We start from the raw sequence: 72,089 nt of genomic DNA on the forward strand, positions 1-72,089 counted from the left end.
TAGGATGTTGCCTGGTATGGAGGGAAGGTCTTATGAGGAAAGGCTGAGGGACTTGCGGCTGTTTTCATTAGAGAGAAGAAGGTTGAGAGGTGACTTAATTGCAACATATAAAATAATCTGAGGGTTAGGTAGGGTGGATAGGGAGACCCTTTTTCCTAGGATGGTGATGGCGAGCACGAGGGGGCATAGCTTTAAAGTGAGGGGTGAAAGATATAGGACAGATGTCAGAGGTGGTTTCTTTACTCAGAGAGTAGTAAGGGAATGGAACGCTTTGCCTGCAACAGTAGTAGATTCGCCAACTTTAGGTACATTTAAGTCATCATTGGATAAGCATATGGACGTAGATGGAATAGTGTAGGTTAGATGGGCTTCAGGTCGGTATGACAGGTCAGCACAACATCGAGGGCCAAAGGGCCTGTACTGTGCTATAATGTTCTATGTTCTATATGCTTTGGTAGGAAGAATAAAGGGGTATACTACCTTTTAAATGGAGAAACGGTTCAGGAATCTGAAGCACAAAGGGACTTTGGAGTCCTAGTTCAGGATTCTTTTGAGGTTAATGTGCAGTTTTGATGGCAGTTAGGAAGGCAAATGCAATGTTAGCATTCATTTTGAGAGTCAGGATACAACAGCAGAGATGTACTCGTTAGAGTTTAGAAGGATGAGGTGTTAACACAGCGTGGAGCTGGAGGAGCATACAGGTCAGGCAGCAAAGGAGGAGCAGGAGAGTCAATGTTTTGGGTTCACACCCTTCATCAGGATTGCAACAACGTAATCTCTTACTCCAAATTCCTCCTCAAACACCTTTCACCCCAATCTCAAACTCAAGTGGACCATCTCCGATACCTCCTTCCCCTGCCTGGATCTCTTTGTCTCCATCTCCGGTAGCCATCTCAGCAATGACATCTATCTCAAACTCACTGACTCCCATAGCTGCAGTGACTATACCTCCTCTCATCCACCCTCCTGCAAGAATGCGATCCCTTAAGCCCAATTCCTCCACAAATGTAAACCTGAATAGTCAACTTTCCTGCTCCTCTGATACTGCCTGGCCTGCTGAGTTTCTCCAGCTCCACACCATGTTGACTGACACCAGCATCTGCAGTTCTTGTATCTCAGGATGAAGGGTTATCTGATTGAACCTTACAGGAGACTGAGAGGCCTGGATACAATGTATATGGAGAAGACATTTCCACTAATAGGAGACACCATGACCCTTGGGCACAGCTTCGGTGAATGGATGGCCCTTTAAAAACAAGACCGGAAAAATTTCTTCAGTCAGAGTTACCTTGTGAAGCTAATTGCCACAGAATAGGTAGGAGACCAAGTCATTGAGTGTATTTAAAATACAGCTAGATAAATTCTTAATTAGGAAGGGGATCAAAGGTTATGGGGAGAAGGCAAGAGAATGAGGCTGAGAAACATATCAACATAATCAATCAATAATTGAATGGCAGAGCAGACTAATTGAGTAAAATAGCCTAATTCTGTTCCTGTACCTGAAAATACCCAAGAGGACAGCCTCAGCCAGGATCTTGAGCTCATGTACTACGACAGGTGACCCCAGCACACCATCCACACTCACACACGTGCGTACATACACACGCACTTGCACAGACCCTCTCACATGCACGCCCTCTGTCTCTCTCTCTCTCTCTCCCTCTCCCTCTCTCTCTCTCACACACACACACACACACACACACACACACACACACACACACACACACACACGTGCGCGCGCGCGTGTGCGCATACCACTGGGGTGAATTATTTAATCAAAGATATTTGTGTTTTTGCAGATACATTCTATCTTGTTAAAAAACAAACCCAGTCTGATCCCAGGTTAAAACACAAGCAGATTCTAAACAAGACCTCACACCTAAAATGAATGCATTGCCTGACCTGAGATGTCATCTCTTGTATACATTTGATAAAACTTTTAATTTTCTTGGGGCAATGACTTGAAAGGAATTCTGGAATTTGATGTGTCTCCTCTCTAACTGATTAAAGATTCAATAGGAGGTGGTCTGTGAGCCATTTTCAGGTGTTACCTTTCTGTTTATAAATTGTGTCAGTATACCTCATCTTCACACTACACCTGAGGAAAGAGCAGAGCTAAAAAGCTAGTGTTTTCAATTAAAGATCGCGAAGTGTGGAGCTGGATGAACACAGCAGGCCAAGCAGCATCCAGGGTCTATGCCCGAAACATCAGCTTTTGTGCTCCAAAGATGCTGCTTGGTCCACTGTGTTCATACAGTTCCACACTTTGCTATCTCGGATTCTCTAGCACCTGCAGTTCCCATTATCTCTGTTTTCAAATAAATCTGTTGGACTATAAGCTGATGTCATGTGATTTTTGGCCTGACAGCCTAATGTAATGGAAAAACATTTAGAAATACCAGACCTGGTTCTGGGCAACGAGGAGGACCAAGATGATCTTGTGACAGTGGGGTAACATTTAGGAGACAATGATCATTGTATGAGGGGTAATTTTTAGTGAAACATTAACAATTATTAGGGGGTTTGAGAGTGTCAGTGCTGAGAGGCCATTTCTGTTTGTGGGAGAGTCTTGGAAGAGAAGGCATAATTTCAGAGTAATGTCATTTACTTAATGGTGAGATAAGAAGTAATTTATTTGTCAGATGGTAATGAATCTGTGGAATTCTTTACCAGCGCACTGGAAGCTGGGTCATTAAGAATACTCACTGCTGAGATATGGGGATTTTTAATCAGGAAGGGAATCAGGGGTTAAGGCATGAAAGTGGAGTTGAGGATGATCAGTTTAGCCATAATTTCATTGAATGGTACAGTAGATTCGATGGGCCGAATGGTATACTTCTGATCGTATGAAAGATAAGGTTCAGGCAGCAGAATGTAAAACTGCCTTTGAGAAACTGTGAGTAATCCTATTAGTTGAACCAATTTGACCATCTCGTCTTTGCTAAATCTTTTAAAATAGCAGTTGACACGAGTATCTTGAGGTCAGAATAGCTTTGACCTTTCAGATATTTGCCATTTCAATTAAAGTACCTTGTTCACGTTTCCATCTGAACCTGCTGCAATGTTTCATCAACTGTCAGAGTAAGTTGGAGGGATAGCATCTCATTTTCAAGTTAGAGAGTTCACAGCTCTCTGGACTCAACTTCAGGGTATTGTTACCAGATGTGCCTTTAAGAGGGATTTGTTCAGTTCTGTTTCTCTTGAAGAAGTGTATTGTAAACCTGGCATGGAGATGTCTTCTCCATGGAAAGCAGAATAAATAACTTTGGATTTTCTTTAAAAGATTATACAAAAATGCATGAGTGATGGAGTCAAGCACACACAGACCCAGAATTTTAGTTTTTGCTTTCATTTTTGGAAGTTGGGGTTTAAAGCTGCTGCATACAGCTCTCTCTGCTGCTAGATTCATTCTTTCAATTTTTCCTTCTTCTGGACTGAAGGAAATAGCAAATGGGAAAAACTTGCTCAATTTGCATAAAAATAGTTCCTTTGCCAGCCCCTTGAATTTCTGAAGAAGTCATACTGGCCTCAGAACATTAACTCAGTTTCTCTCTGATGCTGCCAGACTTGCTCAGTTTCTCCCACATTTTCTGTTTGTACTTCAACTTCAAGCATCTACAATATTTTACTTTCAAGTGAAAAACTGTCTTCAGAAACATTGAAAAGGACAAATGGAGAATGGAAGATTGAGAATTGGCACATCTATAACCTCAGACTCCTCCTCAAAGAATTCAAAGAAACCAGAAGAAAATTGAAACAAAGCATCTCATTGATGTCAGTAATCTGGACCGCTGCCTGAGCTATGTCTCACAATATTTGAATTGTCTTGTCTCTTTATGTATCTGTGTAAGGAAGTTTTTAGAAGGGGTAAAATTTAAGTTACGAAGAGTTATAAGTTAAAGATTCATGTTTATTTTCTGCCACTGGTTAATATTTGTTTGCAATAACTTCAGTACAGAAACCCATGGAGTGTTTTTCCTTTAAAAAGCAGAAGAACTGCAGATGCTGTAAATCAGGAAGATAAGCAGAAGTTGCTAGAAAAGAACTTGTGAGTAAAGGTCACTGGAACCAAAACATTAACTCAAATTTCTTCTTCACAGATGCTGCCAGACCTGCTGAGTGTTTTCTTTTCACCTGAGTTTGTCAGTCAGGTGGATTGAACATTGAACAGTACAGCACAGGAACAGGCCCTTCAGCCCACCATGTCTGTGCCGATCATGAAGTCGTTCTAAACTAATCCCCTCTGTGGAAAGATGCAACAACAGCTTTGTCGTAGTAGTCACTTTATCTTCCGCAATATTGACTGGGATTCCCTTACAGCAAGAGGCTAAGATGGTGCAGAATTTGTTAAGTACATCCAAGAGGGTTTCTTGAAACAGTATGTGGATAGTCTAGTTGGAGGAGAAGCCGTACTGGATCTTGTATTGGCTAATGAACCTAACCAGGTGACTGACCTTTCAGTAGAAGACCTTTTTGGAAACAGTGATCACAAGTTCTTACGTTTTAAGACAACTGTGCATGAAGATAAATCAGGACCTTGTGGGAATGTACTAAACTGCGGAAGGGCAAATTATATCAGTATTAGGCAGAAGCTACGGAATGTTAATTGGGTGCAGCTATTTTCAGGCAAGTTTGCAATTGACATGTGGGAGTTGTTAAAAGACCTGCTGATCAGAGTTCATGACTGACACGTTCCAGTAAGGAGGAAGGACAAGGGTGGCAAGGTAACTGACCAGTTTGGATAACAGTGGAGGTTGTGAATTTAGTCAAAAGGGAAAAAGAATCATATGTAAGGTTTAGGAAGCTAAAATCAGACAGGACTCATGAGGAGTATAAGGAAAGCAGGAAAGAACTCAAGCAGGGAATTAGGAAAGCAAGAAGGGGCCATGAAATGACCTTGGCAAGCAGGGTTAAAGAGAATCCCAAGGCATTCTAATCATACATTAAAAGCAAGAGGATAAGTAGAGGAAACGTAAGGATAAAGGAAAGAATGTGTTTGGAGGCAGAGGACATGGGCAAGGTCCTAAATGAATACTTTGCATTGGTATCACCCAGGAAAAGGACATGGAGAATAGTGAGATACATGTGGAGCATGCTGATATGTTAGGGCATTTTGAGATCAAGAAAGAAGTGGTGTTGTGTCTCTCGAAGAGGATTAAGGTGGATACATCCCAAGGGCCCAATGGTTATAGAGAGAGGCAACAGAGGAGATTGCTGGGCCAGCAAGGAAACAAAAATCTTGATCAAGGCCCAAGCAGAGTTCTTGGAGGACTGGTGAATAGTTAATATTGCTCCTCAGTTCAAGGGAAGTAGAAAAATTGCAGGAAACTGTAGACTGGTGAGTCTCATAGCAGTGGTTGGGAAGTTATTAGAGAGAATTCTTTGGGACAGGATTTACTCGCATTTGGAAAAACATGGCCTAATTAGGTACAATTAGCTTGGTTTTGTGGGGGAAGATGCCATGTCTTACTAACTTGATGGACTTTTGAGGTGGTGACCAAGGTAATCAATGACAATGGAAAAGTGGATGTTGTCTATGTGCATTTTAGTAAGGCTTTCAGGCGGAGTGGACTTGATGGGCCGAATGGCCTTACTTCCACTCCTATGTCTTATGGTCCCTCATAGTAGGGTCAACCAGAAGATTAAGATATAAGGGATCCTTTGTGGTTTGGTTGCATGGGTTCAGAATTAGCTTGCCCATAGAAGGCAGAGGGTAGTGGTGGAAAAGGGTTTTTCTGGCTGGAGGCCCATGACTAGTGGTATTCTGCAGCTATCTGTACTGGGACTTCTGCTGATGGTGGTATGTATAAATGACCTGGATGAAAATATATATGGGTAGGTTAGTAATTTTGCAGATGATAGAGATCAGTGGAGTTGTGGATAGTGTAGAATGTCATCAAAGGATAAAGCGAGATATAGATCATTTGCAGATATGGGTAGAGAAATGGCAAGTGGAGTTTACTCTAGGCATGAGGTGCTGCATTTTGGGAGATCAAATGTTAAGGAAAAGTACACAGATAATGGCAGAACCTTAAACAGTATTGATGTACAGAGGGATTTTGGAGTTCAAGTCCATAGCTCCCTTAAAGTGCCCATGCAAGTGGTTAGGGTGATAAGGAAGGCATATGACATATTTTAGTTTATTCGTTGGGGAATTGAGTGCTAGAGTCAGGATGTCATGCTGCAGCTTAATTTTCAGGAGGAGAGTGAGAGAGAGAGACAGAGAGCACCAGGAGGCTGCCAGGAAGGTAAGGTTTTTCTCACTTTAAAAAGCTTACCTCGACCGGGAGCGGTCTTCATTTATTTGGGCAGCTGCAGGAGGAAGGGGTTCAGATTTTGGGACATTGGAACCGGTTCTGGGGAAGGTGGGACTATTACAAAATGAACAGTCTACGCCTGGGCCGATTGGAACCAATGTCGTTGGGGTTGCTTTTGCTAATGCTGTGGGGGAGGGTTTGAACTAACGTGGCAGGGGGATGGGAACCAAATATTGGACAGAAAAGAGGTAGTAATGAAAGCTTGTAGGGAACTAGATAATGGAGTCAGTGTGACTAAAGGGAATAGTAGTCGGGGAGCAGATGATGAACACAAAGGGACAGGTGGTCTGAGGTGCATTTGTTTTAATGCGAGAAGTGTAGTAGAAAAGGCAGATGAGCTTAGGGCTTGGATCAGTACCTGGAAGTATGATGATATTGCTATTACTGAGACTTGGTTGAGGGAAGGGCATGATTGGCAACTAGTTGTCCCAGGATATCGCTGCTTCAGGCAGGATAGAGAAGGAGGTAAAAGGGGTGGAGGAGTTGCAATACTGGTCAAAGACGACATCACAGCTGTACTGAAGGAGGGCCCCATGGAGGACTCAAGCAGTGAGGCAATATGGGTAGAACTCAGAAATAGGAAGGATGCAGTAACAATGTTGGGGCTGTACGACAGGCCTCCCAACAGCGAGCATGAGATAGAGGTACAAATATGTAAACAGATAATGGAAAGGTGTAAGAGAAACAGGGTGGTGGTGAAGGGCGATTTTAATTTTCCCAACATTAACTGGGATTCACTCAGTTTTAGGGGTCAAGATGGAGCAGAATTTGTAAGGTGTGTCCAGGAAGGTTTTCTAGAACAATATGTATGTAGTCCACCTCAGGAAGGGGCCATACTGGACCTGGTGTTGGGGAATGAACCCAGGCAGGTGGTTGATATTACAGTAGGGGACTACTTTGGAAATAGCGACCACAATTCCCTAAGTTTTACAACACTCAAGGACAAGGATGGGAGTGGTCCTAAAAGGAAGAGTTCTAAACTGGGGGAAGGCCAACTATACCAAGATTTGGCAGGATCCGGGGAATGTAGATTGGGAGAGACTGTTTGAAGGTAAATCCACATTTGATATGTGGGAGGCTTCGAAACAGCGGTTGATTAGCATGCAGGAGAGACATGTTCCTGTGAAAATGAGGAATAGAAAAGGCAAGATTAGGGAACCATGGATGACAGGTGAAATTGTGAGACTAGCCAAGAGGAAAAAGGAAGCATACATGAAGTCTAGGCAACTGAAGACAGACAAAGCTTTGCAAGAATATCAGGAATGTAGAGCGAATCTGAAATGAGGGATTAAGAGCGCTAAGAGAGGACATGAGATATTGCTGGAAAACATGGTTAGGAAAATCCCAAAGCCTTTTATTCATATATAAAGAGCAAGAGGGTAACTAGAGAAAGGATTGGCCCACTTAAGGACAAAGAAGAAAAGTTATGCGCTGAGTTAGAGAAAATGGGTGACATTCTTAACGAGCACTTTGTATCGGTATTCACCAAGGAGAGGGACATGACAGATGTTGAGATTAGGGATAGATGTTAGCTTACTCAAGGTCAAGTTGGCATTAGGAAGGAGGAAGTGTTGGGTATCCTAAAAGACATTAAGGTGGACAAGTCCCCTGGTCCGGATGGGATCTATCCCAGGTTATTGAGGGAAGCGAGAGGAAATAGCCAGGACCTGGACAGATATCTTTGCAACATCCTTAGACACGGGTGAGGTCCCGGAGGATTGGAGACTTGCTAATGTTGTCCCGTTGTTTAAGAAGGGGAGAAAGGATAATCCAGGTAATTATCGACTGGTGAGCCAGACGTCAGTGGTTGGGAAGCTACTGGAGAAGATACTGAGGGATAGGATCTATTCCTATTCGGAAGAAAATGGGCTGATCAGTGATAGGCAACATGGTTTTGTGCAGGGAAGGTCATGTCTTACCAAATTAACACAATTCTTTGAGGACGTGACAAAGTTGATTGATGAGGGAAAGGCTGTAGATGTCATATACATGGACTTCAGTAAGGCGTTTGATAAGGTTCCCCATGGCAGGCTGATGGAGGAAGTGAAGTCACATGGGGTCCAGGGTGTGCTAGCGAGATGGATGAAAAACTGGCTAGACAACAGGAGAGAAGAGTAGTCGTAGAAGGGAGTTTCTCAAATTGGCGACCTATGACTAATGGTGTTCCACAGGGATCTGTGCCAGGGCCACTGTTGTTTCTGATATACATAAATGATTTGGAGGAAGGTGTAAGTGGTCTGATCAGCAAGTTTGCAGATGATACTAAGATTGGTGGAGTAGCAGATAGTGAAGGGGACTGTCAGAAATTACAGCAGAATATAGATAGACTAGAGAGTTGGGCAGATAAATGGCCGATGGAGTTCAATCCGGGCAAATGCGAGGTGATGCATTTTGGAAGATCTAATTCATGGGCGAACGATACAGTAAATGCAAAAGTCCTAGGGAAAATTGATGAACGGAGAGATCTGGGTGTTCAGGTCCATTGATCCCTGAAGGTGGCAACGCAGGTCAATAGAGTGCTCAAGAAGGCGTACGGCATGCTTTCCTTCATCGGATGGGGTATTGAGTACAAGATTTGGCAGGTCATGTTACAGTTGTATAAGACTTTGGTTCAGCCACATTTAGAGTACTGTGTACAGTTCTGGTTGCCACATTACCAAAAGGATTGTGACAATTTGGAAGGCGTGCAGAGGAGGTTCACCAGGATGTTGCCTGGTATGGAGGGTGCTAGCTATGAAGAACGGTTGAGTCGATTAGGATTATTTTCATTAGAAAGACGGAGATTGAGGGGGGACCTGATTGAGGTCTACAAAATCATGAGGGGTCTAGACAGGGTGGAAAGCAAGAAGCTTTTTCCCCAGAGTGGGGGACTCAATTACTAGGGGTCATGAGTTCAAAGTGAGAGGAGGAAAGTTTAAGAGAGATATGTGTGGCAAGTTCTTTATGCAGAGGGCAGTGGGTGCCTGGAATGCATTGTCAGTGGAAGTGGTAGACACAGGCACGTTAGCGTCTTTTAAGATACATCTGGACAGGTACATGGATGGGCGGGGAGAAAATGGACACAGACCCTTAAAAAATAGATGACAGGTTAGACAGAGGATCTCGATCGGCGCAGGCTTGGAGGGCCGAAGGGCCTGTTCTTGTGCTGTAATTTCCTTTGTTCTTTATAAGTCTTTGGTTAAACCACACTTAAGGGTATTGTGTTCAATTTGGTTGCCACATTAGAGGAAGAATGTGGACGCCTTGGAGAGGGTGCAGAAGAGGTTTACTGGGATGTTGCCTGGATTAGAGGGTATGGGCTATAAGGAGAGGCTAGAAAAACTCAGGCTGTTTTCTCTGGAGCAGTGGAAGCTGACGGGAGACTTTTTTAGAAGTCTATAAAATTATGAGATGAAAAAATAATGTTGACAGTCATAATCTTTTTCCCCACAGTTGAAATATCTAAAACTAGGGGGCATGTGTTTTAGGTGAGAGGGGGCGAGTTCAAAGGAGATAAGTTGGACAATGTGCTGTTAGTGGTGCTGATGGAGGCAGACACAATAGGGTCATTTAAGGATAAGCACACGTGGATGCAAGGAATGAAGGGATGTTGACCATGGGCAGGCAGAAAGGATCAGTTTAATTGGGTATTGTGTTTGGCATATGGTGGGCTGAAGAGCCTGTTCCTGTGCTGTACTGTTCTATGCCTGCATGTGGTCCATATCCCTCTATTTTCTGCCTGTTCAAATACCTTTTAAACTGTGTTAACTTATCTGCTTCTACCACCTGCCTGGCAGCACATTTTTCCAGGCACCTGTGTAAGAAAAACTTGCCCTGCACGTCTCCTTTCTTCTTTCTCCCTCTCACCTAAACATGATGCCCCTTAATACTTGACACTTCCACCCTGGGCTTGAAACCTCACCACATTTGTGATGACTCTGGGAACAGTGCTATCCTAGTGAATCATGATTTTAGCCACTTTCAAAAGTTCCAAACTTCTGCCATGACTCAACTGGGAGGAATGTGCTTTTAAAACACAGCATACAGTTTGACAAGCTGACACAAATGTTGAAATCCCCAATTATCTGCCTGATTGAGAGAAGAGGAAGTGCTGGAGGTCTTAAAAAACATAAAGAAGAATAAAATTATGGCGATCTGATCATGTGTATCCCAGAAAGTTGTGGCAAGTTAGGGAAGAAAGTGTGGGGGCCCTGGCAGAGATATTTGTATCATCTATTGTCACTGGTGAGGTGCTGGAGGAGTGGAGGGTGGCTAATTTTATGCCATTGTTTAAGAAAGGCTGTAAGGAAAAGCCTGGAAACTACAGACCTGCAAGTTTGACATCAGTAAGTTGTTGGAGGGGATTCTGAGAGATAGGATTTACATGTAGTTAGAGAGGCAAGGACTGATTTGGCTCTGTTTGTGGAAATTCAGGTCTCTCAAATTTGAGGTTTTTTTTGAGGACATAACCAAAAAGATTGACAAGGGCAGGCAAGTGGAACTAGTTTAGATTAGGATTATAGTTGGCATGGATGAGTTGGACTGAAGAGTCTGTTTCCATCCTATGTCAGATTAAGGATTATCAATCTACTAAAATGTAACAAGCTCCCCCCTCTCTCCCTCCTGCTCTCACAACCAGTTCCCCAACAACTGTCAAGTTATTAATACGAGTTTGATCATTTGTTTCTGATTGTCTCACACAAAGTCAGCACTGACAGCTCTTCTCCAGAGCCTCATAAAAAAAGTGGCAAAAAAAACAGAAGTTGTAGAATTATGTAGAAAGGTGCATTCATTAACTCACAATTTACATTAATTGTGGGTCTGATAACAAACAAAAATTTGAAATCACTATGTTGTTACTCTGACAGATCCAACCAGTCACCCAAGTGGGCAGCGTAAGATGTCTCAAACATTCCATTGGGAATGGTCTCCAATTGCAGGTGAGTTCAGAAACAGTGCAGAGAGCAACTGCAGTCACACTTTACACAATATGGCCCAGAATTGTGCAGCGCCACTGTAAGCCAAAACAGACCTCGGCAATCGTTAGCCACAGATACAGACCTAGCTTCAGTATCAGTCTCTCGGACAGAAATTAAGGACACAGACAATCGTCTGACAGTAAGAAACAGTTTAACCACAAAATCAGGAATTATCACTGCCAGCATGTTATACAGTCTGAACGAGACCTGGTCCCCGGCGCGGTCCGACGGACCGAGACCTGGTCCCCGGCGCGGTCCGACGGACCGAGACCTGGTCCCCGGCGCGGTCCGACGGACCGAGACCTGGTCCCCGGCGCGGTCCGACGGACCGAGACCTGGTCCCCGGCGCGGTCCGACGGACCGAGACCTGGTCCCCGGCGCGGTCCGAGAGCTGGTCCCTGACACGGTCCGACAGACCGAGAGCTGGTCTTCTACGCGGTTCGACAGACCGACACCTGGTCCCCGACACGGTCCGACAGACCGAGAGCTGGTCTCCTACGCGGTCCGACAGACCGAGTGCTGATCCCCGACGCGGTTCGACAGACCGAGACCTGGTCTCCTACGCGGTCCGACAGACCGAGTGCTGGTCTCCGACGCGGTTCGACAGACCGAGACTGGTGCCCGACGCGGTCCGACAGACCGAGACCTGGTCCCTGACACAGACTGAGATACCGAGAGCTGGTCTCTGTCTCCAATTTTAACAAAGAGGCATTCCAAACAGGATCTGTGGATGGTCCGAGCTGTGCATAATGCTGGATAAGCAGGTGTTTGTGAACAGCACAATTTACTTTTGTACATTTTGGCAGAAGGATCCAGTTAACCCCAATTGTAAAAATATATCTTCTGCCAAACTGGTAAATAATCCATCAATGGACCTGAAAGATAGAAACAGCATCATTTGATCAAAAAATTGCACTTTGTGCTGCCTGACCAATGTCTCTTGTCCCCACCACCGCCAGACATGCTCCTGGGGTGTCCACTACATCCTCAGGCTCATGCCCGAAATATCTGGGGGTCCTGTTTGCTCCCCTATTATCTCCGCGCTGATCCAGAGGTACCGACTGGAAGAGGAGCAATCATACAGGAGAAACATAAGTATACTTACGAGCCAGCAGACTGACTCCAGGAACATAGTCAGTGAGTATCCGGAGCAGGAAGAGGATCTTAGTCCTGGAACGAGAAACACAGCAAGGCAGCTATTAATGTAGATCGATAAACGTCAACAGGCCGCCAGATATCTCCAAGTATCAGAGGGCAATGGTGAGAAGCAACAAGGAGGATTCTGGGAGATATCAGCTCAATTACCATGACTGGTAACATTGTGGGCCGAAAGGCCTGTACTGTGCTGTACTTTTCGTTTTCTATGACTGAGAAGGGGACAGCAGACCTATGCTTGGTTGCTCAGGAAGCAGGTTTGCAGGCTGCATTGGTAGTGCCTGGAGAGACACAAATTACGTATTTTTGCCTGAGCCATCTCCCACTTCATCTGGAGGTCCAAGATGGACCTTGTCCTCAAGGACACCATGTACCAAGCTCTGGATAAGTGGGGAAAGAATGTACCCAATGTTGCCCTCATCCCGATGGCCACCTCTGTGCCTGTATCAAGCTATGTGCAGACACTTGTCTATGCACCGAGCGTGCCTATGTGCTTAGGTTCTACTTGTCCTTGGTGTTATGAGGATGGGTCTGGGGTTGGTGTCAGCGTCACAGACTGCTCCAAGTAACTGGACCATTACCTTTATGGAAAAATGTACAAAGGAAAGCATCTCTGACCACAAGTCCAACAGGAAGTAGTCAGCACATAATGTCCTTGAGATTCTGCCAGATGGGTCCTTGAGTAGACTGGAAAAGACATTTGGCAGAATGTCTCATCACCAGAACTTTCCAACAAGCACCAAGATGTAGCTTGGCTGGTGGTGAGAAGGGCTCTGCTGTGAGTTCCTTTGTGCATACCTGGACTCTCTCCGTCACCACACACTGCCCTCAAAGCAGCTGTGCTGCTGAAGAGACTACCATACATTTTCTTTCGGAATGTGTCTTTGTAAAAAAGGTCTGGAGAGAGATGCAATGGTTTTTGTTGAGGTTCATCCTGAGAAAGTCCAAGGCACATGACTCTGTGGTCCACAAGCTATTGCGTGGGATGCACACCAGGACAAACATTGACTGTGCCTGGAGGATCATCAATTTGATGAAAGACACCCTTAAATCTGCTCAAACCTTGCTGGTCTTGCAGTGTGAAGAGTGGACCTCAACAGGGTATTGTAGACAAGCACATTGCATGGGTCCAAGGCTACGTACTGAGGGACAAGCTAAAGCTTGGGGCAGCTGCCGCCAAGGTGAAATGGAAAAAGACCACAGTTTAAGGTAGAACCAGGGTTGGTTAACTTATCAGACCCTCTCGTTGCCAGAATGCAGAATACTGTTTACATGCAGGAGTAAAAAATGCCTTTGAAATTTTGAAACTGCAGGGAATATCAAATTTGGATATTTGTTTCTCTTTAATATTTTGCGTCTTTGTAGTCTACTCGGAATAGAGAGCAGTAGTGAGAGTTTGGAGTTTGGTAACAAGTGGGTACGGTTGTGCAATATGTTCCCAGATTATTGTCCACAGTTGATTAGGCTCACAGTGGCAGGAGAACCCGGCTCTGTGGAATGCTCCTCCTGCAATATGTGGGAAACCAAGGACATTTCCGGTCTCCACGGTGACCACATCTGCAGGATGTCCGTTCAGCTACAGTTCCCGATTTGCCGCATGGATTGACTGGGGATGTGGATGGATTTCCTTTGGAGCGTCCATTAAGTTGAGAACCTTGTGAATAGCACATTTGGTGAGTTGGTCATACTACCAATAAGGGCTACACAGAGAAGAGTTGGGTGACCACCAAGAAGATAAGAAAGCTTGGGAAGGTAGTGGAGGTGTCCCTGTCTCCGTTGCTTTCTCAAACAAGTACTGTTTGGGTACTGTCGGGGGCATAAACTATCAGGGGAAAGCAGCAGTGGCAACAAGATTGGCAATGCAGGCAGGGTCAAAGCATATGTGAGCAATAGTGATAGGAGACTCTATACACACATAGGAGTACACATAGGCGTTTATGTGGCTGCAAGCAAGACTCCATGATGGTGTTGCCTCTCTTGTGCCAGGGTCAAAGATGTCTTGAAGCAGGCAAAGGATATTCTCAAAAGAGAGGGTGAGCAGCCAGAGGTTCATATTGGCACAAACAAAATACACAGAGGGAGAGATGAGGTACTGCAAAAGGAGCTCAGGGAGATAGACAGAAAATTGAAAAGCAGGACCTCCAATGTTATCTCAGGACTACATTTTTTAAAAATTAGATTTCCTACAGCGTGGGAGCAGACTCTTCGGCCCAACAAGTCCACACTGCCCCTTGAAGCATACCACCCAGACCCATCCCCGTATAACGCACACACCTCTGAACACTACAGGCAATTTAGCATGGCCAATCTACCTAACCTGCACATCTTTGGACTGTGGGAGGAAACCAGAGCACCCGGAGGAAACCCAAGCAGACACGGGGAGAATGTGCAAACTCCACACAGACAGTCGCCCGAGGCGGGAGTTGAACCCGGTCCCTGGTGTTGTGAGGCTGCAGTGCTAACCACTGAGCCACCATATGAACACGTCTTGTTCATATGCCAGTGAAACTAGAAATAGAAATAGTTATAATTAAACACATGGCTAAAGAGCTGGTGTAGGACAGAGGGCTTCAGATATGTGGATCATTCGGATGTCTTTCAGGGGTCTGTACAGGAATGACAGGTGCATCGAAACTGGAGGGGTATCAATATCCTGGCGGGAACGTTTGCTAGTGCCACTTGGGAGGGTTTAAACTAGTGTTGCGGGGAAAGGTCCAGAGCACTAGGGCAACAAGGATAACCAAGGAGGAGTCTGAGACTCCATAAAAGCCGAAAGAACTGCGGATACTGTAAATCAGGAACAAAAACTGAAGTTGCTGGAAAAGCTCAGCTGGTCTGGCAGCATCTTTGAAGAGAAAATCAGAGCGAACATTTCGGGTCCAGGTTCTGAGGAACAGTCACTGGACCTGAAATGTTAACTCTGATTTCTTTCTTCGCAGTTGCTGCCAGGCTTGCTGAGCTTTTCCAGCAACTTCAGTTTTTTGTTGGAGTCTGAGGCTCTGTCCTGTACAGCTAAGAGGAAGAACAAGCTGGAAGGCTGCTGAATTTAGTAGCACTGGCGGTGTTTGTTTTAATGCAAGGAATATGACAGGTAAAAGAGATGAACTAACAGCTCAGATAAATATATATTAGATGATCCTGTGGCTATTACAGAGACTTGATTGAGAGAGGGATAAGATTGTCAGCTTAATGTTCCTGGATTTAGATGTTTCAAATGAGATAGATGTGGGGGAAGTTGTGTTACTGATAAGGCAGAATATCACAGCTGTACTGAGGGAGGACCCTTTGGGTCTCTCATCAGCAATGACATATGGATAGAGCTCAGGAAATCACTTTGATGGGGTTATACAGCAGGCCTCCCAACAGCCAGCAAGGGATAGAGGAACAGAAATGTGGACACATTACGGAAAATGTGAAAACAACAGGGTTGTTGTGGTTAGATAATGGGAACTGCAGATGCTGGAGAATCCAAGATAATAAAGTGTGAAGCTGGATGAACACAGCAGGCCAAGCAGCATCACAGGAGAACAAAAGCTGAAGTTTCGGGCCTAAACCCTTCATCAGAGAGGGGGATGGGGTGAGGGTTCTGGAATAAATAGGGAGAGGGGGGGAGGCGGACCAAAGATGGAGAGAAAAGAAGATAGGTGGAGAGGAGAGTATAGGTGAGGAGGTAGGGAGGGGATAGGTCAGTCCAGGGAAGACGGACAGGTCAAGGAGGTGGGAAGAGGTGAGTAGGTAGGAAATGGAGGTGTGGCTTGAGGCGGGAGGAAGGGATGGGTGAGAGGAAGAACAGGTTAGGGAGGCAGAGACAGGCTGGGCTGGTTTTGGGATGCAGTGGGGAGAGGGGATGAACTTGGCCGGTTTTGGGATGCAGTGGGGGAAGGGGAGATTTTGAAGCTGGTGAAGTCCACATTGATACCATTGGCCTGAAGGGTTCCCAAGCGGAATATGAGTTGCTGTTCCTGCAACCTTCGGGTGGCATCATTGTGGCACTGCAGGAGGCCCATGATGGACATGTCATCTAAAGAATGGGAGGGGGGGTTAAAATGGTTCGCAACGGGGAGGTGCAGTTGTTTATTGCGAACCGAGTGGAGGTGTTCTACAAAGCGGTCCCCAAGCCTCCGCTTGGTTTCCCCAATGTAGAGGAAGAAACACCGGGTACAATGGATACAGTATACCACATTGGCAGATGTGCGGGTGAACCTCTGCTTAATATGGAAAGACATCTTGGGGCCCGGGATGGGGGTGAGGGAGGAGGTGTGGGGGCAAGTGTAGCACTTCTTGCGGTTACAGGCGAAGGTGCCGGGTGTGGTGGGGTTGGAGGGGAGTGTGGAGCGAACAAGGGAGTCACGGAGAGAGTGGTCTCTCCGGAAGGCAGACAAGGGTGGGGATGGAAAAATGTCTTGGGTGGTGGGGTCGGATTGTAGATGGCGGAAGTGTCGGAGGGTGATGCGTTGTATCCGGAGGTTGGTGGGGTGGTGTGTGAGAACGAGGGGGATCCTCTTTGCGCAGTTGTGGCGGATGCGGGGTGTGAGGGATGTGTTGCGGGAAATGAGGGAGACGCGGTCAAGGGCGTTCTCGACCACTGTGGGAGGAATGTTGCGGTCCTTGAACAACTTGGACATCTGGGATGTGCGGGAGTGGAATGCCTCATCCTGGGAGCAGATGCAGCGGAGGCGGAGGAATTGGGAATAGGCTACAGAATTTTTGCAGGAGGGTGGGTGGGAGGAGGTGTATTCTAGGCAGCTGTGGGAGTCAGTGGGCTTGAAATGGACATCAGTTACAAGCTGGTTGCCTGAGATGGAGACTGAGAGGTCCAGAAAGGTGAGTAATGTGTTAGAGATGGCCCAGATGAACTTGAGGTTGGGTTGGAAGGTGTTGGTGAAGTGAATGAACTGTTCGAGCTCCTCTGGGGAGCAAGAGGCGGCGCCGATACAGTCATCAATGTAACGGAGGAAGAGGTGGGGTTTGGGGCCTGTGTCGGTGCGGAAAAGGGACTGTTCCACGTAATCTACGAAGAGGCAGGCATAGCTGGGGCCCATGCAGGTACCCATGGCCACCCCCTTTGTCTGTAGGAAGTGGGAGGAATCGAAAGAGAAGTTGTTGAGGGTGAGGACGAGTTCGGTTAGGCGGATGAGGGTGTCATTGGAGGGGGACTGGTCGGGCCTGTGGGACAGGAAAAGGCGGAGGTCCTTGAGGCCATCTGCATGCGGAATACAGGTGTATAGGGACTGGACGTCCACTGTGAAAATGAGGTGTTGGGGGCCAGGGAATTGGAAGTTCTGGAGGAGGTGGAGGGCGTGGGTGGTGTCACGGACGTAGGTAGGGAGTTCCTGGACCAAAGGGGAGAACATGGAGTCCAGATAGGTGGGGATGAGTTTGGTGGGGTAGGAACAGGCTGAGACAATGGGTCGACCAGGGCAGGCAGGTTTGTGGATTTTGGGGAGGAGATAGAAATGGGCCGTGCGGGGTTGGGGAATAATAAGGTTGGAGGCTGTGGGTGGGAGGTCCCCTGAGGTGATGAGGTCATGAATGGTGTTGGAGATGATGGTTTGGTGCTCGGGGGTGGGGTCATGATCGAGGGGGCGGTAGGTGGTGGAGTCGGAGAGTTGGCGTTTGGATCCGGCGATGTAGAGGTCAGTGCGCCATACTACCACTGTGCCACCCTTGTCTGCGGGTTTGATGGTGAGGTTGGGGTTGGCGCGGAGGGCTGCCCGTTCTGCGGGGGAGAGGTTGGAGTGGGTGAGAGGGGTGGAGAGGTTGAGGCGGTTAATGTCTTGATGGCAGTTGGAGATAAAGAGGTCGAGGGAGGGTAGGAGGCCTGGGGGTGGTGTCCAGGAGGAGGACTTGTGTTGGAGGCGGAGGGTTAGGCTCCCGGCTGAAGTAAGCATGGAGGCGAAGGCGGCGGAAAAACTGCTCTATGTCCAAACGTGACTGGTATTCATTGATGTGTGGTTGTAGGGGGACAAACGTGAGCCCCTTGCTTAGGACTGACCATTCGTTCTCAGTCAGTGGGAGGTCTGGTGGGATGGTGAAGATTCGGCAGCACTCAGTGTGGCTGTCTTCTCTGGGGTTGCTGGCTGTGGAGGTCGTGGGCGGAGCGATGAGGTTGTCGGCTGTGGGCGGGGTTCCGTCGGCGTTGGCCGTGGGCGGGGTTGTTGTGTTTGGTGATTTTAACTTTCCTGTTTGACTGGGACTACCTTAGCACCAATGGCTTGGATTGGGAAGCAGGCGGTTATTAGGGGCGACCAGATTGTTTCTTTAAGACACTGTTTAAATAGTCCAACTAAGGTAGGGACCATATTAGATCTGGCATTGGAGAATCAGCCTAGCCAGATGATTCAAGTTTCAGTGGGGGAGCGCTTCAGGAAAAGCAACTACAAAGGGTGGCAAGATTTAAGAAATTTGGATGACAAGAGAAATTGGAAGACAAGAAAAAGGAAACGTACGTAAGGATTAGGAAACCGAAGACAGACTCAGCCCTCAAAGAATACAAAGATAGTGGGGAAGATACCAGCCAATGTCCTGTATAGGGCTCCATACAGAACGCTGTTTTTGGTAAATAGGGCTCAAGAGGCATCCAGTAAATTGAAGACCTTCTCCAGTGCCCTGCAAAGGGGGTCCCAGCTCCACACCACAGCCCTGAAAACAAAAGTGATCACTCACTCTGAGTAACAGTCGTAGAATGGGGATCGCAGTAAGTAGTATAGTAAGAGGAAGGTCCTTCGACGCAATTCAGCACGTTCACTCTGTCTCATCTCCTTCGGGTCCCGCATTAAACTCAAGCTGTGGGAATACACCAGTTATAAATACAGGACAATAGGTCTGCATAACTCTGATCCCAGCTAACAGGTCTGTGTGCTGGTGTCAGTATAACTGATCCTGGTTAACAGGTGTGTGTTGGTGTCTGTATAATGTGTGCTGGTGTCAGTATAACTCTGATCCTAGTTAACAGGTCTGTGCATTGGTGTTTATATATCTCTGATCCTGGGTCACAAGTTCAGTGCATTATACTTCATTTCCACTCACGCAGTTTGCATGTGGACTTTATATCATGCGTCTGCAACTCACCTTGCAATATCCACAATGCCAGAAAGGAGCCATGGCTTCCAGGATTTCTGTCCCCACATTCCTAATGCCAGCACTGGGAGTTTGGGATAAGGAAAGTATCTCATTCTGGCTTGTTTATACTCAGGTCTGGGAGCAGCGAGGAACGGCCTGTTCATATGTGAACATTACAAGTATGAAATGCCTTTTCCTGTGACTCTGTAATGGATTTGGGAGGCTGAATGACTTCTATTTGTTCTGGTGTTACAGGATTGAGGGTCTGAATGGCCTCTAGCCCTCCCTGTATAACAAGCTTGAGGTGTTGAACTGCCTCCTCCTACCCCTACATAAATATAGAGTAGATGAATAGCTTCCACCTGTTCTTTAGCAGCAAACTCAAGTTTCTAAATGACCACCTCCTGTTCCTGTGCCCTAGTAATCTTTCCTGTACAAAGACTGAGGGATTGAATGGCTTCCTCCTGTTCCTATGCAATTACTGAGGAGCTGAAGGCACTGCAGTGTAAACACGGAAAGGTTGAACAGCCTTCAGGCTCTTTATAGTGTAGGATACAGTGCACCAGTGGGCGGGTGATGTACAGTGACTCGGCCAGAATTTCCTGCTGGGTGAGGATGGTTGGAGGGTGCTGAATTCCTGCCTGTGAACTCCATTGTCTCTGTTCCTCTTGAGGACTGCCCCAGCGACGTAGCTGCAAAGCTGGAGCTGAAAGAGCAATTTCAAGATTACCATTTCCAGTAGAGTCCACACAAACATCTCTAACAGTAAGTGCCAAAGGGTGAGTGCCACCTAGGCAGACAGAGGAGACAACCTCCAAAGGTACAATCTGCACAGAAAACCAGAAAGCTCCAGGTGTTCTGAAAAATGTTTATTTGCTACACTGACTCACTGACAAAGCAGCGTTGGCTCAGTAGTTGTTGACAATGTGGAAGATGGTCTCAGGATACAATCTGATACTGATTAACTGGTATATCGGACAGAGCAGTAGCTGATGGAATTTAAACCTGGTAAGTGCGAGGTGATGCATTTTGCAAAGTCTAATAAGGGAAGGATTTACAAAATGATGCGCAGGTCCCTAAGGGGTACTGAGGAACAAAGGCACCTTGGTGCATAAGCCCTTAAAGGTCCTTAAAGGTGTCAACACAACAGGATGCTGAAGGCAGCATTCAGAATGCTTGACCTCAATTGCCAGGTTGCAAAGTATTGCTACAACTTTATTACACATTGGGTAGGCCACAGATGGAATAGTGTATGTGGTACTGGTCGCCATACTATCGGAAGAACATGATTGCACTGAAGATGGTGCAGAAGAGACTCACCAGGATGTTGCCTGGGATGGAAAGTTTCAGTTACAAGGAGAGACTGGATAGGCAGGTTGTAGAGCTGGATGAACACAGCTGGCCAAGCAGCATCATAGGAGCAGGAAAGCTGATGTTTTGGGCCTAGACCCTTCTTCAGAAACTCAAAACATCAGCTTTCCTGTTCCTATGATGCTACTTGGCCTGTCGTGTTCATTCAGCTCTCTACCTTGTTATCTTGGATTCTCCAGCATACGCAGTTCCTACTATCATTGGATAGGCAGGGTTTGTTTTCCCTGGAGCAAAAGAGGTTGAGGGGTCCCTGAATGAGATGTACAAAATTATGGGAGGCATAGACAAGTTAGATCCTGAAAACTTTTTTTTTCCCCATGGCAGATGTGTCTAAGACCAGGGGGCATAATTTTAAGGTGTAGTAAATAGTTTAGAGGGGATCTGGGGAAAGAGCTGCTTGAGTGTGTGGTGGAGGCAAGATACTCTTGTAACATTTAAGAAATGGACAAGCACTGAAAATGTCAGGGCATTGTAAGCAATAGATGATGGGGATTTGTATAGTTTGGTATTTGTTGGGTGGCAGAGGTGTGGTGGGCCAAATGGCCTGTTTCTCTGCTGTATGACTCTATCATCTCATGACAGGGGGCAGTCCTGGGCTTAATTTTAGGTATCAAAGCTGGGCAAGTGATTGAAATGAAGTGGTTGAGAGCATTTTGCAGACAGTGACCATAACTCCGTCAGATTTATGATTGTTATGAAAACACAAGGAAGGATACGCTTGAAATCAAAGTTCTCAAACAGGTGAAGGCTGGTTTTAATAAAATCATATATGATTTTGTCAAAGTAGACTGGGAGCAGGTACTTTTAGATAAAAGTCTCAGAATCGTGGGATGCATTTCAGAAGGAAATATGGAGAGTGCAACTTATTCCAAAAGGGTGAGGCCAGTAAATCCTGCAAACCATGTGATCCCAGACCCACAGCAATGTGATTGACTCTCAACTGCCCTTTGAAATAGCCTACCAAGCCATTCAGTTTTACCAATCACTCACCAGCACCTTCTCAAGGGCAACTAGGACAATAAATGCTGGCCTGTAAGGGAGGAAGGATTCATGTCTGACCAACTTGACTGAGTTTTTTGAAGAGGTGACCAGGTATGTGAATGAGGACAATGCTTCTGATATCATCTACTGGGACTTCAGCAAGGCGTTTAATAAGGTCCTGCAACAGTGCGGCATTCCCTCAGTACTGACCCTCCGACAATATGGCACTCCCTCAGTGCTGACCCTCTGATAATGCAGCGCTCTCTCAGTACTGACCTTCCAACAGTGCAGCACTCCCTCAGTATGGACCATCTGACAGTGCACCAGACTGAATGCAGAGACACACACACACACTCTCTCTCTCTCTCTCTCTCTCTCTAGGAGGTGGAAAAGCTGAGTCACTCACTACTATTGAGTGTCCTTACTACTCTCTTCGAACGCTGTCCGATGAAGATAGTAGAAGTAAACTGTAAGGATACCTCGGCCTCTGTCACGTTGTCTGTGAAATAAGAGTGTGATGAAATTTAGATAAGTCCAACAAAGCAGGAGGGCAGGGTGAAGAGGGAGCTGGCTGAGAGGAAGAGCTGGTTGAGGTGGAGGGAAGCTAGGCGAAGTGTAGAGTTCTGAGAGTGGGAAGCTGGGTCAGGAGGTAGTTGAGGTTACAGAGAGGTCAAAATGCCTGGGAGATGGGAACATAGCAGTGGAGTGAGGGGATGAGAAGGCATGACAGCAAGTGTCTTAGGATCAGGAAGTTTTGCAGTGGGGAAATAGGGATGGGTGCTTGGAAAGGCTGTTAGGAGAGCAGCAACAGGAAGGGGGCATAGTGTGGAGTGCTGTGCCACAGGAGGAGCACGGGGCAAAAGATTTCAGAGGGAGCTTGTGACGCGTGGAAATGACTAGGGATTGTGGGGTACGTGAGCTTGCTTGTCTGTCTCCCAAGGGGGCAGATAGTGTGGAGTGCAGTGCCACAGGAGGAGTACAGGGCAAAAGATTTCAGAGGGAGCTTGTGACCCATGGAAATGACTAGAGATTGTGGGGTAGGTGAGCTTGCTTGTCTGTCCCCCTTGTTATTTCCCCAATATTTCCATGTTCTTCTGAACAGCTCGGGGCTGCTCTCTCACCTTCACAGCTGCCCCTGTGTAGATGTCTCTCTCTATCCAGTGGCGTAATGGGGGGAGAAGTCTGGATTCCAGCCTTATACCAGTGCAGCAGCAGGATCCTTAGGGTTGCTCTGAGAGAGAGAGAGAGAGAGACAGAAAGGCATGCTCTTGTCAAGAGATCAGTCACTAAAAATGCAGGTCCATCAAGCAATGAACAGAGATTTCTGGCTGAGAGAGACGGCAGAGAATGTTAGGTTAGCGTAACCTGGCCGGGAACCAGCAAGTGTGGGATTGGGCAGCAAATAGAATTTGGGTGTAGATGATGTCCTGCGTTTCCTTTTGGCAATGGCTCTGCACAATCAACTAATATGTGAACTGAAGCTGGTGTAAGTATCAAGTGTGCTGGTTTTGGTTACATGTTAAGAATTTTACATAACTGCACTATGCCTTTATGAAGTTCAGGCTACGTTACATACCCATGTATGATGCCACTGTTTTCTGTACTGCCATACAAATTTCATGTGCCAAAATGACTCACTGAAATAGTGCACTGGAAATCAAGCTCTGCTTTCCTTGTGGTTATCACAAAAGTCAAAGATTATCAACAAAGATTCCCCAATTTACCTGCTTTTCAGACCCGGGTTGACAGAAAGCACAAACCAGGTTTATAGAAACCCATCAAAATCTATAATTCATTCCAAGTAACTCTAGCTACAGGCGAAAGTTTATGAACCATTGGCATATAACAGTGATAATTAAACCTCTAATCTCCTTATAAACTGTCCTTTTTGCACACACAGATAGACAGAGGTGAAAAGATGGGTTATGGACAGAAGGAAAAAGCAGATGAACAGTTCAGTGGTTCCCGTTCAAAAGGTTTGTTAATATGATTCTTATCCTGGTCAGTATGCTGTTTCTCAGTGATCCTTCTCTGGATGCTCCACTGGTTTGCAATATGCCCAGGGTGGCTGGTTCATTTATCAGAACATCTCTGACTAAAAAAATTAAAAGTCACAACTGACAGCAACCACTGAAGGAAACACAACCTGTTTTCTTCAGGATTAAAGTGACTTCTTGCAGGGAACTGAGAGCATACTCTGGTTGGTGGAGACCTGTTGGCTTCTCTCTATCTTGTTCCCAGCCTCAACTTACCTAAGAACTAATCAGACGTTTGCTGGCAGACAGAAGAATTTCACTATTGATAACTGGTCACTAGTCCATAGGCAATCAACACCGGTGCCAACCAAATTTCGAATAGTACACAAGCCCTTGACTCTAGTTTGTCTGCAAACACTGATGTAATCCACAGCTGTCAGCCTAACGCGTACCCAGCCTTACAGGGAATGTACAAAGAAAGGAAGGGCGCACTAAGGTGCCTGCAAATCATCAGGTCCTGAGGTGCATACATGAAGTTGTGGGTCTAATTCCTTGAGGACCTGAAACGCTGCTCTCCCTTTCTATACTCTGAAAAGTCAATGAGGGTGGGGGCAACAGCTCTTTGTGTTGCCAGCCATGGCAGGTTGCTCATCTTGGATCAGGATAGTATCAATGCCCAGACCTCAGGCTATTACATGACTCTCTTCTCTCCAGATCCATCGAACAAGGATGCTCACCAAATTCTATGGGAGGACCTGCCACAGGCTGGCCCAGGGAATGCCAGGATGCTCAACACCCAGATACTTTAGAGGAGCCAACTGGCTCCCTCACCCAAATCTTAAACGACTCAGGATTGGATCGGCTGACCATGGAGTTCCACAGGGCATTCTGAGACATCCTGGGGAGTAACTACGTAGTCCTGGAGTAATGTCTTGCTGCTGGAGGCTATCTTGGCACAGACATCATCCTGCTGAAAAGTGGCACCTTCATTTACTTAAGAACAAGCATCTGGTCTCCCTCCTCCACATGGATTACAAAATCCTCATCAGGGTGTGGTCATCTCACTAGGCATTCATGCTGGATCACATTATCTCCACTGACCATTTCTACACAGTCCAGGGCCGGAGGAGCCATGACAATGTCCATCTGGTCTGGAACCTGATCCACGTTTCCCAGAGGACTGATCTGTCAATCATGTTCCTGTCAGACAGTTAGACAGCACGGAAACAGACCCTTTAGTCCACATGCCAATCATAATCCCAAACGAAACTAGTCCCACCAACCTGCACTTGGCCCATATCCCTCCAAACATTTGATATTTGTATACTGATCCAAATGACTCTTAAGTGTAACTGTACCCACATCGACCACTTCCTCTGGAAGTTCATTCCACATGTGAACCGCTCTTTGTGTAAAAAAGTTGTCCCTCCTATCTTTTTAAATCTTTTTTCATCCGCCTAACAGAGCAAACAACTTCAAAACAAAAAGCAAAGAACAAAACAGCTCAGGAACAGCTCTTCGGCCCTCCAAGCCTTTGCCGACACATTTTGCCCTTCCATACTAAAACCGTCTTCACATATGGGATCCGTATCTCTCTATTCCCCTCCTATACATGTATTTGTTCATTTGCTTCTTGAATGCTGCTGCTATTATGTCAGCTTCCACCACCACTTCTGGTGTGTGTTCCAGGCACTCACCACCCTTTGTGTGAAAAACCTGTCTTGCACATCTCTTTTAAACTTTCCCTACTGCACCTTAAACCTGTGTACCCTCATAATTGATCCCTCCATCCTAGGAAAAAGTCTCATACTTTCCATGCTATCCACACCATTCATAATCTTATAAACTTCTATCTGACAGCCCCTCAACCTCCTGTGTTCCAGTGAAACAAACCCAGTCTATCCAACCTTTCTTCATCACTAAAATCTCCCACACCAGGCAACATCCTGGTATACCTTTTCTGTACCCTCTCCAAAGCATCCACATCCTTCTAGTAGTATGGTGGCCAGAACTGTATGCAATATTCCAAGTGTGGCTTAATTGAAGTTCTATAAAATTGCAGCGTAACTTGTATATCCTTATTCTCAATGCCCTTTCCAATGTAGGCAAATATGTCATAAGCCTTTTTTACAACGTCATCTACCTGCACCACTACCTTTCTCCCCTCACCACAAAAATATGCCCACTTGTCTTGAAATCCCCTACCCTAAGGGAGAGATACCTACCATTCACCTTATCTACACCCCTCTTTAAAGGTTACGTTCAACCTGGTACGCTCCAGTGAAAAACATCCCAGTCTAGCCAGCCTCTGCTCACATCTCAACCCCTCCACTCCCAGCAACATCCTGGTTCAGCTTTTCTGAAGATACCAGGAACTGCCAATGCTGGAGAATCTGAGATAACAACGTGTTCATCCAGCTCTACACCTTGTTATCTCATCTTTTCTGAACACTTGCTGGTTAACTAACATCCTTTCTCTAACAGGGTGACCAGAACTGGACACAGTACTCCAGAAGAAGCCTCACCAACATTATGTACAACCTTAACAAGATGTCCCAACTCCTACAATCAAAGGTCTGGACAATGAAGGCAAGTGTGCTAAACCACCGCAAAATATTATAGAGACAGGATCTCAGTGTAATAACCACTGCAGTGTACTGTACAGGGGACAGGATCTCAGTGTAATAACCACTGCAGAGTATTATACAGGAGACAGAATCTCAGTGTAATAAGCATTGTCCATCAAACAGGAGAGGATGCTTGTCAAGATGGATCACAAGTATCCACTCAGGACTCTGCAAACATCCATGTACAGGCTACAGTTCATCACTCAGATCTGACTTCTATACACTTGCAGAGTGTCTGATTAAAGTTAGCATATCTCTTACTTTTGGGAGAGGAGCACGTCCAGGCTGCCCTTTGTCTGTATTCCGTGTGTGCAGCCTTTTTCGTGCATCTTGCAGGGGTGGTTGTTGAGATTACCTCTGCATGGGTCAGAAACAGGGGATAGTTCATTCAACTTACGCCAAAGAAATACACCTGATGTTCGCCGACCCAACTGATGTGCAACTGCCAGATGGTGTACTTGGCCACCTTTATCGCCAGGAAAAATGTCAATTTTTCCAGATTCTTGGTTGGTCATGGTGAGGCGATTCCCATGCTGAAGGAGTTACGGAGGCGTGGGGGCGTTCAGCTAGAGCAAAAGAACATCAGGGAAATACAGTACAGGAACAGGCCCTTCAGCCCTCTGAGCTTGTGCTGGTCATCATGCCCTAACTAATCTAAAAAGAAAACTTTCTGCTCTTATTCAGTCCATGTCCCTCCATTCCCTCCCTATTCACGCAACCATCCAGTTACCTCTTGAATGTCACCAATATCCCTCCTTCCACCACCTCCTATGGCAGTGCATTCAGGCTCCTAACACTGTCTACTTGATAAACTTCCCTCGCACATATCCTTTAAACTTTCCCCCTCTAACCTTGAACGAATGCCACCTCGTAATTGAGACTTCAATCCTGGAAAAAAAACCTCTGACTACCCACCCTATCTATGCCTGCCATAATTTTGTAGACCTCTATCAGGTCTCCTCTTAGCTGTCGTCTTTCCAACTGAAAACAGCCCTAGTCTTTTTAACTGTTCTTCATAGTCAATGCCCCAGAAACCAGGCAAGATTCTGGTGAACTGTCTCTGCACTCTCTCCAAAACTTCCACATCCTTCTGGTAATGTGGTGACCAAAACTGCACAGATTACTCCGAAGAAGGGTTTTTTTCGCTTCAACAGGTAATGCCAACTTTTTGCCTCCATGTCCCAGCCGATGAAGGCAAGCATGCCATATGCCTTCTTAATCACTTTGGCCACCTGTGTTGCCCTTTGTAGGGAACTGTGGACCTGTATGCCCAGACCCATCTGAATGTTAGCGTTCCTAAGGCTTCTGCCATTTACAGTATAATTCACACCTAAATTTGATTCTCCAAAAGGCATTACCCTGCATTTGTCTGGATCAAACTCCATTTGTCATTTCTGAGCCCAAGTTGCCAATCTATCTATATCCTGTTGTCTCCCTTCATAATCATCAGCACTATCAACAATGCCACCAAACATCGTGTCATCCGCAGACTTACTAATCAGACCACCCACATTTTCCTCCAGACCATTTATACATGCTACAAACAACACACAACTTAAACACAGATCCCTGTGGAACACTACTAGTTACTGGTCTCCATTCTGAAAAACACCCTTCCACTGCTACCCTCTGATTTCTATAACCAAGTCAGTTTTGTATCCATCTAGCCAGCCCACCTCGAATCCCATGTGATTTTAGTTTTTGTACCATGTGACTTTATCATATGCCTTACTAAAGTCCATATAAATGATATCCACAGCTCATTCCTCATCAATTATTTTTATTAACTCTTCAAAAAATTCAATTAGTTGAGAGACATGGCCTTCCCCATACAAAACCATGTTGCCTGTCACTTACTAGTCCATTTTTTTCCAAATGCGCATATATCTTGTCCCTCAGTATCTTGTCCAAGAGCCTCCCCACCACAGATGTCAGATTCACCAGCCAATATTTTCCCGCATTATCCCTGCTTCCTTTCTTAACCAGGGGAACAACATTGGCTAATCTCCAGTCATCTGGAACTTCGCCTGTGGTCAAAAAGGATGTGAAGATATCTGCTAATGCCCCAGCTATTTCATAGAATCATAGAATCCCTAGTGTGGAAACAGGCCATTCGGCCTAACAAGTCCACAATGCCCCTCTGAAGAGCATCCCACCTAGATCCATACCCCTAATTTCCCATGTCCAACCCCTCCAACCAAAACATTCCTAGGCACTACGGGCAATTTAGCATGGGCAATCCATCTACTCTGCATATCTTTGGACTGTGGGTGGAAACCGGAGCACCCGGAGGAAACATGGGTAGACATGGGGAGAAAGAGTAAACTCCACACAGACAGTCGCCTGAGGCTGGAACCGAACCCAGGTCCCTGGTGCTGTGAGGCAGCAGTAGTAACCACTGAGCCACCATGCTGCCCATTTCTTCCATTGCCTCTCCCAGTAACCAGGGAGATATCCCATCTGGTCCTGGGGACTTGTCTATCATATTGCAATTTAGGATACCCAAAACTTCCACCTTTAATATATTAACATTCTCTAGAGTGTTCACACACTCAACATTAGTAAACTCGGTGAATACCAATACAAAGTACTTACTAAGGATCTCTCCCACTTCCCGTGGCTCCATGTATAACTTCCATCCTTTTGTCTTTGAGTGGATCTACTCTTTCCCTTTCTACTGTTTTTCTTCTAATATCTCCATAAAAAGTATACCCAACTCCTCTATCTGGGGGCATAACTCAGTCTGGCTAAATAATCCCAACCAGTCAAGTGGCAGGAGCTGGAAGTCACAGTCTTGGTTTGCCTAGGCCTTTGGATAGGACTGCACCGAATGCTATCACACAGGAGGTGACTGCTGATCATAAACCAAATATTGGCCTCCATGCTGTGGTACTGACTGGTTCCTTTGACCCCTCCTCCTGGTATTGTCACAAAAATCCAATAATTTCTTCTGGGATAAGATGATGTGCTGGGTTATGGCATATTCTCCCCATTGAGGAGGGAGTTCAGTCAGTTTGTGCCACCACATCCCGGTGGCGGCTTCCTACCTTTGGACATGCCAAAATTTCAGCTGTCTAACAGCGACTTGTGATGTTACTGTGACCTGTGGTGATGGACTTTATTCAGTCAGATTGCCCTGGACACCAGCTATGATGGAAAAATATCTGGAATCTGTTCCTGCAACCATTCTATCTCCTTAGCATCAAGTGGACTTTCTGTGATGAAGCTATAACATGTACTCCTGTTAACCCTCTCCAGGTCAGTTCTTAACTACGCCAACTCCTACTAGTCCAGACACCAAATCACATTCTAATTAGACTCTGTACACTAGAATCAAGATATACTCTCCACTTATCCCCTTGTACTTTGGTTTTTATTCAAGTTTCTAGAGAGAAAACTGAGTTGTTGCCTAGCAAGAAGATTTGAGTAGGCCCTGTATCTCAATTTCGTGTAGAATCGGATGCTCACTTTAAAGAAAAATGTACTTTCTTTAGATAACGCCTAGACTCATGGTGAGGCGGAGGGGTGGAGGGTGTGTGTGTGTGAGAGAGAGAGAGAGAGAGAGAGAGAGAGAGAGAGAGAGAGAGAGACAGATGATGATAGTGCGCTGGAAACTGAGCCCCATTAGTCATGATAAAAATTATGGATTTTAAAGTTAGTACACAAAATTCCCCAATTTACTTGATTTTTTACACCTTGGTTGACAAAGCATAGACAGAGTTTCTGTATTTAACAAGAATGGCTACTTATTACAATTAAGTAAACTTAAGCTACCGATAAACATTTAAAAAACCACTGTCACAAGTTAAAACTCCAACCCCCTTATAAACCCCCTCACACACACAAAGACAGGTGTATAGATAGGGGAGGGGTGTTAAAAAGACTAATGGAAAGACAGGATAAAGCTAGGAAATCTGGCCCAGCCATTTCCCTAAATTCTGGCATCTTTGTCTACGTGCCTTAGAAACCAACTCATTTGCAGTCACAATAGATTACAAAGTGTGAAGCTGGATGAATACAGCAGGCCAAGCAGCATCCCAAGAGCACAAAAGCTGACGTTTCGGGGCTAGACCCTTCATCCCATTATCTCCTGCAGTCATAATAGCTTTCTCTACAGTGTACTAGTCCTGAGAAATCTCCTCTGATAGTAAAGCACAAATTTTCTCTGTATTACCCCTCAACTTACTCTGCACAAGCAATGCCCAGTCTTCTTTTGCCTTATTCATTTATCTAGCCATTTTCTAATATGACATGAAGAATGCCTTCACATCCTTTTCCTCAAATTTTGGTAGGGCCTTTGCAAATGCAAATATAAACATTTCCTTAGTGGACTTCACATTATGATTCAGACTCTCCTCGCTGTATCAGCATCTGGCGCCTCCTGGTTCATTGAAATCATTTTAAACCCATACTAATGATTTTTTTCTTTTCGCTTTCCCTCTGCAATATAAGTTTTCTCATCTCTATCCTATTCCTTTCCATTGTCAGCTCCCGTTCCTTATTTAACTTTGCCCCTTCCTTTTTGTTTTATCCCATCTCCTTTCTCTCTTCATGCTCAAGCTGCATTCCCTGGAACTGAACTTCACTCTATTCCAACAGTTCACTCCCATGAGTATCAAATCCAAAGATGTATAGGTTAGGTGGATTGGCCGTGGGAAATGCAAGGGAGTTACAGGGATAGGGTAGGGGGGTGAGTCTGGGTGGGATGCTCTTCAGTGGGTTAGTGTGGACTCGATCAGTTCAATGGCCTCCTCCCAAACTGTAGGAATTCAATGATTCTATAAGTATCTGGTCTGTCCTGTCATTCCTCTGAACCCAAGTATTGTGCTAGTAACTCAATCATTTCTGTTTTCCTAGCTCTGGCAAGCAAATTCCAGATTATACATTAATTTAAACAGCCTGGCCTACGTAAGTTGCCTTAAGACAAGCTGTGACAACTCAGCTACCTTTAGAAATCTTTTGCTATTCCTAACACCATGTCTTAAATGTAGTACAGAATTTTCTTTCACTGTGCTATTTACGAATACCACACCCAGATGCTTGTTGCGGCTGTTTCAAATCAATCCTGGACAAGCTCCCAAACTCTAAGGCCCACCCCTACAAACAGACAAAAAAAGGAAGGAAAAAAACTGGGAAGACAGTTCAATGCTCTATGTCCACAGAATTCAGTGAGATGAATCTTTTTGCTTGCTGCTCCATGATCTTCCTTCACCACATACTTTCATTTGCCTGCAGGAGGCACAGGGTAGCTGATTTGCACTTAGAAACCTCTGACTTACTGGTTAACTGATGAGGGAAAAATAAACTTGCTTGCGTCAAGCTTGAGTGTCTATTACTAAGAGAAAGGAAAGCTCCTTCTCTCTCAAAGATCTGATGGCTGCATGCTGACATATCAGAATTCAAAGGTATTAACGACTTTTAATATAACTCCATAAATCATGTCTATTAATCCATCAATCCACTAATTCGTGGTTATAATACCAACTGCAGGTTTTCATGTACTAGTCAGCCCCCATTCAAACTAACTCAGGGGTTTGCTACTATATCAGGTTATAACCACCTCAATTTGCCGTAACACCTCACTTGAAAGTGCACTCATGCATAACGCGCTATGTAAACAAACCCATTCAAACAAGACTGACATTCTATTCAAGGGTGCAGTCGGCGTGCCAGCTAACAAAACTGCACAAACACGACAGGATGGAACCTTTTTGCACCCTGACATCAAAAGCAGTATTTTTGGATTTTAAAATCCAACTGAATTGCTGCTGTTACCAAGTTGTTTATCTTCTCCCTCCATCTAGAGTGACTCCAAATATCAGTCAAAGGTGATAATTAGATAGCTCTGCAGAATTTTCCTGTACAATATGTACATGTCCCAAGTTTTTATTCAACATGTATATAAAGCTTTACTCCACTAATAAAACTAACAAATGCTACACAGTGTACGCAAGCAACCGTTACCCTACTAATAAAACTAATGGTGCTATGTCCAGAACGCGCGACCTTGAATGAATGAATGAAACAATGAAACTGACACGACTACCACAACAGGTGTGACCACGAAACCGAATGAATGAATGATAGTAAATAGAACCACAGACAATCAAAACTGTTGGGAACTCAGACTTTTATTGAACAAACATAAGATGTCTTTTTCTAACTTTAAAATTCTAACCTTGAAAGTAACAAGACTAATACCTTCTGAATTATGCAAGATCACTCCAATCTCATTAAAATAGCCATTAACACTCAACAATAACTGGTAACACTTAGCACATGTTTAAACCATCTCTGATTTCCTGCAAAACAGTTCTTGTACAAGTGTTAAAATGTTAATGTATGCTTGAATTCTGTATGAAATGGCTGCTTTTGAGCTATTTCGGGGAACTCTATTTCATAGAACAATAACAGCACAGTACAGGCCCTTCGGCCCTCTATGTTGTGCCGACCTGTCATACCGATCTCAAGCCCATCTAACCTACACTATTCCATCTACGTCCATATGCTTATCCAATGACGACTTAAATGTACCTAAAGTTGGCGAATTTACTACCATTGCAGGCAAAGCGTTCCATTCCCTTACTACTCTCTGAGTAAAGAAACCACCTCTGACATCTGTCCTATGTCTTTCACCCCTCAATTTAAAGCTATGCCCCCTCGTGCTCGCCGTCACCATCCTAGGAAAAAGGCTCTCCCTATCCACCCTATCTAACCCTCTGATTATTTTATATGCTTCAATTAAGTCACCTCTCAAACAACTTCTCTCTAATGAAAACAGCCACAAGTCCCTCAGCCTTTCCTCATAAGACCTTCCCTCCATACCAGGCAACATCCTAGTAAATCTCCTCTGCACCCTTTCCAAAGCTTCCACATCCTTCTTATAATGCAGTGACCAGAACTGTAAGCAATACTCCAAGTGCAGCCGCACCAGAGTTTTGTACAGCTACACCATAACCTCTTGGTTCCGGAACTCGATCCCTCTATTAAGAAAAGCTAAAACACTGTATGCCTTCTCAACAGCCCTGTCAACCTGGATGGCAACTTTTAAGGATCTGTGTACATGGACACAGAGATCTCTCTGCTCATCTACACTACTAAGAATCTTACCATTAGCTCTGAACTTTGCCTTCTAGTTACTCCTACCAAAGTGCATCACCTCACACTTGTCTGCATTAAACTCCTTTTGCCACCTCTCAGCCCAGCTCTGCAGCTTATCTATATCTCTCTGCAACCTACAGCATCCTTCATCACTATCCACAACACTACCGACCTTAGTGTCGTCTGCAAATTTACTAACCCATCCTTCTACGCCCTCATCCAGGTCATTTTTAAAAATGACAAACAGCAGTGGACCCAACACCAACCCTTGCGGTACACCACTAGTAACTGGTCTCCAGGATGAACATTTCCCATCAACTACCACCCTCTGTCTTCTTTCAGCAAGCCAATTTCCAGTCCAAACTGCTATATCTCCCACAATTCCATTCCTCCGCATTTTATACAATAGCCTATTGTGGGGAACCTTATCGAACGCCTTGCTGAAATCAATATACACCACATCAACCGGTTTACTCTCATCTACCTGTTTGGTCACCTTCTCAAAGAACTCAATAAGGTTTGTGAGGCACGACCTTCCCTTCACAAAACCGTGCTGACTATCGCTAATCAATTTATTCTTTTCTAGATGATTATAAATCCTATCCCTTATAATCTTTTCCAACACTTTACCAACAACTGAGGTAAGGCTCACTGGTCTATAATTACCAGGGTTGTCTCTACTCCCCTTCTTGAACAGGGGAACCACATTTGCTGTCCTCCAGTCATCTGGCACTATTCCTGTAGACAATGATGAGTTAAAGATCAATGCCAAAGGCTGGGCAATCTCCTCCCTGGCTTCCCAGAGGATCCTAGGATAAATCCCATCCTACCCAGGGGACTTATCTATCTTCACACTCTGTAGGATTTCTAATACCTCTTCCTTGTGAACCTCAATCCCACCTAGTCTAGTAGCCTGTATCTCAGTATTCTCCTCGACAACATTGTCGTTTTCTAGAGTGAATACTGTTGTAAAATATTCATTTAGCATTTCCCCTATCTCATCTGACTCCACACACAACTTACCACTACCATCCCTGATTGGGCCTAATCTTACTTTTGTCATTCTTTTATTCCTTAAATACCTATAGAAAGCCTTAGGGTTTACCCTGATCCTATCCGCCAACAACTTCTCATGTCTTCTCCTGGCTCTTCTGAGCTCTCTCTTTAGGTCTTTCCTGGCTACCTCGTAGCCCACAAGTGCCCTAACTTAGCCTAAACATCTCATCCTAACATAAGCCTTCTTCCTCTTGACCAGAGATTCCAGCTCCTTTGTAAACCACGGCTCCCGCACTCTACAGCTTCCTCCCTGCCTGACAGGTACATACTTATCTTACAGGAGCTTTTCCTTGAATAACCTCCACATTTCTAATGTGCCCATCCCCTGCAGTTTCCTTCCCCATCCTATGCTCCCTAAATCTTGCCTCATCTCATCATAATTGCCTCTCCCTCAGCTATAACTTTTGCCCAGTGGTATACACCTATCCCTTTCCATCACTAAAGTAAACATAACAGAATTGTGATTGCTATCACCAAATTGGTCACCTACCTCCAAATCTAACATGTGGCCAGGCTCATTACCCAGTACTAAATCTAATATGGCTTCGCCCCTTGTTGGCCTATCTACATACTGTTTCAGGAAGCCCTCCTGCACACACTGGACAAAAACTGACCCATCTGTAGTTATCGAACCATAGTGTTCTCAGTCAATATTTGGAAAGTTGAAGTCCCCCATGACAACTACTTTGTCTCTCTCACTCCTATCGAGAGTCATCTTTGCTATCCTTTCCTCTACATCTCTGGAACTATTCAGAGGCCTATAGAAAACTCACAACAGGGTGACCTCTCCTTTCCTGTTTCTAACCTCAGCCCATACTACCTCAGTTGACGAGTCCCCAAACATCTTTTCTGCAACTGTAATACTGTCCCTGACCAACAATGCCACACCTCCGCCCCTTTTACCATCTTCTCTGTTCTTACTGAAACATCTAAATCCCAGAACCTGCAACAACCATTCCTGTCCCTGCTCTATCCATGTCTCCAAAATGGCCACAACATCGAAGTCCCAGGTACCAACCCATGCTGCAAGTTCACGCACCTGATTCCGGACGCTCCTGGCATTGAAGTAGACACACTTCAAACCAACTTCTTGCTTGCCAGTACCATCTTGCTTCCCTAAAACTTTATTTTGGACCACCCTACTCTCAACCTTTTCTATACTCGAACTACAATTTTGGTGCCCATCCCCCTGCTGAATTAGTTTAAACCCACCCGAATAGCCTTAGCAAATTTCCCCCCCAGGATATCAGTACCCCTCTGGTTCAGGTGAAGACCATCTTGCTTGTAGAGGTCCCACCTACCCCAGAAAGAGCCCCAATTATCCAAGAATCTAAAACGCTCCCTCCTGCACCATCCCTGTAGTCACATGTTCAACTCCTCTCTCTCCCTATTCCTCGCCACACTAGCACATGGCACGGGCAACAAGCCAGAGACAACAACTTTGTTCGTCCTAGCTCTCAGCTTCCATCCTAGCTCCCTGAATTTCTGCCTTAAATCCCCATCTCTCTTCCTACCTATGTTGATGGTGCCAATGTGGACCACGACTTGGGGCTGATCCCGCTCCCCCTTCAGGATCCCAAAAACACGATCAGAGACATCACGCACCCTGGCACCTGGCAGGCAACACACCAACCGTCCGTCTCTCTCTTCCCCACAGAACTTCCTATCTGGACCCTAACTATGGAGTCCCCAATGACTAATGCTCTGCTCCTCTTCCCCCTTCCCTTCTGAGCAGCAGGGACAGACTCTGTGCCAGAGACCTGTGCCCCACTGCTTTCATCTGGTAAGACCCCCCCCCCCACAACAGTATCCAAAACGGTATACTTATTGTTGAGGGGAATGGCCACAGGGGATCCCTGCACTGCCTGCCGGTTCCCTTTCCGTCCCCTGACCATAACCCATCTGCCTTTTTCCTTTACTTGAGGAGTGACTACCTCCCTGTAACTCCTCTCAATAACCCCCTCTGCCTCCCGAATGATCCGAAGTTCATCCAGCTCCAGTTCCCTAACGCGGTTTTCAAGGAGCTGGAGTTGGGTGCATTTCCCGCAGATGTAGTCAGCAGGGACACTAGTGGTGACCCTTACCTCCCACATTCTGCAGGAGGAACATTCAACTGCCCTGACCTCCATTCCCATTATTCTAAATTCCCAAGACTTAAAAAATAAAGAATAAAAAATAAACTTGTTACCTTACCAATCAGGCACGCACAACCTTTTTTTTGGTTGGAGGAGGAGGATGGGTGGGAGACACTACCCGGGTAGTGTTTCGGGTAACGCAACCACACAAATATATTACCTCACTCACTCACCAGTCCCGTGTCAGCTCCTGCTCAGCGTACCTCCGCCTATTCACGAGGTAAGCTTTTTAATTATTCAAAAACAGTGACTCACAGTGACTTCCCGGCAGGCTCCTGCTCCAAGCTCCCGCTCGCGCTGCTGTTGCAACCAGAAATGGACAGGTACATGGATGGGCAGGGAGCAAATGGACACAGACCGTTAGAAAATAGATGACAGGTTGGACAGAGGATCTTGATCGGTGCAGGCTTGGAGGGCCGAAGGGCCTGTTCCTGTGCTGTAGGTTTCTTTGTTTGTTTGTTTATAGGGATGGCATGTGAGACACTGTACTTTACAGTTGAGGCATTGATTATAAGAGCAGGATGATTGCATTAGAGCTGTACAGAATTTTGGTTAGGCCACAGCTGCAGTACTGTGTGCAGTTCTGGTCACTACACCATAGGAAGGACGTGATTCCACTGGACGGGGTGCAGAGGAGATTCACCAGGATGTTGCCTGGGATTGAGCACTTCAGCTACGAGAGAGGCTGGATGTTCTCTTTGGAGAAGAAAAGGTTGAGGGGAGACTGGATTGAGGTGTACAAGATTGAGGGGAATGGACCGGGTGAAGCGAAAGTAATGGTTACCCTTAGTTGAAGGGTCAATACAAGGGGATATAATTTTCAAGTTAATGGTTTTGAGGGGATGACGAAAGGTCTTTTCATCCAGAGAGTGGTGGGGTCTGGAATGCACTGCCTGGGAGGGTAGTTGAGATGGGAAACATCAGAAACTTTAAAAAGTGCTTGGATAAGCACCTGAAATGTCATCACATTCAAGGCTATGGGCCTAGTGCAGCAAAGTAGGACCAATGTAGGTAGTATATTTTTGGTGGTAGAGATATGATGGGCCAAAGGGCCTCTTCATTACTGAATGATCATATGATTTGATTGAAATCATCGGAGGTCTGGACAGAGAAGAGCGGGAGAAACATTCCTGGTCAGAAAAGGATTGAAAACCAGAGGTTACAGACTTAAAGTGCTTTGCAAAAGAAGCAAATGCAAGGTGAGAAAAATTGTTTTTTCACAGTCAGTCATTAGAGTCTGAAATGCACTACCTGGTAATGTAATGGAGGATGACATTCTCTTTGAGATGTGGCCATACAGTCACTCTAAGGGTCTGCACATGCCTAGTAACATATTGACACATTCACTTCCAGTTTCCACAGCCACTGCCACATACAAACATTGAGACATGTTCAGTTGAGACATTCAAGAGGGCACTAGATGACGAATTAATTCAGAACATGCATGTTTATGGGGTACAAGCAAGAAATTACCAGCAAGTCAAAATGCTCAGAATTGATGCAGACACAATGGACTGAATGGCGTCCTTTCACACCATAACAACTGACGCTCTGAGTTCAAATATTTGCTACGACAGAATATAAAACATCAATTAAGCAACTGCTGCTTCATTTGAAAACCACACACAAGGACTGTAGAACTTTGCCACCTTTATTTTGTGCCAGACATTCCCTCTTAACTTTGCACCGATGTATATGCTTTACAACACATCTCCATAATTTCTCTCAGAGCTGGCCAAGAATAAAATTCCCCTTCCTTGTACTCAAAATAACCTTCTACTGGCTGTTGAAGAGTGGTAACTGACATCAAGTAACTACATTTTCATTAGCAAGGTATAACTTGTGCTGAAAAGAAGATCAAATCTCTGTGGCAGTCAATTAAGGAAGGTAAAAAGCAAAAGAACTGCGGATGCTGTAAATCAAGAACAAAAGCAAAGTTGCTGGAGCAGCTCAGCAGGTCTGGCAGCATCTGTGGAGGAGAAAACAGAGTTAACATTTCGGGTCCGGTGACCCTTCCTCAGAACAGTTCTGAGGAAGGGTCGCCAGACCCGAAATATTAACTGTTTTTTCCTCCACAGATGCTGCCAGACCTGCTGAGCTTTTCTCGCAACTTTACTTTTGTTCCCAATTAAGGAAGGTAACATTTGGGAGGGGGTTTCCTTTTTTCACCCGAGCAGGTTGAGGGGAGAACATTGCGTCTGGGAAAGGGAGCGTGAGGTAGAAGGAGCAGGAGCACATGGGAACTGAATGCTGGGATGGGACCTGTTCAGAGCAGCATGTTAGATCACAGAGGCAAAAGGGCCAGGAGATCAACCACAGCTGGTCCAGCAATGTGCCAGTTTTATGTATATAAGTGTTGGAAAATGAGCTGGCGGTAGGGACAGCAGACAAGGAACGAGTGAATTTCAGTGCTGTACTCTTACTTAGCTAACTGGATGAGGATAATCACCAGCCATCGACACTTTTCACCCCAAAACTTGGCCGAGCACATCTCAGTGAAAACTTCCAAATGTTCCAAAACTGTCAACCACGTCATCAACCGCCGTTGAGTGTCAGACTGGGGTGAAAAAAGCAGCAGTGAGTGTACATAAACACAGCACCTGAATATCTTTCAGTGCAGACACAGACATACACAGTCCCCAAACACCCATCAGTGCAGGCACAGACACAGTCCCTGTCCCTGAACACCAGTCAGTGCAGACACAGATGTAGTCCCTGAACACCAGTCAGTGCAGACAGAGACACAATCCCTGAAAACCAGTTGGTGCAGACACAGACAGACACAATCCCTGTTCATGAACACCAGGCATCTCGAGGCAGCTGGTGATAAGAGTGGGAGCAAGCAGCCTGAGGCAGCGGGGGTGGCAGCAGGCAGCTTGAGGCAGCAGCAGGAGAAGGAAAAGGGTTTTTCTGGTCGAGGCAGCAGCAGTCTGCAAGGTGGTGAGATCAACAGCCCGGGCCAGTGGCAGGGGCGAGGTTGAGCTCTTTTGAGGAGTATGAGCCCAGCATGTCCAGGCACTTATGGACTGTGGTGTTGAACTGTTAACTTTGTTTTTTCTATTTTTCTGCTTTGTACCACGGTTCCATACCTAGGTATCTTTGTACCTAAGATGGTGCCCTAAGTGGTGACTTGTAAGCTTTTCATTTTACTCATATGAATACGTGACAATAAACCTATTTCAAATTCCATTCTTTGGCTGGGAGTCCTCTCTCCAATACACAGACCCTTTCACCTGTCTCCTACACTTGTGCCCTTCCTTCTTGCCTCTTCCCTGCAATTACCTCTTCAATAAGAAATGGTGAATGACATACCCACCTTCATTTCTGTGCTTCCTTCTCCAACTGTAACTTCTTTTCCTCTTAATACGTTGTTCCCTCAAGGGCAAACCCTATCTTGGTCTCCAACCTGCTCACTAGGATGATGCTGTTGTGGTCAGACATGTCAATCTCTACCTGGCTGAGGCTGAGCACCAACTCTCAGACACATCCTCCTATTCCCCTCACCCCCACAACCATGACCCCACCATTGAACATCAAACTGTTGTTTCCAGGGCTGTGACTGACTTCGTCTCCTCTGCAGATATCTTCACTGCAGTTTCCACACAGCCCACTGCTACAACTTTCCCAAAATCCATAAATGTGATTGCCCAAGATGACCCATCGTTTCAGCTTGTTGCTGTCTCACTGAACTCATTTCTTCCCAACGTGACTTGATTCAGTTCCCCTTGTTCAGTCTCTACCCTCTTACACATTTCTAATCCTACTGAGAATTTACATCAGTTCCACAGTTTTTGATTTTCTGGCTCTAGTCACCTCTTCACACCCATCCCCATAAAGATAGTCTGAAAGCTCTCTGTTTCTTCCTTAAAAAGAGGCCTGATCAGTCCTCATCCACCACCATCCTCCTTCACCTAACTGAACTCATTTTCACCTTGAACAATGTCTCATTTAACTTCGATAACAAGGCGTAGAGCTGGATGAACACAGCAGGCCACATCAGAGGAGCAGGAAGGCTGACATTTCGGGCCTAGACCCTTCTTCAAAAATTTCATTTCTGAAGAAGGGTCTAGGCCCAAAACGTCAGCCTTCCTGCTCGGCCTGCTGTGTTCATCCAACTGTACACCGCGTTATCTCAGATTCTCCAGCATCTGCATTTTTTACTATCTCATTTACTTTCTCCAAAAGGACAACATCCAAAGCCATTGTTATCCACATGAGTCTCTTTGTGGGCTATTCGTTGTTGCAATGCACTCGGAACTCTTTCTCCAATTCATTGATAATGTCACAGGTGCCACCTGCTGCCCTCTTTCAGATTTGAAAACATTCATCAGTATTGCTTTTAATTTCCACCCTACTGTCACGTTCATTTGATCCATATTAGACATTTTCCTTCCCTTCCTTGATTTGAGGATAGGATGTCAACCAATATTGGTTACAAACACACCAACTCCCACTATTACTGTGATTACACTCCCTCACACCTTTGTTTCCTGTAAGGACACCACTCTGTTCTCCCAGCCTGTCTGTTGCAAATATTCGGATGACATCACATTCCACCGGGGTGCCTCTGACATTCTCTCCTTTTCTTTCAGCCAGGAACTTCCCTCCATTGTGGTTGGTAGGGTCTTCAGCTGTATCTGAACTATAACCCAAGCTTCTGCCTTCACATCTTACTGCCTCTCCCAGAGCCAGAACAAGGTTGCTCTTGTCCTCACTTGCCACCCACCAGTCTCAGCATTCAAAGGATCATCCTTCATTATTTCTACCATGTCCAGCTGGATGCCACAGAACACACTTTCCTCCTCCCCTCCACTGTTAGTGTTCTGCAGGGACTGTTCGCTCCATAACACTCTGGTCCACTCCTGCATCATTCCCAACATTTCCTTAGTCCCCTCAGGGCACCTTCCCATGCAATCAATATGTAACACTTGCCCATTCACCTCCTCCCTCCTCACTGTCCAAGGTCCCAAACACAACTCCAAGTGAAGCAGCATTTCACTTGTACTTCTTTCAATCTAGTCTGCTGCATTTGCTGCTCACTTCACAGTTTCCTTTGATGAGACCAAATACAAGCTGCATGAGCAATGTGTGAAACATGTCTGTGACATGTGCAGGAATGACCCTGACCATCCAGTTGCTCTCATGCTAACATTTCTATCCTGGGTCTGCTGCCACGTATCAACGAAGAAAAACACAAGCTCAAGGAACACCACTTCATTTTTTGCTTGAGCTCTTTACAAACTTACGGACTCAATATTGATTTCCAACACTTCAGAGCCTGATCTCATGGCAGAGATAATAGGAACTGCTGATGCTGGAGAATCTGAGATAACATGATGTAGAAATGGATGAACACAGCAGGCCAAGCAGCAGAGGATGTTTTGGGTCTGGACCCTTCTTCAGAAATTTCTGAAGAAGGGCCCAGAACTGAAACATTAGCTTTCCTGCTCCTCTGATGCTGCTTGGTCTGCTGTGTTCATCCAGCTCTACACCTTGTTATCTCTGATCTCATGACATTTGTCTTCCATTTTTCTACATTCTTTAACCTCCATGTCCCAATGCCCTATCTTGTTTGTGCCTTGTTTACTTTGCTCATGGCAGTCAGTCCACATTTACCCATTTTCACACCCTAATCTACAATCACTTTACATGTCTATTTCTCTTCCATCACAATTAACAAACTTTTTGTCTTTTGGACTGGGCTACGCATCATATAGTCCCCTCACTTCTCTGTTGTTTCAATCAAATGTATGAAAACCACTATTTTCCAACCCCTTTCAGTTTTGATGAATCATAGTGGACTGAAAATGTTGCCTCTGTTTTGCTCCGCAACGATACTGTCAGACTTACTGAGTTACTCCAGTGTTTGTTTTACAATTCCAGCATCTGCACTATTTTGTGTATATCTAACAGAGGAATTCACATGTTTAAATATACAGAAAGAAATACCCAGTAGTGAGTTACAGATTGGAATCTAATTGAAAGGCTTTGGGGGTGTACATACAGAATACCAGTCACCTGGGAATGACTTACAAACTTGAATCTAACAGGGATGTTTAGTGTCGTTAATAAACAGAATATAAGATACCTGGGTGAGAGACAGCCAGTGTTTAAATGATAAATGTCAGGACATTTTTAATGTTAGCTATGGTTTATGTATTGGCTTTTGTTCTGCATGTCAGTGGTCAAAACTTCCCTCCTGAAGCAGTACTTACCACCAGCAGTGTTGGAGCAATGCCTTTCCTGAGGATTCCATCATTCACCAGCACCAACAAGTTGGAAGCAGAGTACACTGTCAAATGGAGAGAAACCCATGTGAAATCATGACACCAGATAGAACAGCTGAATCTCTCAACAAGCAGAAACCGAACTGATAAACAACCATTCCATGCCCACTTCAATGATGTGATCTGCAGATTCTGCCCTGTACACTTTTCAATGTGAACAAGCTAGTGGTCTGAGAACACTGCCATACAAAACCGCACTATAATCTTTCCACCTGTTTTCAGGTCAGCTTCCCAACCACCTTTTTCTCACTCCACACCAGTTCCTTCACAGAAAGAACCACAAACAGTGCACCTCAACCCTTCTCACTAGTGGTCAGGGTCTGGAAAATCACAGACATTAAGTCATACTAACTCAAGGACTACTTGAGTCTGTACACTTGAATCTCTCATGCAGCCCTTTGTCCAAGAGTCCAGTGTGTGTTAAGCAGGGTTCAGGAATTGTCAGAAATTAATGCCCAGTCACAGGCACCTGCTCTGTGATCAGCAGGCTGTCCTCGATACCTGTGCACCTTGCTGTCTGTGATCAGCAGACTGCACAAACTACCTACAGACCTGTCCGTAGGTGAGCAGACTGTACTCAAGAAAAAGGCACCACACCTAGCCGAGTTTAGCAGATTGTTCATAGTTCAGGAACACCTTGTCTGCTTGTCATCAGCAGAATGCCCTCAGTACCTACATACTATTTGTCTGAGTTCAGCAGACTGTCCTCAGCATCTGTATACCCTGTTTGTCTGTGTTCAACAAACTATTCTCAATACGGGCTCACCTCGTGTAAAGATCAGCAGACTGTCCTCAGCAGCTGTTCACTGTCTGCCTGTAATCAGCAGACTGTGCTCAATATCTATACACTACTTCTGCCTGTGAACAGCAGATTGCACTCAATATCTTTATACCTTTTTTGTCCGTGATCAGCAGACTGTATTGTTATTAACAAAAAAAAAGAACCATGGATGCTGGAACTCAGAAACAAAATCAGAAATTGCTGGAAAAACTCAGCAGGTCTGACAGCACCTATGGAGAGAAAGCAGAGTTAATGTTTCAGGTCCAGTGACTCTTCTTCAGAAAAGCGCAATTTCAGATTTTGCTTCTGCATTTGATACTTGGACACTCCTTCTGTCTGTGACTAGCAGACCGTCCTCAGTATTAGTATAGTTTCGTTGTGATGTTTCTAAGGACTGGAATTAATTTCTTCATGCTACTGTAAATACTGCACTCCTCTACACCCATGTCCGAGGTTCCACTCCTTTATACATACCAAGCTCAGAGAATTCGTGGGAATCTGCAAACCGCCCTGTAAGAGAGAGGAGAGACTCTGTTACTTCAATCCTGCCAATGACTGAACTCAATGATTTTTCCTGGCTCTCACCTGCCAAGGTAAGATCAAAATTCACATCAAGGGAGAGCAGGGAATTGAGATATAGAATTGTGCACTCAAACAGGAACATATAGGAAAGGGGGCTCAGAATCTGACTGAATTTCATATTATGTTTGAAAGTGACAATGCGAAGTTTGAAACTGGGATCTTAAACTGAAACAAAGTCAGTTTGAGGGGGGGGCTTCAGAGAGGTTGCTGGCTGATTAATGTTGGGGAGATTCAGTTATAAAATGATAGTGAATAATCAAATTTTGCAAACATTTTTAAAAATCATGAGTAATTCTCAACAAATATTAATTAACTTCCAGAAAGCACTGCAACTAAAATGACACAATGGTAGCTAAAGAGTTAAAAGGGATTTACAATGTTGTCAAAAAGTGTAGAAGGCTTCAAATTGATAAAGAACCAGATAGTGAAACTGCCACAAAAGATAAAGAGGTTTTCAAGAGCTGAGAGAAGCAGACAAGGAAAAAGGAAGTAACTTTGCCAAGTCCCTTAAAGGCAGAAGAATGACAGCTAATGATCAGAGACTGGTTACAATGCAAGAGACCATATGGCTCGTAGTAAATATCTCATCCTGTCCCAGAGCATCCCACCTCATGTCATTCTCCAGTCTTCTCTCTGTAACCTTGTTCATTCTTCTCTTTCAGATAACCCTCCAATTCCCATTTTAATGGTTCATTTAATCCTACATCCACTACAATCTCAGGCAGTACATTATACAGTGAATGGTTGAGGTGTACAAAGAACAATAAAACAAAGAACAGTACAGCAAGGGAACAAGCCCTTCAGCCTAGCAAGACTGCTCCAAGGCATAATGCTTTTCTAATTCAAAACCTTTTGTCTCTCTGCAGTCTGTATCTCTTTATTCCCTGCCTATTCAGATGTCTGTCAAGATGCTTAAATGTTATTATTATTTCCACCTCAACCACCTCCTCTGGCAGCACATTCCAGGCACTTACCACTCACTGTATAATAAACTTGCCTCTCATATCTCCTTTAAACTTATCCCCTTTCACCTTACCCTAGTAATTGACATTTCTATCCTGGGAAAAATGACTCTGACTATCTGTCTGTTATCATTTTGTAAACTTCAATCAGGTTGCCCTCATCCTTTGTCATCCAAGTGAAAACAAAGTCCAGGCCCGAAACGTCAGCTTTCCTGCTCCTACGATGCTACTTGGCCTGCTTTGTTCATCCAGTTCTAAACCTTGTTATCTCAAGTTTGTCTAATCTCTCCTCATGACTATTGCCTTCCAAAACTGGTAACATCCTGGTAAACTGTTTCTGTACACACTCCAAAGCCTTCACATTCTTCTTGTAGTACGGCATTCAGAATTGTACACAATATTCCAAATGTGGCCTAACTGAAGTTCTATACAGCTGCACTATTTGCCAATTTTTATACTCTGTGCCAGACATGCATGCCATAAGCGTTCTCAACCATCTTATCTACTTGCTTTGCTACTTTCAGGCAACTGTGGACCTGAATGCCTAATTCCCTCTATAAAAATTGATCTAGTAAAGGTTCAGCCAATTACTGGATACTTCTCTCCTGCATTGGATCTTCACTTTGCACTTGTCTGGGTTAAACTCCATTTGCCATTTCTCTATCCAGGTCTGAGCCTATCTATATCCTGCTGTCTTCTCTGGCAATCCTCCTCACTATCTGCAACTCCCCCAATTTTGTGTCATCTGAAAATTTGCTAATCAGGCCACCTGCATTCTCCTCCAAACTGTTCATATATATATTACAAACAACAGGGGTCCCAAAACTCGTGGCTGCAGAACACCACTGGTTACAGACCTCCAGTCAGAAAATCATCCTTCCACTGCTACTTTCTACCCATGTGGACCACATCTAATGCCCTGCCCTCATCAATCATCTTTGACACTTCCTCAAAAAACTCAATTAAGCTCGAGAGACACCAACTTCCCTCTGCAAAACTACACTGCCTATTGCCAATAAGTCCATATTTTTCCAAATGTGAATAAATCCTATGCCGAAGAAACTTCACCAATAATTTCCCAAACAGTGAAGTAAAGGTCACTGGCCTGTAGCTTCTCAGATTATTGCTGAGGCCCTTCTCAAACAAAGGAACAATGTTGGCTATTCTTTAATCCTCTGGGACCTCTTCTTATACTGAACAGGATATAACATTTTGTACAAGGCTCCAGCAATTTCCTTACCTGCCTCCCGCAGCATTCTGGGATGGAACTTCACAGATCCTGGGGACTTGTCTACCTTAATGTTTTTTAAAACACGCCACACCACTTCCTTTATTATAATGACATGCCCCAGAATATCAATATTTCTCTCATGTGAATATTCTCTATGGTGAATACCAATGCAAGGGTTCATTAAAAACCTCACTCTCATGCTCCAGCTTCATGCATAAATTTCCTCCTTCATCCTCGCGAGGATGTCCCCTTTCCCGAGCTAGCCAGGATGATGGAGCAGTAGGTCATTCAGCTCCTTGAGTCCTCTCCACCTTTCATGGAGGTCATAGTTCATCTAATAATCCTCAACTTCACTTTCTGCTTTACCCCATAACCTTTGATTCCCTGACTGATTAGAAATGTTCTATCTCAGCCTTGAATACAGTGAACGACCCAACCTCCACAGTGAAGAATGCCAGAATCATGACACTCAGAAAAAAATTCCGCCTCATATGGATATGGATGATAGTATAAGATAGGGGTGGAGGTTAGAAAGACCTTAGGATTAGGGTAAAAGTTCGGCACAACATCATGGGCCGAAGGGCCTGTACTGTACTATGTTCTAACTCTTGTCTTACATGGGAAACCCCCTTCTTTGAGACTATGCTCTCTGATTCTACATTCTTCCACAACGGCCCCCTTAAGAATTTTGTGTTTCATTAAGGTCTCCTCTCACTCTTCCAAACTTCACTGAGTGAAGCTCAACCGACCATACAAAAAAATCATTCCAAATCCAGTATCAGCCTGGTGAACCTTGTCTGGTCTGCCGCCAATGCTAGCATATATTTCCTTAAAGGGCCAAAAACTGTTCAGAGTATTCCTTCAGAACATAGAACACTAAAGCAAAGTACTGGCCCTTCGGGCCTCGATGTTGTGCTGACCTGTGAAACTAAACTGAGGTCCATCTAACCTACACTATTCCATTATTACCCATATGTTTATCCAATGACCATTTAAATGACCTTAAACGTGGCGAGTCTACATTCCACGCCCTTACTACTCTGAGTAAAAAGCCTACCTCTGACATCTGTCCTATATCTATCATCTCTCAATTTCAAGCTATGTCCCCTCGTGCTTGCCATCTCCACCTGAGGAGAAAAGCTCTCACTGTCCACCCTATCTAATCCTCTGATTATCTTGTATGTCTCTATTAGGTCACCTATTAACCTCTTCTCTCTAATGAAAACAGCCTCTCTCAGTCCCTCAGCTTTTCCTCATAAAACCGTCCCTCCATACCAGGCAACATCCTGGTAAATCTCATCTGCACCCTTTCTAATTCTTCCACATCCTTCCTATAATGCGGCGACCAGAATTGTACACAGTACTCCAAGTGTGGCTGCACCAGAGTTTTGTACGGCTGCAACATGACCTCATGGCTCCAAAACTCAATCCCTCGCCCAATAAAACCTAACACACAACCAGCCCAGCTCTTCCCCTCCACCCACTGCATCCCAAAACCAGTCCAACCTGTCTCTGCCTCCCTAACTTGTTCTTCCTCTCACCCATCCCTTCCTCCCACCCCAAGCCGCACCTCCATCTCCTACCTACTAACCTCATTCCACCTCCTTGACCTGTCCGTCTTCCCTGGACTGACCTATCCCCTCCCTACCTCCCCACCTCCCCACCTATACTGTCCTCTTCACCTATCTTCTTTTCTCTCCCCATCTTTGGTCCGCCTCCCCCTCTCTCCCTATTTATTCCAGAACCCTCACCCCATCCCCCTCTCTGATGAAGGGTCTAGGCCCGAAACGTCAGCTTTTGTGCTCCTGAGATGCTGCTGGACCTGCTGTGTTCATCCAGCCTCACATTTTATTATCTTGGATTCTCCAGCATCTGCAGTTCCCATTATCACTCACACTGTACACCTTCTTAGCAACCCTATCAACCTGGGTGGCAACTTTCAGGGACCTATGTACATGGGCACTGAGATTTCTCTGCTCATCCACACTACCAAGAATCTTACCATTAGCCCATTACTCTGTATTCCTGTTACTCCTTCCAAAATGAATCACCTCACACTTTTCCACATTAAGCTCCATTTGCCACCTCTCAGCTGATCTCTGCAGCTTATCTATGTCCCTCTGTAATCTGCAACATCCTTCTGCACAATCCACAACTCCACCGACCTGAGTGTCATCTGCAAATTTACTAACCCATCATCCAGGTCATTTTTAAAAATGACAAACAGCAGTGGCCCCAGAACAGATCCTTGCGGTACATCACTGGTAACTGCACTGCAGGATGAACATGTCCCATCAACCACCACCCTCTGTCTTCTTTCAACTAGCCAATTTTTGATCCAAACCACTAAATCACCCTCAATCCCATGACTCTGTATTTTATGCAATAGCCTACCTTGGGAACATTATCAAATGCTTTATTGAAATCCATATACACCACATCAACCGCTTTACCCTCATCCACCTTAGCCAGAAGTTTGAAGCATACAATTTGAAGTTTGACTCATGCAATTTTAGCAAGACTGCCCTATTTTAATATTTCACTCACTTTGACACAAAGGCCTACATTCCATTTGCCTTTCCTAATCGACATTGTTTTCCCTCATGTCATCATTGCTTCTCTTGCTGATCACCTTCCAGTTCTCCAACCTTCCTATTAACAGGAATGGTTTTCTCGATTTATCTCCTTGTACTTTCTGCATTAATAAAATCCAGAAGGCTGTATGCTTTATAAACCACTGTCTCAGCCGTCTATCCTTCCATATCAGAGCCTTTATTTTATCCTGTCTCTCCACGTTCTTCCAACCAAATTACATTTCTTCATACTCTCTGCATTGACATTCATATCTCACCTATTCACCCACTTCACCAACTTTTCCATGTCTTTTTGCAGTTCTATAGTATCCTCCTCTCAGTTTACAATTCTTCCAAATTTCGTGTCTCACGACACGTGTAGTGTCTCCCACCACCCTCCTCCTCTTTCCGAAAGAAAACCGTGGTGTGTTGAGAAGGTTTTTGTTTTTCTTTTTTTTTAAATCGCGTGCTGTTAAGTAGTGATTGGTAATAAATTTTTCATTTCGTTTATTTATTATTTGATATTGTAGTGGGACTAAGTTAAGCTTAAGAGTAAAAACGGCAGGAGATCCCAGACCCGTGTTATGCTCCTCTTGCTCAATGTGGGAGCTCAGGGACGTGGCTGATGTCCCTGATGCCTACACGTGCAGGAGGTGTGTCCAGCTGCAGCTCTTGTTAGACACATGATGGCACTGGAGCTGCAGATGGACTCACTTTGGAGCATCTGCAATGTTGAAGAGGTTGTGGACAGCACATTTAGCAAATTGGACAAACCACAGATTAGGTGGTTAGGCAGAGAAAAAGCAAGGAGGCAGTGCATGTGCCCCCTGCGGTCATCTCCCTCCAAAACAGGTACACCGTTTTGGATACTGTTGGGGGAGATGGCTCACCAGGGGAAGGCAGCAGTAGCCAGGTTCATGGCACAGTGGCTGACTCTGCTGTACAGAAGGGTGGGAAAAAGAATGGAACAGCAATAGTCACAGGGGGTTCAATTGTAAGGGGAGTACATAGGCTGTTCTGTCGTCGAAAACAAGACTCCCAAATGGTATGTTGCCTCCCAGATGCATGGGTTGGGGTGTCTCATATCGGCTGCAGGACATTCTGAAGGAGGAGGGTAAACAGCCAGCTGTCGTGGTACATATAGGCACAAATGATACAGGTAATAAATGGGATGAGGTCCTGCAAGCAGAATTTAGGGAGTTAGGAGCCAAGTTTAAAATGTAGGACCTCAGATGTAGAAATCTCAGGATTGCTACCAGTGCTACATGCAAGTCAGAGTAGAAATGAAAGAATAGGTAGGATAAATGAGTGGCTTGAGAGATGGTGCAGGAGGGAGGGGTTCAGATTTTTGGGACATTAGGACTGGTTCTGGGGGAGGTGTGACTATTACAAATCGGATGGTCTACATCTAGGCAGGACTGGAACCAATGTCCTACTGGGGTGCTTTTGCGAACACTGTTGGGGAGGGTTTAAAGTAACATGGCGGGGTATGGGAACCAAATGAGGAGGTAAGTGGACAGTAAGGAGGTAGTAACTAAAGCCTATAAGCATCTAGATAATAAAGTCAGTGAGACTAAGGGGAAGAGTAGGCAGACAGCAGATGATGAACGCAAAGGGGCAGCTGGTCTGAGGTGCATTTGTTTTAATGCGAGAAGTGTAGTAGGTAAGGCAGATGAATTTAGGGCTTGGATTAGTACCTAGGAGGATGAAGTCATTGCTATTACTGAGGCTTGCTTGAGGGAAGGGCAAGACTGGCAACTAAATATCCCAGGATATAAATGCTTCAGGCGGGATAGAGAGGGAGGAGGATTTACATGACTGGTCAAAGAGGATATCACAGCTATGCTGAAGGAGGGCACTGTGGAGGACTCAAGCAGTGAGGCAATATGAGCAGAGCTCACAAATAGGAAGAGTGCGGTAACAATGTTGGGGCTGTACCATAGGCCTCCCAACAGCGAGAGTGAGATAGAGGTACAAATACGTAGACAGATTATGGAAAGATGTAGGAGCAACAGGGTGGTGATGATGGGAGATCTTAATTTTCAAAACATTGATTGGGATGCACATAGTGTTGGGGTTTAGATGGAGCAGAATTTGTAAGGAGCATCCAGGAGTGTTTTATGGAGCAGTATGTAAATAGTCCAACTCAGGAAGGGGCCATACTGGACCTGGTGTTGGGGAATGAGCCTGGCCAGGTGGTTGAAGTTTCAGTAAGGGATTACTTTGGGAATAGTGATCACAATTCCGTAAGTTTCAGAATACTCATGGACAAAGACGAGAGTCGTCTTAAAGGAAGAATGCTAAATTGGGGGAAGGCCAACTATAGCAAAATTCGACACAAGATGGGGAATGTGGATTGGGAGCAGCTGTTTGAGTCCAGGACATGTGAAAATAAGGGATACAAAGGGCAAGATTAGGGAACCATGGATGACAGGTGAAATTGCGAGACTAGCAAAGAGGAAAAAGGAAGCATACAGAAGGTCTAGGTGACTGAAAACAGACGAAGCTTTGGAAGAATATCGGGAAAGTCGGACCAATCTGAAACGAGGAATTAAGAGGGCTAAATGGGGTCATGAAATATCTTTAGCAAACAGGGTTAATGAAAATTCCAAAGCCTTTTATTCGTACATAAGGAGCAAGAGGATAAACAGAGAAAGGGTTGGTCCACTCAAAGACAAAAGAGGGAAGTTATGCGAGGAGTCAGAGAAAATGAGTGAGATTCTTAATGAGCACTTTGCGTCGGTATTCACCGAGACGACGGACAGGATGGATGTTGAAGTTAGGCAGGCATGTTGAAGTTAGGGATGGATGTTTGATTACTCTAGGTCAAGTCGGCGTAAGAAGGGGGGGGAAGTGTTCGGTGTTCTAAAAGGCATCAGGGTGGACAAGTCCCCAGGTCCAGATGAAATCTATCCCAGATTGCTGCGGGAAGGAAGAGAGGAGATAGCTGAGGCCTTAACAGATATCTCTGCAGCATCCTTGAACATGGGTGAAGTCGTGGAGGACTGGAGAATTGCTAATGTTGTCCCCTTGTTTAAGAAGGGTTAGCAAGGATAATCCAGGTAATTACAGACTTGTGAACCTGATGTCAGTGGTGGGGAAGCTGCTGGGGAAGATACTGAGAGATAGGATCTATTTACATTTAGAAGAAAATGGGCTTATTAGTGATAGGCAGCATGGTTTCGTGCAAGGAAGGTCATGTCTTACCAACTTGATCGAATTCTTTGAAGAAGTGACAAAGTTGATAGATGAGGGAAGGGCTGTAGATGTCATATAAATCGACTTCAGTAAGGCGTATGATAAGGTTCTCCATAGTAGCCTGATGGAGAAAGAGAAGTTGCATGGGGTCCAGGGTGGACTAGCTAGATGGATAGAGAACTGGCTGGGCAACAGGAGATGGAGCGTTGTAGTGGAAGGGAGTTTCTCAAAAATGGAGAACTGTAACCAGTGGTGTTCCACAGGGATGCGTGTTGGGACCACTCTTGTTTGTGATATACATAAATGATCTGGAGGAAGGTATAGATGGTCTGATTAACAAGTTTACAGATGACATTAAGTTTGGCGGAGTAGCAGATAGTGAAGGGAACTGTTGGAGAATGCAGCAGAACATGGATAGATTAGAGAGTTGGTTGGAGAAATGGCAGATGGAGTTCAGTCTAGGCAAATGCAAGGTGATGCATTTTGGAAGACCCAATTTAAGAGAGAACTATGTTGTAAATGGAAAAAGCCCTGGGAAAAATTGATGCGCAGAGAAATCTGGGTGTTCAGGTCCATGGTACCCTGAAGGTGGCAACGCAGGTGGATAGAGTGGTCAAGAAGGCATATGGCATGCTTTCATTCATTGGACAGTGTACTGAGTACAAGAGTTGGCAGGTCATATTACAGTTGTATAGGACTTTGGTTCCAACATATTTTTAATACTGCGTACAGTTCCGGTCACCACATTACCAAAAGGATGTGGATGCTTTGGACAGGGTGCAGAGGAGTTTCACCAGGATGTTGCCTGGTATGGAGGGTGCCAGCTATGAAGAGAGGTTGAGTAGATTAGGATTATTTACATTAGAAAGACAGAGGTGGAGGGGAGGAATCTGATTGAGGTCTACAAAATCATGAGGTGTATGGACAGGGTAGATAGCAAGAAGCTTTTTCCCTAGAGTGGGGGACTCGATTACTAGGGGGCCACAATTTCAAGGTGAGAGGGGAAAAGTTTAAGGGAGATATGTGTGGAAAGTTCTTTATGCAGACGGTGGTGGGTGCCTGGAATGCGTTGCCAGCAGAGGTGGTACAGGCGGGCATGATAGCATCGTTTAAGATGTATCTAGACAGATACATGAACGGGCAGGGAGCAGAGGGATACACATTCTTGGAAAATAGGCGACAGGTTGAGATGGAGGATCTGGATCGATGTAGGCTTGGAGGGCTGAAGGGCCTGTTCCTGTGCTATATTTTTCTTTGTGTGTTCATTTCATATGAACAGACCAAGGAACAAGAGTAGGCCATTCAGCCCTTGAGCCTGTTCTGCTATTCAATAAAATCTTGACTGATCTGATTTTAACCTCAATCCTACATATCCCTGAGAATCTTTTGATAATCATGAATATCAAGAACCTCTGCCTTAATTAATGATTCTGTATCCAGTACCTTCTGAGGAAGAGAATTCCAGACACTCAACCAAAGAAATTGTTTCCTGCCTCAAACGGGCTACCCTTATTTTTAAACTATGACCTCTCATTCTAGCTCTAGCTTCTCCCACTAAAGGAAACATCCTTTCCACATTTGTCCAGGCAATTCCCCCCTCAACCGTGAATAAACTCAACAGAATACAGGCCTAGCCCACTTCACCTTTCTTCACAGGGAAATTTACTCATTTGGGGAACTCCACAACAAACTTTCTTCCAGTCCATTCCTTTCAATTTCCTATCACTTGACCACTTCCGTATCCATTTTGAAAGCAGTGAAAGAGGAAATGGCTGAGATGTTGAAGTGATCAGCAAAGATGTCAAAGCTCTTACAAGCAACTTCTGATCCATGCTTCCAAGGTCTATCAATCTCAAACATTCTGAATTTGCTAACTAACCTCCATGTGGCACCATTGCAAATGCTTTCTGAAAGTCCAAATAGACAACATCCACAGCACTACTCTCATCCCTCACCTGTGTCACTTTGTCAAAGAACTCAATTTGTCAGACTTGATCTACCCTTGTCAAAGCCATGTCAACTGTTTTTCTTTCAGTGTATGTTTATCTAACTCCATATTATGGCCTCCACCAGTTTTCCCACTACTCACATCAAGCTTTATGGTCTGCAGTTTCCTGGGATAGCCTTTCTTTAACAACAGTGTCATTTATAATCCTTCCCGTCCCCTGGGACTAATGCCGTGTTCAGAGAGGTCCAGGAAATTTCTGCGAGGGGTTAGATAGAGATTTTAGCCATTGAGAAAAGTTGGATGAATCGGTTTGCTTTCTTTCACTGAAATGCAAGAGACCGGGGGGGGGGGGGGGGGGGGGGGGGGGGGGGGGGGGGGCAGCGACCTGATAGAAGGTGATGGTTTCAGTGTCTGACCACTAACTGCCCCTACCCCCCATTTATAAGTTTATAAGATTGTGAATATCAAGGAAAGCAATGGAAAGCATGTGGCTTTTTCCCAGGATGGAGAGATCAATTACTAGGGGACACAGGTTCAAGATGCAAGGGGGGGGATGTTTGAATGAGATGTGCGAGGCAAGTTTTACACACACAGGGTGGCAAGCGCTGGAGCACACTGCCAGAAGTGGTCGTGGAAGCAGACACAACAGTAGCATTCAGGAAGCACCTGGATGAACACATGTATAGGAATGAAACAGAGCAATATGAATCCTATAAGTGAAGACAGTTTTGTACGGAAGGGCAAAATGTGTTGACACTGGCTGCGAGGGTACACCACGACAAACCATTGGTCAAACCACATTTGGAGTATTTTGCTCAGTTCTGGTCACCTTATTTAAGGAGGGATGTTCAAGCCTAGAGAGAGTTCAAAGGAGATTTATGAGAATGACACGAGAAATTAGAGAATTTTAGATACAAGTAAAGATCAGAGAAACTGGGCTTATTCTCTTTTGAGCAGAGAAGATTAAGGTGTTCAAAATTATGAACAGTTTTGACAGGGAAAAGTAGGATACTCTGTTTCCACTAGTTAGTATATCAATAACTAGGGATTACAATTTTAAGACTGTCAGCAAAATAGCCAGAGATGAGATGAGGGGAAACATCTTTATTCAGAGAGTTGTTAGCATTTGGAATGTGTTCCCTGGGAGAGAAGTGGAGGCAGATTTCATAGGTAGTTTCAAAAGAGAGCTGGGTATATATTTGAAAGTGATGAATTAATGTGGTTATAGATATAGGGCTGTTAAATGAGTTTCGCTGAGTAGCTCTTACGGGAGCTGGCATAGACACGATGGGTTGAATGATCTCCTTCCGTAATGTAAAATTCTACAACTGGGATGGCACGGTCCTTCCAGAAAAAGAGGGAGAAAGACTGAGAAGTTTGTAAAGAGTAAGTTGCTTTTTAAAATCTGTTCAGAGTATGTCAAGGTCATTATGAGCAGAACTATTAAAAACAGGATTGTGGGTGAAGCAGATTGGGAGGGGACATACCCTCACTCACCTAACCTGCTGCAAAACCGGAGGCTGCAGGCAGGGCAGGGGGAGAACACCAATCCTCCCCCTATTACTAAACTAGTGAGGTCATGTCTCATTTGGGAGGGTTTTTTGACAAGGTGGAGAATCTTTCTGATCGATGATTACATAAATCACACTTAGCACAAGAGCTCTCCAGATCAAGGGGCAGAGTGGATATCGTGTGGTGCGGAATGTATGGGGGTGTATACGAAGGGTACATCTAGCTCCTGATGACAAACTCCGCACAGAGCTAACAAGCAACCAAAAAGGTATAGGAAGACATTGAAGGGGATACAGCAAATCCTCTATATCCACAAAATCACAAATTCACCTACACAATAAAATAAGCAACAGCAAGAGTCAAAAATTTTTAAACAAACTTTGCTTTGAGACTGAGGCAATGGCCTCGTAATATTATCACTGGATTGTTAATCCAGGGACCCAGGTAATGTTCTGTGGATCTGCGTTCGAAGCCTGCCATAGCAGATGGTGGAATTTAAACTTGATTGAAAAAAAATGTGAAATTAAGAGTCCATTGACAATTGGTGCAAAAACCCATCTTGTTCACTAACATTCTTTAGGGATGGAACTGCCACCCATTCCTGGTGTGGCCGACATGTGACTCCAGGCCCACAGCAGTTTGGTTGACACTCAACTGTCCCCTGGGGCAATTAGGGATGGGCAATAAATGCTGGTCTAGCCAGCAACACCCACACTCCATTTAAAAAAAGGGCTCACAGGTTTCATTATTGGGGCGGGCTTAGGAAGAACAGTTCTCATGGATACGGGGGAAATGACTGCACATCAAGTAGAAAGGGAGTATAGACAACCCTGGTAATTATAGACCAGTGAGCCTTACCTCAGTTGTTGGTAAAGTGTTGGAAAACGTTATAAGGAATAGGATTTATAATCATCTAGAAAAGAATAAATTGATTAGGGATAGTCAGCACGGTTTTGTGAAAGGAAGGTCGTGCCTCATAAACCTTATTCAGTTCTTTGAGAAGGTGACCAAACAGGTAGATGAGAGTAAACCGGTTGAGGTGGTGTATATGGATTTCAGCAAGGCGTTCGATAAGGTTCCCCACAATAGGCTATTGTACAAAATGAGGAGGAATGAGATTGTGGGAGATATAGCAGTTTGGATTGGAAATTGGCTTGCTGAAAGAAGACAGAGGGTGGTAGTTGATGGGAAATGTTCATCCTGGAGACCAGTTACCAGTGGTGTACAGCAAGGGTCGGTGTTGGGTCCACTGCTGTTTGTCATTTTTATAAATGACCTGGATGGGGGCATAGAAGGATGGGTTAGTAAATTTGCAGACGACACTAAGGTCGGTGGAGTTGTGGATAGTGACGAAGGATGCTGTGGGTTGCAGAGAGACATAGATAAGCTGCAGAGCTGGGCTGAGAGGTGGCAAATGGAGTTTAATGCGGACAAGTGTGAGGTGATGCACTTTGGTAGGAGTAACCGGAAGGCAAAGATTCTTGGTAGTGTAGATGAGCAGAGAGATCTCGGTGTCCACGTACACAGATCCTTGAAAGTTGCCACCCAGGTTGACAGGGCTGTTAAGAAGGCATACAGTGTTTTAGCTTTTATTAATAGAGGGATCGAGTTCCGGAACCAAGAGGTTATGCTGCAGCTGTACAAAACTCTGGTGCGGCCGCACTTGGAGTATTGTGTACAGTTCTGGTCACCGCATTATAAGAAGGATGTGGAAGCTTTGGAAAGGGTGCAGAGGAGATGCCTGGTATGTTGCCTGGTATGGAGGGAAGGTCTGATGAGGAAAGGCTGAGGGACTTCAGGCTGTTTTCATTAGGGAGAAAGAGGTTGGGAGGTGACTTAATTGAAACATATAAAATAATCAGAGGGTTAGATAGGGTGGATAGGGAGAGCCTTTTTCCTAGGATGGTGACGGCGAGCACGAGGGGGCATAGCTTTAAAATTGAGGAGTGAAAGATATAGGACAGATGTCAGAGGTAGTTTCTTTACTCAGAATAGTACGGGAATGGAACGCTTTGCCTGCAACGGTAGTAAATTCGCCAACTTTAGGTACATTTAAGTCGTCATTGGACAAGCACATGGACGTACATGGAATAGTGTAGGTTAGATGGGCTTGAGATCGGTATGACTGGTCGGCACAACAGAGGGCCGAAGGGCCTGTACTGTGCTGTATTGTTCTATGAAATAGAATTCCCCGAAATAGCTCAAAAGCAGCCATTTCATACAGAATTCAAGCATACATTAACATTTTAACACTTGTACAAAAACTGTTTTGCAGGAAATCAGAGATGGTTTAAACATGTGCTAAATGTTACTGGTTATTTTTGACTGTTAATGGCTATTTTAATGAGATTGGAGTGATCTTGCATAATTCAGAAGGTATTAGTCTTGTTACTTTCAAGGTTAGAATTTTAAAGTTAGAAAAAGGCATCTTATGTTTGTTCAATAAAAGTCTGAGTTCCCAACAGTTTTGATTGTCTGTGGTTCTATTTACTATCATGCATTCATTCATTCGGCACTGTAGGGAATCTAATCTAATCTAGATGGGTTTAAAATCGGTAATGACAGGTCGGCACAACATTGAGGGCCGAAGGGCCTGTACTGTGCTGTAATGTTCTATGTTCTAAATGCCGATGCTGTACATCAGGGTCGATAACTGAAGTTGCGGGAAAGGCTCAGCAGGTCTTTTGCGAAGAACAAAAATCAGAGTTAACGCTTCGGGTTGGATGACCCTTCCTCAGAATTGTATGAGGGACGTGTTCAGTGAGTATATGCAGGAGGGAGGCGTATGCAGAAGATTTTATACTGGGGTAGACAAAGGAGTATTGGTGATATGAGGGGTATTCGACGGAGGAAGGTGGTATATGAAACGACTGATAGTTGGCTGTGGGACGTATATGAAGGGCATTCAGAGCTGTGTTTATGGGAGAGGGGAGTTACTCCTGGTTACATGGAGGATATATGTGACCCGCTCCTCACCGAGCTCTCAGGACAGGTATTGATGGGGAGGTATATGAAGGGTATTTCTGACCGGCAATGATGTAGGACACGCTCCGCACCGAGCCCTCCAGCTGAGCGGCTGCCCCCGGATTCCTAATAACGTACTCCCGGTACCGGAACAACAAACGCCTCAACACATCCACCATGACAGCACTATCCCCCGATCGCGCGCGGAACCACTTCCAGGGAATACTGGCTTCAAATCCGGGGCATACCGGCACCGCTCCACACTGATTGGCTGATTCGCTGCCACCCCGCACACCAGTACCCTATTGGTCAGGACCAGAGCAAGGAGGCGGGGCATCGATGATCTGAAAATTGGCGCTGAATTCAGATGCGACCCAGTGTGAGACATCCAGTGTCTGATCACGAACCCCGCAATGGTTCCAGTGTCTGACCACTAACCGCCCCCACCCCCCGCCATGGTTCCAGTGTCTGACCACCACCCCCCCGCCATGGTCCAGTCTGTGACTCAGTGTCAGGCACTTCCCTCCAGTGTGACCCTCCCCAATGCCCCCCTCACAGTGATCCAGTGTACCCTCCCCAGTGAATCCCTCAGAGTGATCCAGTGTGATGCCCCCCCCCCACATCCATTGTGACAACCCCAGCGATTCAGTGTCTGACCGCCACCTCCACGACTAGAGTGCGATTGCTCAACCCTGCCATGGTCCAGTCTGTGATCCAATGTGCAACAGCTCCCCCCGCCCCCCGCCATCTTCCCCAAGTCATCCAGTGTGTGACACCACTCTCCACCAATGGCCCAGTAAGTGTGTGTGTAGCCCCCTGTGTACCAGCATGTCCACCCATGCTCCAGTGTGTGACCTCTTGCAATCCAATATATGATTAGATTCCCTACAGTGTGGAAACAGGCCCTTCGGCCCAACAAGTCCACACCACCCCTTGGAGCATCCCACCCAGACCCAGACCCAACCCCATCCCCATCCCCCTATAACACACACACCTCTGAACACTACGGACAATTTAGCATGGCCGAACCACCTAGCCCACACGTCTTTGGACTGTGGGAGGAAACTGGAGCACCTGGAGGAAACCCACGCAGATACAGGGAGAATGTGCAAACTCCACACAGACAGTTACCCGAGGCTGGAATCGAACCCGGGTCCCTGGTGCTATGCAACTGCAGTGCTAACCACTGAGCCACCGTGACCCAGTGTATGGCCTCGGCGATCCAGTATGCGATTCCCAATGGTCCAGTGTATGACTCCACTGATCCTGTGTGTGAACCTACGTCAGTGCTCTAACGATCCATTAAGAATTTGTAAAGGAGCAATGTGTGCTCCATGATGATCAAGAGGTACCCATTAATGATCCAGTTATCCAATGTGATCCCGAATTAACTCAGTCAGAGATAGTAAGAACAGTCGATGCTGGAGTCAGAGATGACACAGTGTGGAGCTGGAGGAACACAGCAGGCCAGGTAGCATCAGAGGAGCAGGAAATTTGATGATTTGGGTAAGGTCCCGCATTCAGAAATGGGGGAGGGGGAAGGGAACTGTTTGTGATTTGGCATGGAACCTCTGGTGAAATCCACTTCCTACATTCTGAGAGAATGTAACATATGTGGAATACTGATCCAACAGTAGTTAGAAGGTAAAATTCAATTCTGTCCAGCGATAGAGAAACACAGTGCTTTTTGCAAGGCTTTTAGTAGGTCATTCTAGATAGTTCCTGGGACATTTAAGAAGAACAGAACTAAGAGCAGACTCCATGTTTTAAGTGCAGAATTCTAGCTGTTCTGCAGGGAAGACGTTGAGACGAGTTGACTATCATAATCAAGGTCCATAAGACATCCTGGGGAGCTGAGAAAGTGGGAAGGTTATTGGCTCTGTTTTTGGAGGAAGCTGTGAGGTGCTGGGAAGAAGCCTGTCAACATGAATACTTTGTTGCAGCTCAGAACATAGGAGTTGAAAATCCCATAAACAGCATTTGCTTTATACCCTGAGAAAGACTGGAGTTTGCAGTGGGGGTTTGGTGGTTGGGGAATAACACACAGGTGTGTTTCTAGCTTATTGAAGAGTAGTCTTATGCTTGTAAGTGACGATCGGAGTTGACTCCAGCAAGGTATAGTGTAAGGAAAGCCAGAGACTATTCCTTTGAGGACAATTACAACAAGGGTAGCAGTGGAAATAATAACACAGTTTACTAGTTAGAGGCCACCAGTTGATATATAGTCTGATCAGGGTTCGGGGATTATGTCAACGTTTTCCAGGAAATCATGAGCAGTTTGGGAATAGAACAATTAAAGTCAATTGCGTATCTTCTGCAAACAAAGTTTGAACTGTTTTTTTGTCAGAGGATTTGAATCTGTGCAACTTGTGGAGTAATTGAGTTACACAGCACGGACATAGACTGTTCACTTCAATTCATTCATGCTGACCAGACATCCCAAATTACTCTAGTCCCATTTGCCAGCATTTTTGGCCCAAATCCCACTAAACCCTTCCTATTCATGTACCCATCCAGATACCTTTTAAAAGTTGTAATTGTACCAGCCTCCACCATTTCCTTGGTAGCTCAATCCATACCCTCCACATGAAAACGTTGCCTTTTAAATCTTTCCCCGCTTATCTTTAACCTATGCCCTCTAATTTTGAACTCACCTACCCTTGGAAAAGACTTTTGCTATTCATCCTATCCATACCCCTCATGATTTTATAAACCTCTATAAGGTCACCCCTCAGCCTCCGACTCTCTAGGGAAATTAGCCCCAGCCTATTCAGCCCCTCCCTATAGCTCAAACTGTCCAAACCTGGCAACATCCAAATCTTTTCTGAACCCTTTCAAGTTTAATACCATCTTTCCTAGAGCAGGGAGACCAGAACTGAAGGCATTATTCCAAAAGTGGCCTAACCAATGTCCTGTACAGCTGCAACGTGACCTTCCAACTCCTACACTCAATGCACTGACCAATAAAGGCAACTGTACTAAATGCTTTTTCACTACCCTATCGACCTGAGACTCCACTTTCAACAAGCTATGAACCTGCACCCCAAGGTCTCTTTGTTCAGCAACACTGTCCAGGACCTTACAATTAAGTGTCTAAGTCCTGCCCTAACCAATATGCAAAACTTCACATTTATCTAAATTAAACTCCATCCGCCACTCCTTGATCCATCTGATCAGGTCCTGCTCTACTCTGAGATAATCTCCTTCACTGTCCACTACACCACAGTGCCATCTGCAAACTTACTAACCATTCCTCCTATATTCACATCCAAATTGTTGATATAAATGATGAAAAGCAGTGAACCCAACGCTGCTCCTTGCAGCACACTGCTGGTCACAGACAGCCAGACAGAAAAACAACCCTCCACCACCTCCCTCTTTCTCTTACCTTCAAGCCAATTTACAGGATGGAGATTTGGTTGCTTTCTAGTTGTCCACCCATTACCAACTCATTGAAAGTTATAAGAATTAAGTGAATATTTCTTAAAACTACTAGAGGCTATTTACATTGACTGATGTCATCAGAAATCAAGCAAGATACAATCCCAAGTACCTGCGATGCTATGTATCATTGAAACTGCTTAAATGAACTGGACAGTTACATCTCTTTAATTTTCCTTTTAATTTATCCCTAAACTGTGTCTGTCTGTCTATATGTGTTGGGGCTAACAATCAAAGAAGATTGAGTTTAAATCATGGACATATTTAAATTATCTTGTTCAACTTTGCTCAGCTAAAGCTACTATATTAATAATAAACTGTTACCTCTTTTGTTTAAGCAATGAACTTGGTCTCTGGCTTTGGTTATTCAACAAACCTGGTTGGGAACCATTGGAGTCAGGTTGTAGACTTGCCTGTCGAGCTGGTGTGTTTGGTTGCAGACGTTTTGCTAGGTAACATCGTAAGTGTGCCTCCGGTAAAGTGTTGGTATTCTGTCCCTCTTGTTATTTATATGCCTCGGTTTGCTGGAATGGTTGGCTTTACTTCAGGTTCTGTTTTTCAGTAGTTTGTATATTGGGGCCAGTTCAATGTGTTTGTTGATGGAGTTCTGCTTGGAATACCAGGCTTCCAGGAATTCCCTGGTATGTCTCTGTTCAGCTCGTGCTATTATGGATGTGTTGTCCCAGTTGAATTTGTGTCCTTCTTTGTCCTTGTGTATTGAGACCAGTGAGAATTGGTCATGCCTCTTTGTGGCTGGTTGGTGTTCGTGTATCCTTATTGTTAGTTTTCTTTCAGTGTGGCCTATGCAATCTTGTTCACAGTCCTTGCATGGTATTTTGTACATTATGTTAGTTTTATTGGTTGTGGGTCACTTCGTCAGTAGATGTTGCTGGGTGGATGTTGGTATGTGGGCTAACCTGATACCTAGCTGTCAGAGTAGTCTTGTGGTCACTTCTGATATGTCTCTGATGTATGGTAGGGTGACTATTGTGTCTGGCCGTTTTGAGTCTCCTTGTTGTGGTCTGTCATGGAGGTAATGGTAGGTTGTACTTTTTGGGATCCATTCCTTTTAAAAATGCCATATAAGTGCTCCTGTTCTGCTTTGCACAATTTCGGGTTGCTGCAGTGTGTGGTGGCTCATTTGAATAATGTCTTGATGCAGCTCCCTTTGTGGGTATTGGCTTGATTGCTGGAGTAATTAAGTACTGGTCCGTATGTCTGGTCTCTCTGTGTACGCTGGTCTAGAGTTCCCCATTGTCCTTACGTTCGACCATAATGTCCAGGAAGGGTAGTTGGTTATTGTTCTCTTCTTTTGTGAATTTTATTGCGGTGAGGATGGTATTAATGTGTTGTTGGGTTTTTTCTAGTTTTGTGCATTTGATAATCACAAAGGTGTCATCTACATATTGGACCCAGAGTTTGGGTTGTATGGTGGGGAATGTTGTTCATTCTAACCTTTGCATTACTGCTTCTGCAGTCAGTCCTGATATTGGGGATCCTACTGGTATTCCTTTGATTTGTTTAAACATATGGTTTTGAAGGTGAATGGGTTGTGATGCACAGATCCAGCAGTTTCAGGGTGCTGTCCTTGTTGATGCTGCTGATGTCAAGGGGTGTCTGCCTTCCTGATTCATCCAGTAGCGTGGCAATTGTCCCTTTGGCTATATCAATGTTTATGGATGTAAATAGTGCTGTTACTTCGAAGGATATCATTGTCTCGTCCTCTTTTATTCTGATGTGTTTGATGATGTTGGGGAATTCTTAGGAGGACTGGGTAGTATTATCAACGAAGTAATAAAATGTGAGGCTGGATGAACACAGCAGGCCAAGCAGCATCTCAGGAGCACAAAAGCTGACGTTTCGGGCCTAGACCCTTCATCAGAGAGGGGGATGGGGAGAGGGAACTGGAATAAATAGGGAGAGAGGGGGAGGCGGACCGAAGATGGAGAGTAAAGAAGATAGGTGGAGAGAGTGTAGGTGGGGAGGTAGGGAGGGGATAGGTCAGTCCAGGGAAGACGGACAGGTCAAGGAGGTGGGATGAGGTTAGTAGGTAGCTGGGGGTGCGGCTTGGGGTGGGAGGAAGGGATGGGTGAGAGGAAGAACCGGTTAGGGAGGCAGAGACAGGTTGGACTGGTTTTGGGATGCAGTGGGTGGGGGGGAAGAGCTGGGCTGGTTGTGTGGTGCAGTGGGGGGAGGGGACGAACTGGGCTGGTTTAGGGATGCAGTAGGAGAAGGGGAGATTTTGAAACTGGTGAAGTCCACATTGATACCATATGGCTCCTGGAACAGCAACTCATATTGCGCCTGGGAACCCTGCAGCCATATGGTATCAATGTGGACTTCACCAGTTTCAAAATCTCCCCTTCTCCTACTGCATCCCTAAACCAGCCCAGTTCGTCCCCTCCCCCCACTGCACCACACAACCAGCCCAGCTCTTCCCCCCCACCCACTGCATCCCAAAACCAGTCCAACCTGTCTCTGCCTCCCTAACCGGTTCTTCCTCTCACCCATCCCTTCCTCCCACCCCAAGCCGCACCCCCAGCTACCTACTAACCTCATCCCACCTCCTTGACCTGTCCGTCTTCCCTGGACTGACCTATCCCCTCCCTACCTCCCCACCTACACTCTCTCCACCTATCTTCTTTACTCTCCATCTTTGGTCCGCCTCCCCCTCTCTCCCTATTTATTCCAGTTCCCTCTCCCCATCCCCCTCTCTGATGAAGGGTCTAGGCCCGAAACGTCAGCTTTTGTGCTCCTGAGATGCTGCTTGGCCTGCTGTGTTCATCCAGCCTCACATTTTACTTTCTTGGAATTCTCCAGCATCTGCAGTTCCCATTATCTCTTATCAACGAAGTATTTCATTTTCCATGTTGTGGTTCTTTGGCTATCTATATGTTGGTATGCCTGGTGGTGAGACAGTGGGTCTGAGGGGACCCCTGGTTGTGTACCTTGAGGAGTCCATAGAAACAAGGTGTATTGGATCGCTCGGGCTTCATTTTTGGTAGTCTGTATTGTTGGTATCTCCTGAGCTGTGTAAATTCTTCTGTTTTGATCCCGTTCTCTAACTGTGGTGTTGGGTCTTTCGCCATCTGTTTGTAGGTGTCAATATCTGCGAGTAGTGCATTAGCTTTCTCAATGTATTGAAATGTATTAAGGATTACTGTTATGCGTCCTTTGTCCACCAGAAAGATTATGATGTTTCTGTCTTTCTTGAGTCTTTCCAGGGCTGTAAACATTGTAAGACCAGGGGTCTCCATCAGGCACACCAACAATATACAGATATAGGAACTGCCGATGCCGGAGAATCTGAGATAACAAGGCGTAGAGCTGGATGAACACAGCAGGCCAAGCAGCATCAGAGGAGCAGGAAAGCTGACGTTTCGGATCTAGACCCTTCTTCAGAAATGACCAACATATAGACTGCTTTGTCCTAAATGTAAACTGTTGATAATTTGAGAATATAATGAAGAAAGTTGAATAGTGATTAAGAATGTGGTGAGAGGAAGATTGAATGCTGCAAGATGTTTTTTGTTTGTTGTTTTAGTATTACTATCTTTACCTTGAAATGTATTGTTAAAATGGCATTTCACATTTGAGGGTGGAGGCATGTCAGAATCTTAGCTATTTTTCTTCAATTTTTATTATTTTTGGTTGAAACTATGAAGGTGACTTTTGGACAGTGAGCAGCAGCAAACAAAAAAAAACCTGATAATTGTTCATCAGACCTGACCTGGAAATTAATTGCAAGTTGACTCTTGTTCAAAGAGCACAGATGTTTTGGCTCCGGAGATGCATTATGTTCATGTGTCGGCAGATGTTTAGACGTTAACAGTATCCATCACAGGGAGGCGGTTGCCAACCAGTTTAAGGAAGAGAATGCTTAAAAAGCACATAAAGAGAAACTAAAATTTGAATTTTTTTTATCAGAAGGATTATGACTATGCAATTTGCAGGACAGGGTGCTCTAACACTACCTTAAAGATATAATCCATGTGCCTGTGATACCATGCATCATTGAAACTGCTTAAGTGAACTGGAAAGTTACATCTCTTTCATTTTTCTTTCAATTTATTGCTCACCTCTTTCTCTACGTATGATTGAGGCCTAGAATGTCCACATCTTAAGAAATACTCACAGGAGCTTGTAAGGTATCACAGGAACACTTAAATCATGGACATTATTGGATTACCTTGCTGTTTAACTGTGCTCAGTTGAATCTACTGTATTAGTAATAAATTATTAATTCTTTTGTTTAAACTATCAACTTTGTGTATTGTGTTGGCTATTAAATAAGTCTGGTTAGGAAACATTATGGTCAATTTTAAGGGTCAGTGAATATTTTAATTTTACTGCGTTGCAGACACAGGGACTGGGAGGCTGATTTGATGTGGCTGTTTGTCTCTGTTGTAACATCCTCAAAACAATGATAAAGGCAAACTGTCACAGTTGGATTAAGACAAAGGATTTCTTTTTTCATTATTTGCTTCCAGATAGTCTCCAAATTAATCTACTGGGTTTTGTCCATTGCATTGGTTTACGGCAATGAATTTAGAGGCCTATTAAAATTGATTGGGGAAGAGTTCTTGAACAAGAAAGACCAATCCTCAATGTTCATGTCCACAAATCAAGAAAGACTCACAGGAGCTTGTAGGATATCACAGGAACATTTACCAGTTTCACAGGTGAAAATGAAAAAAATGGCAGGTAAATATACAGCAACTAAGAAAGTTTCAAGCAGGAGTTGAAGTATAGGTAATGTTATCTTTGCAAGGTAATAAGCTAGATGGATTAGGAAAGTGACTAATTTTTCAGATCGCAGGAAGAAGAATCAGTTGTGTCACATGACATGTTGGGTAAAGATTAAGGAGGAGCTAGTGTATTTGATAGTAAGAGTTTTGGAAGATGACTGAAATAATATGCGTGGCATAGAAGAAGATACAGACAGTTCTCAAAGTGAACCTTCTAAGAGTTCATAGAATCATGGAGACCTACAGCATAGAAAAAGTGCTTTGGCCCATTGCATCCGTGCCAGTCAAAATAACTAGCTAGCTATTCTAGCATTCCAACATTTTCCAGCACTTGGCCATTGTGTTGTATACATTAGCATCAAAAATGCAAATCTTAACCATTCTTAAATGTTATGAGGATTTCTGCTTCTACCATCAACCTTACAGTCTGTGAGTCCCAGATTCCCATAACCATCTAGGTGAAAAGTCTTTCCTCACATCTCATGTAACCCTCTGCCCCTTACCTTAAATCTACACTTTATTGTCATTGATCCCTCTAACAAGGAGTAACATTTCTTCCTTTCCCTTATTGCTGTATACAGCTCAATGCACATCCCCTCTTTATCTCCTCTGGCCCAAGGATAACAACCCCTGTCTATCCAATCTCTTCAAAACTGAAACTCTCCAGCCAAGTTCCTGGTAAACCTCTTCTGTACTCTCTCCTGGGGTATCACATTCCTTCTATAATCTGTTTTTCAGAACTGCACATAATGGCCTAATCAAAATTTTATACAGTTCCAGCATAACCTCCCTGCACTGAAACTCTATGCCTCAACTAATGTAGGTAAGTATCCCACATGCCTTCTTACCACTTGATCCATCTGTCCTGATACCTTTAGAGACCAGTGCACATGCACACCATAGAACACAGAACACTACAGCGCAGTACAGGCCCTTCGGCCCTCAATGTTGCACCAACTTGTGAAACCAAACTGAAGCTCATCTAACCTACACTATTCCATTATCATCCATATGTTTATCCCATGACCACTTAAACTTGGCGAGTCTACTACTGTTGCAGGCAGGGCATTCCACGCCCTTACTACTCTCTGAGTAAAGAACCTACCTCTGACATCTGTCCTATATCTATCACCCCTCAATTTAAAGCTATGTCCCCTCATGCTAGCCAACTCCATCGAGGAAAAAAGCTCTGACTGCCCTATCTAATCCTCTGATCATCTTGTATGTCTATAAGGTCACCACTTAACTTTCTTCTCTCTAACGAAAACAGCCTCAAGTCCCTCAGCCTTTCCTCTGCATCCTTTCAAATGCTTCCACATCCTTCCTATAATGCGGCGACCAGAACTGTACGCAATACTCCAAGTGCGGCTGCATCAGAGTTTTGTACAGCTGCAACACCAAGGTTCCTCTGATTATTGTATCTTCCCAGGGTCCTGCATGTATTCCCTTCCCTTGTCTGACCTGCCCAAGTGCATCATCTCACGTTTATCTGGATTGAATTCCATTTACCACTGATCGACTCATCCAACCAGCCTGTCTATGTCCCCTAGTAGTCTAAGGTTACCTGCTTACCACCCACTAATTTTTGAAAAATCTGCAAACTAATTCACCAACTCGCCTACATTCAAGTTGAATCATTTACATGGCAGTGTGGGGGGGGGGGGGGGGGGCACGATGGCTCAGTGGTTAGCACTGCAGTCTCACAGTGCCAGGATACCTGGGTTCAAATCCACCCTTGGGTGACTGCTTGTGTGGAGTTTGCACATTCTCCCCGTATCTGTGTGGATTTCCTCCAGGTGCTCTGGTTTCCTCCCACAGTCCAAAAATGTGCAGGTTAGGTGGACTGGCCATGCTAAATTGCCTGTAGTATTCAGGGGTGTGAGGGTTGTGGGGGGATGGGTCTGGGTGGGATATATCAAGGGGCGGTGTGGATTTGCTGGGCCAAAGGGCCTGTTTCCACACTGTAGGGAATCTAATCGAATCTAAACCTAAAACAGCAAGGACCCCAATACTGATCCCTGTGTGACTCCACTGGACAAAGACTTGCAATCAGATAAACACCCCTTAAACATCACCTCTGCCTCCTGGCACTCAGCTATTTGTGGATCCAATTTGCCAAACTTCCTTGGTTCCCATGGGCTTCAGTCTTCCTTATAAAAAGCCTTGCTGAAGTCCAAGTTGATGACATCAAAAGCATTGTCCTTTTCATTATACTTGGTTGCCTCTGAAAAATTTAATCATTGGTCAGACATTACCACCGCTTAACAGGTTCAACCAGCCAGTACGGAATTATTGGGACAATTGGCCCTAGGTTCTCAAGAGAAAGAACAACAGGAGGATCTCATAAGACGATTGAGAAGGTATGAGGTAATCCGTAGAGATATACATGGAAGTACCACATTTTCTAAACGTGATATGTATGTAAGAAGGTCAAGACCAAGACAACAGTATCCTAATCAGTTGGGCCCTGTGAATGAAGCTCAGGTGCAAACATAGATTCAGTACAAGCTGGAAAACTACTTGATTAAACCAAGCAAAAGCAGCTGGATTTTACCAACTGTGTTGGTTCCGAAACTGGATTGAAGAACTAGGCTCTATACAGGTCATACAGAGATGAATGTAGTCAGGAAAACATATCCATAGCCAATTTGATTGCTTGAAGGCTGCATTGATTGTATTGGCACTGCCTCATCCCATTCTAAGATTGATCAATTGCAGGGATACTGGCAAGAGCAATCACTATCAAGGGCTAAAGAAACATCTGCTTTAGTTGTATCAAATGGTTTACACCAACGATGCCATTTGGATAAAGGACACCCTGGCTATATTGCAGAAGCTTATAAATCAAGCTCATAATTGTGTTATCTATTTAGACGATGTTGTAGTTTATAGTTACACTTATCCTGAATGAAAGATGTTTCAATAAGTTAACATTTCACAAATTCCAACATTTGTGTTAGTTTGTATATACAATCCTTACAGTGTGGGAACAGGGCATTCGCCCAACAAGTCCACACTGCCCCACCAAAGAGCACCCCAACTAGACCCATTCCCCAACACCTGCGTTTCCCACTTAACCTAAACATCTGAGTACAATGGGAAATTTAGCATAGCCAATCCACCTACCTTGGACATCTTTGGACTGTGGGAGAAAAATTGGAGCACCCAGAGGAAACCAACACAGACAACGTGCAAACTCCACACAGACAGTTGTCCAAGGCTGGAATCAAACCTAAATCCCTGGTGCTGTGAGATAGCAGTGCTAACCACTGAGCCACCCTGAGGATGAAGAAAATTAAATGGATGTGTCTTGGTGTAATGAAATGCATTTTTAAAAATGGTGTTTCTCTCATAAGGTTGGAGGTATGTAAGAACTGTGCCTTTTTTATTCTTGTTTCTTTAAAATCTGTGCACTGCAAGGAGAAAGAAGTGAGGCTGACTGGTTCTCAACTAACTGAGCAGGTTGGAATGGGAAATAAGTTACAGAGACACATACAGAGAGAGAAATCTTCAGTTGATCCCCCAGCAGAAGTTGCCTGCTCTCTGTGCTTAAAAACCTTTGTTTAAACTTTAAGAAAATAATAAGGCCATAAAAACTTTCCTGCAGCAGGGGCTGTGCGCCGCGCCATGATTTTTGAATTCATGAATCAAAGACTTCAAAGACAGAATCAGTCACTCTGTGCTTCTTGCAAACCAGTGGAAGCTTCTAGAGAAAGATAAATGAATATGGGTGGTATGGCTCAGTGGTTAGTGCTGTTGACTCATAGCACCAGAGCCCAGGGTTCAATTCCAGCCTTGGGTGACTGTGTGGAGTTTTGTTTAACCTGTGTCTGCATGGGTTTCCTCCCACAATCCAAAGATGTGTGGGTTAGGTGAATTGCCCTAGATTTGGTGGGTTATAGGGGAATGAGTCTGTGTAGGATGTTCTAAGGTTCTGTGTGGATATGTTGGGCTGAAGGGCCTGTTTCCACACTGTAAGGATTCTAAGAGGAAATAAGATCATCTCAACTTTGGAATTGGAAAGCAAATATCCATGAAGTTTATGACAGAACAAGTTTTTCAATTAGTGGTGTATTATACCAATCTGTTTATTCGTAGCTATAGTCTAATTGCTTCAAATAAATAATAATTCTTGTTTAGCACAGAAATATGTTCTCTCCTTTCTATTACTCTTGGTCTTAAAGTCAGGTAAATCAGGTACCACGGAGTCCATTAATAAAGCTTTAACATTCAAAGTTTTGGTAAAGACCTGTAGCTCAGATTGTGGGTGAGGTTGTTGACTTGTTCTCGATCAGACGTTTCATTACCATGCTAGGTAACATTGTCAGTGGCCACTCCGATGAAGTGATCTTATTCTACTCTGCTTTCAATTTATATTGTTTGGTCCATTATGGTGGATAGTGTCATTTCCAGTTTTGATCTGTATGGGTTTGTATATGGGGTCCAATTCTAGAACAAAGAATAAAGAAAATTACAGCACAGGTACAGGCCCTTTGGCCCTCTGTGTGACAAAGTGGCTGAATGAGAACAAGCTAGCTCGGCGAGCAATTCAACAACCTCAGCCTTAACATTTGTGATTCTCTGCAAACAGTGAGACTTTGTGGGTACTAAGAGGGGGAGCAGTCTTGATCTGTCTTGCTTTTTGCCCAGCCTTGTGGAGTGTTGATCACAATCCAGCTTGACACGTGCATTCTGGGGTGTTAGAAATAAACTGGGCATATGCCACAGATTTTATTACTTTAGAAACACTTTGCTGTTTTGTTCAGAACCATGGAATATTATGTTGCTAATCTTTGAGTAAATATTCATGTTCCAAACTAGATTATAACGTGAACGTTCTTTAATTTTCTCTTCTCTTCATGTTCTCTTTTTCCACCTCTACATTCTGTCCATCAACTTCCCACGTATCCTACACTTCACCGCCACTTGCAAGGCAGCCGTCATATAGATGTCCCTCAGCGGAAAATGAGGCCGCCATGTTGGGTGTCCCATCTTGTCCTCAGTTGCCGATGGGTTGTTGGGAGCGGAAGTTCGGCCATTTTGAGCGCGTCTTCTTGCGGAGCCGAAAGAGAGAGAGACGCTGTGCGGGTAAGACATTAGGAGAACAAAGTGTGAAGCTGGAT

The 72,089-nt window shown here is 44.8% G+C and overlaps 1 protein-coding gene and 1 long non-coding RNA gene across 3 annotated transcripts in view; one reads left to right on the forward strand and one right to left on the reverse strand.

Annotated features, from left to right (window-relative positions):
- Positions 1-11,409: 11,409 nt before the first annotated feature.
- Positions 11,410-58,982, reverse strand: pex16 (peroxisomal biogenesis factor 16). 2 transcript variants are annotated; one of them, XM_048546110.2, is made up of 11 exons: positions 58,842-58,982; positions 44,282-44,317; positions 42,955-43,031; positions 39,163-39,296; positions 22,966-23,075; positions 22,251-22,343; positions 20,049-20,198; positions 19,502-19,574; positions 19,097-19,216; positions 12,381-12,445; positions 11,410-12,150 (listed from the first exon to the last, which is right to left on the reverse strand). In XM_048546110.2, the coding sequence occupies exons 1-11, from the start codon at positions 58,954-58,956 to the stop codon at positions 12,092-12,094; spliced, it is 1,032 nt and encodes a 343-aa protein (XP_048402067.1). In that variant the 5' UTR covers positions 58,957-58,982; the 3' UTR covers positions 11,410-12,091. The 2 variants fall into 2 exon arrangements, with proteins under 2 accessions (XP_048402067.1, XP_048402068.1); XM_048546111.2 differs by lacking the exon at positions 22,251-22,343.
- A 12,962-nt stretch (positions 58,983-71,944) lies between these two features.
- The window catches only part of LOC132210675 (uncharacterized), a 5,162-nt gene continuing 5,017 nt past the window's right edge, over positions 71,945-72,089 (forward strand). Inside the window, exon 1 of the long non-coding RNA XR_009446814.1 lies at positions 71,945-72,054. This is a non-coding gene — a long non-coding RNA (uncharacterized LOC132210675). The remainder of the gene's footprint in view (positions 72,055-72,089) is intronic.

Source organism: Stegostoma tigrinum, chromosome 17 (genome assembly GCF_030684315.1).
Source record: "Stegostoma tigrinum isolate sSteTig4 chromosome 17, sSteTig4.hap1, whole genome shotgun sequence".
Lineage (NCBI taxonomy): Eukaryota > Metazoa > Chordata > Chondrichthyes > Orectolobiformes > Stegostomatidae > Stegostoma > Stegostoma tigrinum.

Excerpts from the sequence above, each read along its gene's own strand:
- pex16 (XM_048546110.2), bottom strand. The coding sequence starts at position 58,956 with ATGGTGGATGTGTTGAGGCGTTTGTTGTTCCGGTACCGGGAGTACGTT. Across the intron at positions 39,297-42,954 it reads TTGCTCCAACACTGCTGGTG|TCTGACACTCAACGGCGGTT; the intron begins GTAAGTACTGCT and ends TTTTCACCCCAG. Across the intron at positions 12,151-12,380 it reads TGGAGTCAGTCTGCTGGCTC|GTCCATTGATGGATTATTTA; the intron begins GTAAGTATACTT and ends TCTATCTTTCAG.